The following is a 70,255-nucleotide window of genomic DNA, read 5'->3' on the forward strand; positions in this document are numbered from 1 at the left end:
TGCCCTCTGATGAAGAGATGTCTTTGAAAAGGCTGAGTTGTTTGAATGAGGGAGTGTTATTACTCCCCGGACCTGGAGGGTAGCGTGCAAATGGGGAAGTCACTGCTGCAAGATGTAAATCACGAGGATGTGCTGGCGTGGGCCTACTGTGCGCTGAGGCCTCCGCTGGGCCGTGGGGACGCGGTGGGGCCTCGAATGCAGTGTCTGCTGGGATGTGCAGGCTGGCAGGGTGGGTGGCAGGGCGGGATCCAGGGTGGGCCGGGGCCCCAGGTCTGGGTAGGGGTTTGGGGCACAGGCTTTGGAGCCAGACAGTTGAGGTTGGAATCCCCCCTCTGCTGGTGACTTGGGCGGCTTCCTCACTGTGTGAACTTGTTTTCCCTGTCTGTATTAGGTAGGTGGAAGAATCAGATATGTCAGAGAACCTTGAGTCACCCGGCCACCTCCTGACATGGAACGAGCTTTGGTACCACCAGGTGGGTCAGGTGGATGGAGGCTGGGAGCCCAGGAGGAGCGGCTGGGAGAGGGGCTGCTGCCCGGCCCAGCCTTTTCACACTGCTCTCGGGCCCACACGAAGGGCGGGAGACAGTTGCCCACTGCTTCTGTATTCATTTCCCAGGAGAGGAGAGGAAGCGGGGACACCTCCACCGAGAAGTCTGCCCCCACCTCCCCAGCCAGGCCTGGTCCCTCTTGTCCCCCAGTCCTGGGGAGCTGCTCTGCACCTCTGGAACGTGGATCCCAACCCACCTGGTGTGGGGTCTCTCTACTCCTCCCCTGACTCCTGTCCCCCTCCCTTTGGTCACCCTCTGCACCACCCCAGGCCGGCCACCAAGTGGGACTCCACCTCTCTGAGCCTTATTCCTTCTCGAGGGCACTGGGGTCAACGGTGGGCTCTGGAGTGTGATTCTGACTCCCCACTTACTCACTGTGGTCCCCTGAGGAAGTTACTCGGCTTCCCCAGCCTCAGTCTCCTTATCTGCAAAGTGGGGACGACAACAGCCCCTCAGAGACTTGAGAATTAACTGAGAAAAAACACATGAAGAGCCCAGAACCATGCTTGGGCCATAGCAAGTGTTTAACGTATGTTGGCCACGGTTACCGTGATCCTGGCCTTTTAGGGCTGTCGCAAAGTGCAGGGGGTCCTGCCCCAGAGACCCCATCCCCAAATGCCGGGTCTCTGGCCTCACATACAGCCAGGCGTGATGGTTCTTTGGTTCTGCCCCTCGTCCATGAGGCCATCAGCCTGGGCGTCCTGCTTCGTACACCCCGTCCCCACCTGCTGACGCAGTGCGTGCTGATGTCTGTCGAACAAGTTGCACAGAAGAGCAAATGTGTAAGAAAGCCACGAGGCTCCACCTTTTGCAGGAAAACGCCAATTCACTCACTCATTCATTCATTCATTCATTCAACTAATACCTGCTGAACACCTACTATTCTAGGCTCTGGGGATACGGCAGCCAACAAGACAGACGAAACTCCTGTCCTGGTAGAGCTGACGCTCTAGTGGGAGAGACAGACCCCAGAGAAAATGAACAGTGCCATATGGAGAATGTCACTTGGTGATATAGACTCTGAGGAAACTCATACAACAGGTAGGGGGAGGGGGGCACGGGGGGTTGTCATGTGAGACAGCGCAACCAGGGAAGGCCCCACAGAGAAGGTGACATTTGAGCAAAGATTCAAAGGAGGTGACATTATCGTTTGTTCATCCGTCCACTCATTCGTATTCATTCATTCGTTTGTTCGTTCGTTCTTCCAGGCAGTCAGCCAGCATCAGCAAACGTTGCCTTGGCCCTGTTTGGTGGTGGGCATGGGGACGTGGGCTCACCCCGAGCAGCTTACAGACGTTGTCTCCTAGCAGTGGGGTCCGACCCGCCCTGTAAGAGCCATCGTGGTCTGCCAGGGACTAAGGGATCCTCAGGACACAGGACTTTCAGGGCTAAACCGGAAAGTCCTGGGCAAACAGCACAAGCAATCGCCCTCACAGAGGCTGCCCTCGTCCCGAGAGGCTGAGGAAAGGCCAGCAAAGGCTTCTGCTTCTCTGAAGATGTGGAAGGAGAGGCCATGTGTCCATGCCAGGTAAGCGAGGAGGGCAGAGGCTCCAAGTGCCAAATACCGCAGAGTGCGGGGTGCAGGCTGGCGTGGCGACAAGGCTGCCTCCCGGGCGTCAGTGATGATGAGGCCGGAAGGGACGGTGAGGCCTCGGGTGTCCGCGAAGGGGCTGCACTGACTGCGGGCAGCCGGCCTCCAAACAGGTGGGCAACTCGACTTCAGCCTTTTAGAAAGAGCGATGCTTTGCTGTGCAAGGTTCTGCGCTGGGGCAGAGGATAGAGAGGGGAGCAATGCCGTGTCCGCGTTCCTTCTTTCCTTCATTCCAGTGGCCACTGAGCAACTTCCCATCCCCAGCTGAGATGTCTGCACTGGATCAGCAAGACCAGGCAAGGGAGGGAAGAAGCAAATAGTGAAGAATCTAAGTGAAGGGCATATGGCTGTTCATCTTATTGTTTCTTGTAGGTTTAGACACTTTCAAAATAAAGTGTTGGGGGAATAAATACAAATAAACCTGGCCCCCAAATGAAGCATCTGTGGGGGTGGAGATAAAGCAGGTCCTTACCTCCAGCAGCTCAGGGTCCACTGAGGGATCTGGGTGCGTAAACCCAGCCTTCAATGGCGTGGGCGCTCCATGTTTGCCAGCTCCTCGGAGGAAGGAGCCTGGGAGGCAGGCTTGGGAGGCTGGGGATGTTTCACCAGAGGGAGACGGAAAGGGAAGGCAGGCAGAGGAACAGCAGAGGCAGAAGCACGGAGGCTGATGTACAGGGATGTTGGGGAACAGTGGTCTGTGCGGCTCAGTGAAGGGTTCTTGGTGGGCCGGGAGGTACGGTTCAGAGGAGGCTGGAAAGGGAAGTCGTGGCCTCAGAGAGCTTGTCTCCTAGAATTAGTCTCCGAAAATAAAAGTGAGTCTGGCCCTCTGTTGCAAAATCAGAGAGCACAGGAAATTATTTTTGAAAAGGAAATACAACCCCTAGGTTAGCCCATCACCAGAGATAACCACTGTGAAGCATTTGATACGTTTCTTCCTAATATCTTCCCACATGTATGTGTGTGTGTATATATGTGTGTGTGTGTGTGTGTGTGTGTATATATATATATGTATATATATATATACATCCTAACTTAGAGTAATAAAATAGTTTGCAGCTTGCTGGTTTTTTTGTGGTTGTTTTGTTTTTTTATAAATTTATTTTATTCATTTATTTTTGGCTGCGTTGGGTCTTCGTTGTTGCGCGAGGGCTTTCTCTAGTTGCGGTGAGCGGGGGCTACTCTTTGTTGCGGTGTGCGGGCTTCTCACTGCAGTGACTTCTGTTGCAGAGCATGGGCTCTAGGCGTGTGGGCTTCAGTTGCTGTGGCACGCGGGCTCAGTAGTTGTGGCTCGCGGGCTCTAGAGCGCAGGCTCAGTAGTTGTGGCGCACAGGCTTATTTGCTCTGTGGCATGTGTGGGATCTTCCCGGACCGGGAATCGAACCTGTGTCCCCTGCATTGGCAGGCGGATTCTTAACCACTGAGCCACCAGGGAAGCCCCAGCTTGCTGTTTTTTGCTTTAAATTACATCAGACTCATTTTCCAGTGCCATTAAATAATCTCTGAAAACCTGACTTCTAAGCCCTTCGGAGGACTCCAGCCAGTGGTGGACTCTGGCTAGGAGGCGATTTCTCAGGGCTGGGTACTGAGGCTGTTTCCGCTTGTTCACTGTAAGAAAGAACACCGTGATAAACAGCCTCCATACGTACATAATTCCGTGTCCACATCGCTGATTATTTTGTTTTTTCCTGATTAATTCTTAGACATGAGATTCTTGGAAGCCCCGCTGGGAGCAGAGCTGGCTGGGTAACCAGGAGAGGGGGTGGGTTTCCCAGCGCCACTTGTCCCCACCAGAGGACAGCCTGGGGCCCAGCTGGAAGGAACACCTTGCACTTTATGAATGCCTTATGCTCTCTCCTACCTCCCCGCCACTTTGTCCGAGCTGTTACAGCCCCCCAACCCCCAACTCTCTCTCCCCGCTTCCCTGTCTTGCTAACTCTTCATCCTTCCAGACGCCGGCATAACCTTCTCCAGGAAGCTCTTCCAGAGCCTGGGCGGGGAGCTCCCATGCCCACCCACTCTGCAGCTGTGCCTGGGCTACCTCCATCAGAGCTGCTATCTCACTGGGTTACGAGTGCCGTTTCTTTGTCTGGTTTTCTTTGTCCCCTGAGGACAAGGCCCAGGCTGGTTTCATCTTTGAATTTCCAGCACCAGGGGTTGAGCTGGCTCATTTCAGTTTCACTAAATGTTTGTTGAGCAAAGGAATGAAGAGTCAGAATCAGGAATGAACAAATGAAACAAAGTCTGCAGGGGAAGGCTGAAGCTCACTGGGCTCGGACGAGCATCCAGTCCAGGGGGACAGAGGGAGGTGCAGAGCAGGGCCCCCGAGCCCAGAGTGGGGAGCTGGAGGCAAGACTCCTGCGAAAGGAGGCTGGGACCAGGGGGCCGGGCAGTGCAGTGTAGGGAGAGAGGGGCTAGCTGGGGGGACCATTCTGAGTAGTCAGAAGCAGGGGGCACCAATGGGTCATGAGGGCAAGAAAATTCCAGAAGAGGGCAAAGTTTCATGGGCTCTGGAGCCCACCTGGGTTCAAATCCTGACCCTTTTGCTTATGAGCTGTGTGACTTCAAGCCAGTGACTTAACTTCTCCGTGCCTCAGTTTTTCCGACTATAAAATGAGAATAATAAATGTTAGTACTTCATTCATTCATTGGCTTTTTTTTTTTTTTCACTTAACAAACACTGTTGAGTGCCTGTTCTGGGCCCAGGACTGGAGGCCGAGAGGGAGCTGACCACCACGGTCACACGTGCAGGAAGCCCTGCAGCTGGGATCAAACCCAGGCTTGTCGGCCACAGATTCTGTGCATGGTGCCCTGCAGTCTACCCCTCGGGGCTACTGTGAGGACCGGGTGAGGTGCTGGCGCGGAGAAGCACTTACTAAGCAGGCGCTGCTATCATGGTCCTCCCATGGTGTCGTCATTGCTAAGTGGACTCTAGTTGCAGTGTCAGGTGTACGCTGACCACCCACAAGGTCATGGAGAATGTCCCTACCCTTCCCAGCCTCACTTTCCCTTAGGGCAACCAACCACCCCGGCTGGGCTGGGAATGAGGGTTTTCCCGGGATGCGGGACTCTCAGATTTAAAACTGGGACAGTCCCCAGGCAAGCAGGGATGGGTGGTCACCCTCGTTTCTTCATCTGTAACAAAGGGAACTGTATGCCTCCCAGGGCTGTGGTGCAGAACAGAAGTAAGCACAGGGGGAAGGCACGAAACCATGGGGCCAGAATTGTAGACTCGTTACATAGAAAGAGCTCTGTCTGCCATGGAAATCCAGGCATGAAAAAGCACGAGCCGGCTCGCAGGACCTGCCATGAAGAAGCTCTAAGATACATATTTTTGGTGAACAAGGCAAGGTACAGAATGCTTTGTGCGGTGCGCTTCTGTTAGTAGTTGGGGGGGGGGGGGGCGGTCTGAATAGACGCATCTACTCCTGCATCCGCGGATTCTCCCGGGAGGGAACCGGGGAGCTGGGAGAAAGGATGGGGAAACGCTTGTCACTATGTATCCTTTTGCATTGTTGGAATTATTTTAACTCTTTGTTTTCATTATCTGGCCAAAACAACTCCCCAGCTCTGTGTTGTCAAAAACCAAAGAACAAAAAAACGGACCCTGAACAAAAGTAAAAGGCCCAAGTTACAGAGAGTTAAGAAAAGCGCCTAGTTCAGGCGCCAGCACCAGAGCTGCTCCAAGAATGGCCTTCTCCCCGCTCCCACCCATGACCTCATCAACCCGTGGGCTGGGTGTTCAGGGGGCACAGGTGGGCTGCTGCCTTCTCTAATGCAGTGTTCGTCAGGTTCAGGTGCAAGCACAGCCTGGGCAGACAGCTTCAGGCTCTGCACGGCATCCCGCCTGCAGGTCTGCGGGCTCCTGGGGTCCCTCGCCCACTTCTCTGCCCTCATGTCTGAGGTCGCCCTCTGCCGGGTTCTGGGGGCTGCCCAGCCTCGAGGGGCGGAGGTGGGCCCATCTCACAGAGTAAGTGGTTGCAGTTTCCTTTACCTCCAGACCAGGGGGCCTGCGTGTGCCGCTGCCGCTGCCAAAGCCAGTTCTCTCTGCCTCTGGCCTCGGGGAAAAGGAGCCACAGCTGGTTTAGGAAGAGGCTCCAGGTGCAGCCTGAGATGACCCAGCAGGCCTGACCCCCACAGACCTGCCTCCCATGAGCCCCCAGCCCAGCCCTGCCTCGAGCTCCCAGCCACGTGGCCAGGCTCCTTCTGAATTTTTAGCATCACATACATATTTTAGGAAAATATTCTCATTGTAATACCTCAAACATTAATAAAATGTAGCCAATAAAACCCAAGTAATTTCCCTGCACTTCCCAAGTCCCATTTTCCTGAAACATTACTGTCAATTGGTAGGCATCCTTTCGAAAGTTTTACTCTCCTGTATATACATCTATACCTCTAACTGGATCTATATATTTTTTTTTTGGCTGTGTTGGGTCTTTGTTGCTGTGCACAGGCTTTCTCTAGTTGTGGCGAGCGGGCGCTACTCTTCGTTGTGGTGCGCAGGCTTCTCATTGCAGTGGCTTCTCGTGTTGCGGAGCACGGGCTCTAGGTGCACAGGCTTCAGTAGTTGTGGCACGTGGGCTCAGTAGTTGTGGCTCATGGGCTGTAGAGCGCAGGCTCAGTAGTTGTGGGGCACCAGCTTAGTTGCTCCGCGGCAAGTGGGATCTTTCAGGACCAGGGCTTGAACCCGTGTCCCCTGCGTTGGCAGGCGGATTCTTAACCACCGCACCACCAGGAAAGCCCTGTATCTATATCCTGATTTATATCTATACCTATAGCTCCTGTACCTATATCTATATCCATATCTGTATCATCTGTAACTATTGACTTAGATGTGTCTGTAGTGTTTGTGTGCTTCTCACATAAATGGTAACATTCTGTATGTTTTCTTCTGCAAGTTGCCTTATTTTCACTGAACGTGTTATGGACATTGTTTGTGCCAATACGTGTACAGCCACCTCCCTCTTTCTAACAGCTGCACACACAGTATTCCACGATGTGAGCTGGCCCATCATTTCTTTGTCCGGTCCCCTGCTGATGGACATTGAAATCGTTTTGCTTCCACAAACAGCCCTGGCCTCGTTGTGCACTCGAGCGATTTCTCGGGGATAGGTACCTGGCTAGCCCCTGGCACCACTGAAGGGCTGGGTAGAATGTGGGCCAGCTACTCACAAACTGTGCTCTGGGAAGTCTGAGCTGAGCCCCACTCCCACCCAAGGGTGTAGACCGCCTGTGTCCATCCACGCTCATCACCGGCACCGCGCTGTCTAGTGGGTCACGTTTTTGCATCAGGCCACCTCTCCTGGCATAATCCTTCCTCCCCAAGCCTCCAATCACTCCCCTGGGTTGGCGTTGAAACCTGGGCCACAGAGAACTCTTGAGCCATCTTGGCTTACCCTGTTGGTGAGTAGCCTGCTACCTGGGGTGATTACAGGGAGAATTGGGGGAGCCCCACATCCCCAGATTTCTCCGCCTTCTAAAGTCCACCCCTCCTGAAATTCCTCCATGAAGGGGGAGGTTTGATGAAGGCCCTGCCCCCTTTGGGAGTCCTTTTACCTGAGGCTTCCCGCTACATGGGCAGCATGGGGCAAAGAAGGGCAGGCACGGGAGGTGGAAAGCACAGGGGCACCAAAGAAACAGAACCCTCCTAAGGGCCTGTTCCTCATAAAATACCTCCTGCAGCCTGGGGCCACCCCCAGCCTGAGGCACACACCCTGCGGTCCTATCACTGTCCCCACCCTGCAAGTGACGAGGAAGCGGAGGCCTGGAGGGTGGAGGAGGCAGGATTTGAACTCAGGCCTCTACAGCCCCAGAGCCCAGGCCCTGAACCCACAAGGAGCTAAAATGTGTGTAAGGAGGTGGTGCTGACTCCCCAGAGAGTCTGAGATCAATGAAGGACGAAGGACAGAGAAGGTGTGTGTGCGTGTGTGCGTGTGTGTGTGTGAGGAGGGAGCATCTGGAGAGACGGGTGGGGTTGGGGAGGAAGGGAAGGGCCTTCCAGGTGGCTGGAAGGACCTGAACGAAAGCCCCAGGTGGGAGTGAACCTGGCATTTTTGTTTGTTTATTTGTTTGTTGTTTTTATTTTTCTATTTTGTAAAAGTTTTTAATTTTTATTTTGACCACACCACGAGGCTTGCGGGATCTTAGTTCCCCAACCAGGGATCGAATCCCGGCTCCCGGCAGTGAGAGCGCTGAGTCCTAACCCCTGCACCGCCACGGAATTCCCAACCTGGCATGTTGATGGTGGAAAAGCCTGGTCTGGGTCATGGTGCCACGTGCAGAGCTGGCAGCTATGGGAGACCAGGACTGCCCTGTGGGCTGTGGATGCCAGGCTGGGGACTGGCTTGCAACTCATCACCACCCTCATTATCCACTGCAGCCAATGACATCTGCCTTACTAATACAGCTGCTGGCGCTGTGGCCTTCCAAACACGCCAGCATACTCTCCCAACAGCTCCAGGAGATGGACACCATGATGTCTGTTTTACAGATTAGGAAACTGTCTAGCCTGGAAGCCCCATGAGGGCAGGGTAAGGACCACTGACTCACCCCTGTAGGCCCGTACCCAGCACTGGGTCTCGGCTATAGGAGGAATGGATGGGAGGAAAGAAAGAAGGAAGGAAGTTGGATGGATGGATGGATGGATAATGGATGGATGGATGGATGGACAGTGGATGATGGATGGATGGATGGATATCTTTGAGCCTCCATTTCTTAGTCTCTAAAATGGAGATAATACTAGCGCCTCACTCACAGAGTCACGCTGAGGATGAAGTGAGAAAAGCCGGGCAGAGACCTGGTGCAGAGGGATAAGAACAATAATAACAATCGTGGCGAGTGTGTCTTGCAGCCTCATCACGTGCCAGGCGCTCCTTCAAGGGCCTTGGCTTCATTTTCTCACACATGGCACCGGACGTGCACCGTCACTGTCGCTTGCACTATTGAGATTCCTGCAGGTGGCTGGGGCTTGCCCCTCCTCATTCTTCCTGCTCCAAGTCGCTTTAACCCGGTGACCTGCGAGTCCCCAGGGCTGACATTAGCTGCAGGGCTGGCCCGGAACCCTCTCTCCTGAAGTTGCATCTGGAGTTCTTTCTCCCACATTCCAGGTGAAAACCCCACATACTACGTGAACAGCTGGACCCAATAGGACTCTGGGGATAATGGGACTTACCCACCCACCCAGTCTGAGCTACTCCAAAATCTGGAAAACAGCAGGTTCTTTGGATCCGGGCCTGGCCAGAGCCTCAGTTTCCCCATCTGTAAGATAGAAATGGTCACAGTCAGATTGGGTGATTTCTAAGGGCATTTCTGTTTGCCTTGGCCCCCCGGCCTTCTGGTTTCTAGTCTCAGAAAACATGCTGTTAGAGGGAGTGGAGCCTGGCCTGGCCTGGCCTCTGCTTCCTGCCAGCCTCTGTCTCAGGAGGCGGGCGAGGGGACCCCTGGACCAGGGGATCAGCTGTGAGTTCAAGTTCTGCTCCTGGACACTTTCTAGCTGCAGCCCCGAGTGATGTGTGCAAGGTTCCCGCCACTTAGTGGGTACTTGACATCATGACCCCTCTCCCCCCAGTCCCTGCCGGCGCAAGTCAGCTCACTTCTCTGAGCCTCAGTCTCCTCACGTCTGCGATGCTGTTTCTCCCTGGAGTCAAGCACCAGGACTGTTTGAAGATAGTGTAAGATGCTGGATGGGAAAGAGCTTTGCAGTTGGAAAACCTTGGCCCATTGGGAAGATTTATTGCTGTGACTGTAAGTGTGAGGTCCGAAGGCCGTCAGGACCAGATGGTCCCTACCCAGAAGGCTATGCTGAAGCCCAGGCCACTCTCCCTCTATCACCGATGGAAGAGAAGACAGCCTTCTCCCCGAGGCCCTGACGTCTGGGGGCATGCTGGGGCTGGGCTCTCTTTCAGCATTTTCCCTTTTATTTTTGCATGTTCGTCCCATGCAGGGCCCTGGTCAGCGCCTAGATGACTGAGGTCTGGGGAGGGGACACAGGTAGTGGGAGAGGCATGCCCTCCCTCCTTCTCAGCCCCACGTCCTGTCTGTTCTTCCCTTTCCCCTCTAACCTGCTGTCCCAGGAAGCCTTGCCTCACCCACGGCCCTTGCCCCGCCAGCTTCCCCACCTCCCTCACGCCCCCTCCATTTCCACCTTGGCCCCCAGGGACCTTTAGAAATCAAGGTTCCTAGCAGGTACCTCCTGCTGAGTGCCCTTCAGATGCCCTCCACCAAGGTGCGGGCTGTGCAGAGCCCCAAGGGGCGGCGAGGGCCAGAGGAGAGAAAAGGCTGGCCCTGTGCCCTGCGGCCTGCTGACCCCTGGCCTGCAGGAGCGACCTCCCACTGCTCCTGGCCCCACGTCCTGCCTGGGGTGCACCCCACACTCCTACCCTGCAAGAGGCTGTCCCAGGCCCGGCCCGCCCGCTCCCTCTCCCCTCGGCTGGACCCACCCCTTCCCTCAGTCCTGCCATCTCCTCACTCACTCCAGTCCACGTGAGGGGCCCCTTTCTCATGTCCCCCCGCGGAGTGAGCTCCTAGTGTCACAGCTGTGCGTCTCTCTAAGGGGGTCATGAGCCCTGCAAGGCAGAGGCAGGCCTGCTTCGTGGCTGGGGCTCTGGGCCCCATATGGTGCCCGGCACGGACAAAGGCTCCTGAGATGCTTGTCAGACGCCCAGACAAATGGACGTCGCCCGCCGCCCCCCGCGTGGCCATCCCGGGGCAGTTGGGAGCGCGTGTGACCTCAAGCTCAGCCAGGCTGAGCTATATTTAGACACCAGGGCCAGGGCGAGCTTCTGGGTCTGAGGAGGTGGTGGGGCCCACGGTGGGGCCCCAGGGGGACCTCCTCCTCCAGGGCGACAGTCCCTGTGTGACAGGCCCGAGCCCAGACCAGGCACTGTGGCCTCCCACTGCCCCAAAAAGGCCGAGGAAAGACTCCGTTTGAACAAAAGAGCCTCTCTGGCGGGTTTTGTGTGCGGCGTGTACGTTGATATCTAGAAAAAATAAGTTCGGGGCTGGCTGGCCAGCTCCAGCACGGGGCTGGGGTGGGGGGCCGGGGCGGAAGCGGAGTTGGCCGGCCCCGTGGGAGCCCGACTGCCCGCTGCCCGCGCTCCCTGCGTGGCTCTCCTCCGCTCCGCACCTCGGGCGGGCGCCGTGCCAGGCCTGGGTGCGGCCACCCGGCAGCCAGTGAGGAGGGGCTGCCCTGGCCCCGGCTGCTCGCTACCCTGCTCTCCGGGGCGGGCAGGAGGCAGGATGGATGTTCGCAATAATTACCCAGCTGCAGCTTCCCCAGAGCTGCCGCCATAGCAACGGTGCCGGGCGCCCCAGCCAAGCGGCCGAGTGGCAGGAGGGGGTGCTGGCGCTCTGGGCAGGTCGGGGAGGGGGTGGCACGAGCCCCGGGTGCAGCCCCACTGGCTCCCTTTGTCAGCTCCCTCGCCCACCCGCCCCCCTCCCCGGAGGCCAGGGGGAGGGGGCTTTGTCTGGGCACCGGGAGGCTGGCACGGCCCAGGGGAGGCTCCCCCAGACGCCCATTCTGCTGCCGGGGCCCTTGGGGCGAGGGGAGCAGGTCTCAGGAGGGCTGGGGGTGCTCGGGGTCCCCGTGGCTCAGGTGCTGCCACCTGGGTGCCCACGGCACACCCCAGGACCCCTGGGTCTCGCCACCCACAGTGGGATCCCTGGGCACTCTTAGGGAAGGGGGTTTGTGACCCATTCACTTGCCCTGCTGGGGTCCTGGTGGAGCCAGGCCCCGAGCAGCCTTGGGCAAGACTGGCTTTGTGGGGAGTTTGCTGCGGGAAAGGCCTTGAACCTGGGGCCCTGTCTGGGGACTCCCAGAACCCTGCCCTCATGGCACCCGTTCCCCTCCACTCTGTAGTGGAGGCTCTGTCATTCTCCCTCCTGTGAACGTTCAATCTGATGAAAGGGACTGTGTTTATTTCCATTCTATAGATGGGGAAACTGAGGCCAGAGAGGTTATGTGATCTGTCTAAGGTCACACAACTAAAAATGTGGAGCCTCAACCCACTTCAGTCTTGCAACTGCCCTGCCATTGCTGTGGTGTTCATTGTAGCTATTCTCTGTCTCCCTGTCACCTGGCAGTGTTGCCCAGAGGTTAGCTAAGAGTACAGGCTCTGTGGCCTGGGGTGAGATGTGAGTCCACCTCTCCTAGCCTCCATTTTCTCCTCTGTAAAATGGGGGTATAATTGAACATCCCCTTATGGGGCTGTTGTTCAGATTAAAGAAAACAGTGAGTGGAAAGTGCACGGCCTGGCACGTGGGCAGCATTAGCTGTTGTTATAGTTGGAAATATGATTATTTTTATTATTGTCGTTACAATCTAAGGAGGCGGACCTAGATGCTCACCGAGGCCCCTGTTGGCTCCAGCCTCCCTGGGCTCTCCAGGCGGCTTTCTGAAGGCGTGGCCTCTCTGGAAGGCGCCAGTCGGGACTGCGAGCTGGGACATGGGGAGCTCACAGCCCAGCAAGGAGGTGGTGTTAATCGCCTAATCCCACAAGTGTGTCTGGGGTGTGGGTTGTGATGGTGAGGAAGGAGACAAACCCGGGCTGAGATGGAGCCGGTGCCGGGTGGGCTGAGACCCCAGTTACACAGAGTGATCAGGGAGGGCCTCTCCAGGGGGCCAGCCTGGGAAGGTCAGGAGAAGGACGTTCTAGAATGTGGCCTTGCTTGAGGAGCCAAAGGGAACCAGTTCCCTCTGGAGCACAGAGGGACAGGGAGACTGAGGTGGCCTGGGGTTGGATCTCAGGGCTTCGTGGGCCATGGAGGAGAGTTTCTGGATGCGATTCTAAAAGCTGTGGAAAGTTAGCAAGTGGCTTTAGGTAGAAAAGGAGGTCAAAAGACATTTGTTGGATGAATGAGTGAATGAATGAATGGAAGTTTTATTCTGCAGTGCCCAGCCATAGAGCCCCTCTCCCCCGACCCTTCCCTCCTTCCTCTCTCCACCCCCTCCCCCATCACACCATCCCTCCCTGACTGGTTCATTTTAGTCATTTGTCAGCTGCTGCCCTGGGAGCCCACAGTCATATGGTGGAGGATCAACAAGTAAATAGAAAAATTCCAGATCAGCTGTTTGGCCAGTACAGAAGAGTGTTCTGAGGAAGGAGAGCTGACACAGGTCAGGGCACTGCCTGAGAGGGTCATTGAAGCATCAATAGGAGTTCACCAGACTGTCAAGGCAGAGGACATAGCACTTGCACAGGCTCAGAGACAGGAAACAGTATAGTATGGTGGGGGATTGTTTTTTCATTGTTTCTTAGGGCCAGTGATAAATAAGGATAGCTAGCTTTATTGAGCACTGACTGTATGCCCAGCTCAGTGCTACAGGCAGGAGCTCATTGGAATCACACAAGTTAAACACTGCTCCCTTTGCAGCAAAGGCGTATTTCACTTTCATGAATGAGGAATTGAGATTCAGATAAGTTAAATCACTTGCCCAAGGTCACACAGCAACCACAGAGCCCGTGCTCTCAAACACCCAGGGGTGGAGTTGGATAGACAGTTCGAGTTGGGCCACTAAGATGCTGAAGTCCAAGCTAAGGTGACAGGACCCACTCGTGGGGCTTCTGGAGAGCCCTAGTAGGGTTTTCAGTGGGAGAGGGGGAGGGTCAGGGCTATGTTTGAGAGAGAAGATTCCGTGGCTTCTACGGAGTGTCAATGGAGTGGTCGTGACCAGTTGCAAGGATGCTGCAACAGTCCACGTGAAGGATAAGGAGGGCTTGACTCCACGGCAGTGCCTGGGGAAGGAGAGGAAGAAATGCCTTTGAGGGGGACCGAAAGACAGATGTGAGGCTGGGGGAGCAGAGAGACGCCACTGGCATGGAAGCTTGGGTCACGATTTGAGTTCAAGTCTGATGAGTCTGACAGGAAGCGAATGCTCTTTCCTCCCCCCACAGCCAGTTATTTTTATTTATTTATTTATTACTTTAAATTTATTTTTTTCTTGGCTGCGCCACGCGGCTTATGGGATCTAAGTTCCCCGAACAGGGATCAAACCCTGGCCCTGGGCAGTGGAAGTTCAGAGTTCTAACCACTGGACCACCAGGGAATTCCCTATTTCACTGATATGTTAAAGACTTGTCATTTTCTCCCTCATGAGATTATAGGCTTTTTTTTTTTTTTGCGGTACGCGTGTCCTTCCCGTTGCGGAGCACAGGCTCCGGACGCGCAGGCTCAGCGGCCATGGCTCACGGGCCCAGCCGCTCCGCGGCATGTGGGATCTTCCCGGACCGGGGCACGAACCCGTGTCCCCTGCATCGGCAGGTGGACTCTCAACCACTGCGCCACCAGGGAAGCCCTATAGGCATATTTTTAAAAACGGCAGCTGACAAAATGGTGGATTTCAGGCATGGTGGCACCTCTGTGAGTTTTCCCCAGAATCTTCAAAGCCCCTGACGAGCCAAGGGCAGAAGGCATCACTCTTGCTGGCAGTGTGTGTGTGCATGTAGGAGGTGGCACTTGTGAGGACGTCTGGGCTGGGCTGGGGGTCAGGCTGCCCTGGATCCATTCCAGAAGTTGCTGGGGCTGCAGAAATTGGAGAAGCTTCTGGAAGCCTGGCAGTGGTGTTCCTGACCTCCCTTCTTGGGCTTCCCAAGGCCGGGCCAGTGGACTGAGGCCCCCAGTCTGCCTACCCGTTGCTCTGGGGATATTGTAGCCGGCAGGCCAGGCAGGCAGTGGCTCGAGCTGCAGGTGCTGTGTCACCTGAGCCCAGGTCATGGCTGCCCCAGGAGGAGGAGGGAGCTGTGTTCACACAACTGGCTGGCCAGCTCACCTCCTCACTACCACGGAGGAACCGTGGGCTTCCCTGAACCTGGGATGAAGGTGTGGCTTTGTCAACCCCTGACCGCACTCCCGCCCCTCCCACCCCAGCGCCCACCCCCGCCCTGCCAAGCCCCTTCCAGGCATGAGCTGCCAGCAGAATTGGGATTTGGTGGAAAGTGGTGGTTTGGAATCTGACATTCCCAGGTTTAATCCTGGCTTTGCTTCTTAACACAGCTGACCACCATTTTCTCTGAGCCTCAGTTTACACACCTGCAAATTGCGGGGGAGGTTATAGGACAGAATGAGGTAATGGGTGTCGAGGCCAGCCCGGCTCCTGCACAGAGTAGACAGGCAGTGTGAGCTCCTGTCTCCCCTCCCTTCCCCTGTCAGTGCAACTGGGAGAGGAGATGGGCCAAAAAACCAAAATAAAATCGCTAGAAGCCTGATGAATCTGTGAATGATTGCTTGTAAGATTCTCTGCATGAGCCGGATGTACCATGAGCTTGACGTCCAGATGGGCGCCCCAGAGCCGGGCACGCCTGGCCAGACGTGGATCACAGATGGTGAAAGCACAGGAGGCCAAACCCAGGTCTCCAGAGCCAGAGCCCAGTCTGTGGTAGGACAGGCGATGGCGGCGGCAGGGGCTCCATCGGCCTCCAGACCCTCCCTTCCTCGCGGTGGGCCTCAGCTGCCCGGGTCAGTCTCTACCGGTGGCGGGTGCACCGCTGATCTTGGTGTTAAGTGTTGCCAGCCTTTGGGAGCGCTTCTCCATCCGTGACCTTGTCCCTCTATGACAAAGCAGACAGCTGAGGCCTGGGAACGGACACCAGCTTCTGTCTACACGGCCAAGTCCTCTCCAGCACACCCCAGGAGCCTCAAAAGATGGGACAGTCCCTTCTGGCCTCACCACTCTGGGATTTCCCGCCTGGCCGACTCCCCCCTTGAGTGCTCTGCTCCATCTTACACACTTACTGTTCTCTCTGCCGATGATGCTCTCCCCCAGATCCCCGTGGGGCAAACTCCTGCACCTCCCTGAAGCCTCTGCTCTAATGCCCCCTTCCTCAGATGAGCCATTGCTGATCGTCTAAAGGCACCTCCCTTCTCACTTGTTACGCCCCAACTTTGCTTTAGTTTTCTTCCTGGCCCATATGGTAGACATATTTCAGGTCATGTCTGATCATCTCCCTCCCCACACCCTCCCCCCACCCTGCCTCGAGAACGTGAGCTCCACGAAGGAGGGGGCTTCGTCTTGTTCCTGGCTGGATCCTGGGGCCGGGGACCCGGCCCAGAGAAGGCACCCGATACCATCGTTCAATGAATGAACGAGTGAACGAATTCATCATTCAGCAAACATTTATGAGCACTTACTGTAGGCAAGATCTGCTGTTGGTACAGGGCCTGGGAACCAAACCCCTCACACCCAGGCCTTGAGGAGGACATCACCAGGCAGGTGATCCAAGGACACGTAGCGGAGAGTGGAAGGGAGACAGCGAGGAACCCAGCAGACCTCGATTCCCCCCTGAGTCCATCCTTCATTTCCTAGCTGTGTGGTTTGGGGCTCAGCACTAGCCCTCTCTGAGCCCCACAGTCCTCCTCTGTAAAGTGGTGCTAAATGTACCGACCAAGGGGCCTCCGCGTCCTCCGCCTCTCCCTCCCCACTGCCACCCTGGTGCACTGTAATCCGTTATCCACACGGTAGCCAGAGGGGCCTTTTTCTTTCTTTTACTTTTGCTTCCAAAAATGTATTTACCTATTTTTTGAATAGGTAACAAATTTACACGACTCAAAATTCAAAAGGTGCGAGAGAAAATAAATAAAGAAAAAAGTATCCCTCCCACCCAGTCCCAGCCTGGCAGAACTCCTCCCCAGAGGCAAGCACTGTTTCCTCCTATTTTCATCTATCATGCCAGAGATAATTTTATGCATATACAAGCCAATGCATACCTTTATCTCCTTTTTTTAAAGCAGACAGTAGCATAACATGCACGCGGTTCTGCCCGTGCTTTTTTCACTTGACAGTCTAGTCTGAAGAATTTTCAGGGGGTCTTTTTAAAACATGCACTATAGCTGGTCCTTCCCGTGCAAACCAGCCCTCTGGTGGGTCCCCAGAATAAAACCCAAACTTCTACGGGGTCCTCCATGATCTGGCCCCTGCCGGCATCTCTGACCTCACCTCCCACCTCTCTGCACCCAGCTCCCTCCACTCCAGCTGCGATGGCCTCCTCCATGCTCCTCTAGTACAGCAGCAAAGCCCCCACCCCAGGGCCTTTGCACTTGCTGTTCCCTCTGCCTTGTTCTTCCAGAAATCCTCTCAGCTCCCTCTTTTTCAGGTCTCCACTCAACTATCACCTGCCCAGAGAGGATCTCCCTGATTCTCCTAACTCAAGTATCCACCCTCCCACCCAGCCTGTACGTTTATTCTCTTTTTTTTTTTAAGATTTTTTTTTTAATGTGGACCACCATTTCTAAAGTCTTTATTGAATTTGTTACAATATTGCTTCTGGGTTTTTTCGTTTTAATGTTTTTTGGGAGGTTTGTTTTGGCCCCGAGGCATGTGGGATCTTAGCTCCCCGTGGGGATGTGGGTGTGGATCGAACCCACACCCCCTGCACTGGAAGGTGAAGTCTTAACCACTGGACCGCCAGGGAAGTCCCTTCTTTATTTTTCTTGATAGTATTGATTACCATTTGTGACTCTTCCACCAGACGGAGCTCCATGGAAGCGAGCACTGGGTCTGCCTTGGTCACACTCCATTCCAACACCCGGATTTTAACAAGTACTCCATAAATACTTGTTGTTGAAGCAAATAAACAGACCCCCAGTTTACAGATGAGGAAACTGAAGCACAGAGGAGGGGAATCCCTTGCCCAAAGTCAGGGTGGGGTCGTTGCAATTCAACCACTGCAACCTGGGTTCTCATCCGAACCCGGTCCTCCATTTCCTAGCTGTGTGGTCTGGGGCTGTGCTCTTGCCCTCTCTGAGCCCCAAGGGCCTCACCGCCCATCCTGGGGACTGTAAGGAGGATGGATGGGCGTCGTGGTGCTTTCCTTGGGAACAGAGCTTCACTGACACACCACAGTGGGTCACTGTGTCACTGCCCTTTGCCTTCCACCAGAGGCCCCACCCAGCTGGCCCACTCTGGCCATCTAATGCGATGAGAGGGTGTCCGCCATTAACAGTATTTTTAAACAACAGTCCCAAGGAAATATTTTTTAAATCCCACATGGTGCTGGGGAACAGCTCTGAATTATTAACTATCTGGCAGCCCTGCAATATTTCTTGACAGAGTTTATTGCGACACATACAATTTTCCTCCCGGTAATTTATGAAAAGCGTATTCTCTTCTTCAGGAAATCACACCCCTTTCTCCTGAGCACTGCCTCCCCCGACCCCAGATGGAATGTCTACTGGGTAAATTCACCAAACTTTTATCTTAAGGAGCATCTGCTTGCTTGCCTGATATTGGAGGACATTTCCCGGGGAGACACTGCAACTGTGTTTTCCAAAATGCCCAGCCCAGGGCTTGTTGAGAATTCAGTAAAACACTGTCAATTAAGATGAATTAATCATTGGAAGATTTTTGCTCGCATCCCCCAGCAATGTCCCTCTCCCTCAGCCCCACACTGTGACACCTGGTGACATACCTGCTTCACATCCAGGTGGTCATGGATTTGAGCCCCACTGGAATCCTGTTTCCTGGGATCCAGCTGCTCTGGTCTCCGTCTGCATTGCCCACCCTGTCCCAGGCCTTGGCTGTCGAGGGCACAGATGGAGTTAAATGAACCCAGATTTAGAGTCAGAGGCCCTAGTTCTAGTCTTGCTGGTGCCACAGACATAGCTGAGTGACCTTGGGTAAGTCACCAAACCTCTCTGATCCAGTTTTTTCCCTTCCTGATCCAGTTTTCTCATCCATAAAACAGGGAGTGATGATCCAAACTCAGGCATCCTCTCATCAAATGCATAGGGTGCCCTGTGCTGGGCACTGGGGATCCAAGCTGGTGCCCACCTTCATAGAATTCATTGCAAGTGGGGAGTCAGACCAGCTAAACGCACAAAGGAACTAAAGAAATGTCAGATGTTGGTAAGATCTATGAGCAAGATTAAGCTGGGGCTGGGCTGGGAAATAGAGGTGGGCTATTTTCAGCAGAATGTCCAGGACAGAGGTGGGATGGGGGGACGGTACAGATCTGGTAGGGCAGTGGTTTTTGTTCCCCTGCCCCTGCCAGGGAAGATTTTGCCCCCTGGAGACAGTGTCTGGAGAGTTTTGTTTGTCATAACTGGGGGTGGGGTGCTGCTGGCATCCATCAGGCAGGTCCCAGAGCTGCTGCCGCCGCCATCCTGCAGGGCACAGGACAGCCCCGCAGCAGAGGATCACAGCCCTGAATGTCATTAGTGCGGTGGCGGGGAAGACCTGCTCTAGGGGCTGAGGGCTGTCACGAAGCCTCTGGCTTTTACTCCAAGTGATCCGGAAGCCACAGGAGGGTTGTAAGCAGAGGGAAGACAGTGGCCTGACTGGATGGAAAACGGGCCACCCCAGGGAGAGGGATGGCAGACGCCCCTCAGATGCCTGTGCAAGGACCACTCGGCCGCCTCCCAAACCCGTACTTACTACTGGGAGCCAACCAGGCAGAGCAGGGCTTGCCCTCACTGAGCAAATATTCCACTCCAGGGGGAGAAAGGGACGAAGCCACGCCTCTGCTCAGAGCCATCGAAAGGCTCCTCCCACCTCCCTTGGGACAAGCTTCAGGGTTCACACGCCTGCTTCTCTGGCTCCACTCTCCCGTGTCCTTTGGACATGCGTGCTGGCCTCCCGTCGGGTCTTTGCAATGCTCTTTCCTCTGCCTGGATGCCCATAACCTGCCCCCTACCACCTTCATGATTCTTCCCAAATGTCACCTCCTAACTGAGGCTTTCAGCCCCCAACCACCCTGTCTAAACAGCCGTCACCTCATCCTTTACCTTCTACTCGGCTTCCATCTGTCTAACCATCACCTTCCCATTCATCCATCCTTCCATCTGTTCATTCACTCATTGAACAAACACTCAGTGAGCCCCAACTATGTGCCAGGCCCTGTCCTGGGTGCAGGTGAGCCAGCAGGGAATGAGACAGGTGGGGCTCTGGCCTGTACAGGTCCACGTCGCTGGGAGAACAGATGCTGTTAGTCAGACAACCACGAGCTTGCGACGGCAAGAAGAACTATAAAATAGAGGTCTGGGAGTGCCTGGTACAGGCTGGGGATCAGGGCGGGCTTCCTTGAGGAGGCGGCCACCGAACTGAGATCTGAGGGAGAGCGGAGGTAAGTGGGTACAGGGGGGGTGCACTGGTTACGGGGGGTGGGGGGGTGGAGGAAGAGTATCCCCAGCCTGTGAGGTGGGCGGGAGAAGGGTGCACGTGAGGAGAGCAGTCCGTGTGAAGGAGCATGGAGAGATCAGGGTGGGGTGGGGCCGTGAGGGGCAGGAGGTGAGGCCCAGTGGTAACTGGGGGCGTGACTATGTGAGGCCTGTGGATGAGGGTAAGGAGGGCGGCAGCGGGGTGGGGGGAGATGTGAGGCAGGAGGCAGTGGGGGCTAATTTACATGCTCACTCCTTCTGCTCTTGGAGAACGATCTGAAGGGGGGTGGGGAGGCAGCGCGGGAGCCCAGTGAGAAGAGTGCTATGGTGTCCAGGCTTAAGAGGGTAGTGGCCTCAGCCAGAAGGTAGCAGGGGGGATGGAGAGGAAGTCAGAGGTAGGATAGGTGGCCCTGAGGGTGGAGTGGATGTGAGGCTAAGAGCAAGGGAGGAGTTAAGGACTCACTCCCCGCCCCCCCCCCCCCAGTCGTCCCTTACCCAAGCGGAGCCAGGCAGTGCCCTCACTGAGCACTAGGGGTCCACTGGCCCAGAGGTCCCCTTCTCAATCCATCCATCCATCCATAGATCCAGCTTCCCAACCAATCTCCCATCATCCAGCCATCCGGCCAGCCATCTTTCTATTCTGCCGTTCTCAGCACCTACCGTGTATCGGACTGAGTACTGAGACCCAGGGACCGGAAGGCCCAGGATTCAGCCAGTGTCACTGGGTACCCAGAAGTCCGGTTTCGGTTTGAGGACCTTAGGAAGGCTGGAAGGGGCCAGAGAGGTCACAGAGGCCAGATGATATTGTTCTAGGTACACTGAGGCCCAGAGAAGCTCAGGTCCCCATGCAAGTTTACATGGCCAGGAAGCAGGAAGGTCACGCTTGGTACCAGAGTCCCTCCCGCCCCCATGCCTCCCACTGCAGCCCTGTTTGCAGGTCTCCTGGAAGCCCTGCCTGGGACCTGTCAAGCCCCAAGGAGGCCCTGCAGCTGGGAGGAGAGCAGCCTTCTGGGGCCCACAGGCCCCTCCTTGCAGACCTGCTTGGCCCACCGCGCATCCACCCCCGTGGCTGCAGGACGGGCCTGGCTGGGAAAATGCGTCTGGTGCTGCCCAGAGGGCCCCTGGGATGCTGATTCATAGCTCACAGGAGCTGCCTGTTAAATAAAAGCGTGGCTGTGGCCTGCGCCTGTCTCTTTAAGGCAGGCTTGGGCCTCCCTACACAGCCAGCGTTCCCAGAGGAACAGGAACTGGGCAGGTCTGGTGCAGAACTAGTGACTCCAACCTGTTAAGGCAGCCTGGGGCGGGGCTGCAGGTTCCTGGGCAGGGCAGGGAGGAACCAGCACAGAGGGGCTCTCCCCTTTCCAGGACCACACCCCCAGGAAGGGAAGGAGCCTGGATCCCAGACCAGGCAGCCGGACTTAAAGCCTGGATCTGTGGCACCTGAGCCTGGGTCTGTGGAGGTCCTGAGGGAGGGTCACCAGTCGTCCAGGTTGCCTGGGTCTGAGGAAGGCAAACCAGGACCCGTTGGTAGCTCTACTGTAAGCACTCCAAGATCAAAGCCATCCCCATCCTGACAGCTCCCTAGGGTGTGACGTTCCTGGGTCCCAGGGGCTGCCCCTCTTGAGGCATAGCTGTGTCTCCTCGGGCAGGGCCCCTAATCTCCGTGAACTTCTGTAACCTGAGGGCAGGGCCGCTGCCCTGCCCACCTCAGGCCAATGGGAGCGTCCAGATTGCCAGAGTGACTCTGAGCCTTCATTTGAATCAACCTCTGTGCACTGGGCTCAGATACCCTCAGGGACCTCTAGACAGGCCGACGTGGCGAAGGGGATCATTGCTTCACCCAGCCCAGGACCTGGCGCATTAAATGTGCTCCACACGGGACTTTCCTGGTGGCGCAGTGGTTGAGGGTCTGCCTGCCGGTGCAGGGGACACAGGTTCCGGCCCTGGTCCGGGAGGATCCCATATGCCATGGAGCAACTAGGCCCGTGAGCCACAACTGAGCCTGTGCTCTGGAGCCCGCGAGCCACAACTACTGAGCCCACATGCCACAACTGCTGAAGCCTGCGCGCCTGGAGCCTGTGCTCTGCAACAAGAGAAGCCACCGCAATGAGAAGCCCGCACACCGCAACGAAGCTCACCGCAACTGGAGAGGGGCCACGCGCAGCAGGGGAGCCCAATGCAGCCGAAAGTAAATAAAATAAGTAAATAATAAGTTAATTAAAAAAAAAAGATGTGCTCCGCACTTGTTGAATGAATGAATGTAAGCGTGAATGAATGAGCAGAAAGTTAACCGTGTGTCTGTGCCTCCTGTGTGCACAGAGCTGGTGAAACAGAAGAACTAAACCCATCTCTGACACCAAGGAGGTCATCCTCAGAGGGAAGGAAGATAGAAGAGGAGTCGGTGCCCAGCGTGGCCCCGTTCTGAGCTTCGGGTTTATACTACCTACCAGGGGAACTTGTGAAGCTCTCTTTACTGCTCCATGACTCAATATTCCTCATCCAAAAACAGCATTAGAAACACCTTCTGCATAGGTTGTTGAAAGAAGTAAATGAGCTGATGCTCATAGAGCTTGGCACCTGCACAACGTCAGTTATTATTATTGCAATTGTTATGTGAGGGAAGCAGATGGGGGAGAGGAGAGAAGTTGCCGGGAGAAGGGGGCAGTGGCGTGGGGAGAGCCAGGAACCCGTAAGGTGGCCTTGGGGAAGGTGCGAGGCTCCATGTCCCGCGCACTTCCCGCTGTTGCAGAAGGAACTCTCAGGCCTCTGGGGTCTGCCGGTGGGTCTGCATAGAGCTTTCCAGAAGCTGAGAGGGGCGGTGGGGTGGGAAATGACCCTTCCTGGTGCAAGCCCGTCTGCCCTGCCCATAGCTCAGCGGGGCAGGGGTTGGACCCAAGGACAAATCGTGATTGGCCACAGCGCTGAGCCGCATCCAGCCCTTCCATGGGACCACACTTTGCAGGTTAGAATCCACGTCCATGGCCGCTTGGGTGAGGTTCATGAGCGGCCTGGTGAGCCAGAGCGGGGCAATCATTTCCTGCCCCAGAGCCACCTCTGCCCTGCCCAGGCCCACGTAGAGCTCCTTGAGCTCTGCCGCCACGGGCAGGTGAGGACACTGAGGCTCAGGGGGCCAGTGAGCCACCTGCATTGCCCAGAGAGTGGGCAGAGCAGAGAGGCCGGGCCTGAGGCCACCAGTCTCCACCTGCCACCTCCTGGGCTCCATGGGACCCACGGAGACAGGGACAGCTGACAGGGCTTCTCCCCTGGGGGGAGGACACAGAGGCACTGGGACACCCTCAGAGCCTACCCCCTGTCCCAGCCAGCCCACTGCCCTCAGGCTCCAGTGCCCAAGGCTGCAGTGTCTGCCCTGCTCCAGGTTTCCCAGGAGCCCTGTGGCCAGGCCCATTCATTGTGCAAAGGTCAAGTTGGCTCTGGTTGACTCCCCTCCACCTGGCCCAGGACCTGAAGCCTGGGGACAGGGCCCACAGTGAACTGGCCAGGCAAAGGGCCTGCGGCCTCCACTGCACTGGGCGGGCAGGGGTCCTGAGCCACTTCTGGGCACCCGCTCACTTGCTCAGCGGCATTTGCTGTAATTATCCAGCCATCCCCTTCAAGTGTACGGCAACCATAGCAACAGACAGATGTTCTGTCCCAGCCACGGTCGCAGCGAGCCAGGAGCCAAGCACAAAATTTAACCCCTTGCAGCTCAGGCAGGCAAGGGCAAGACTGGACTGGGGGCCCAGAAGCCCCAGGCCAGGCACCCAACCTCTCTGGGCCTGGTCAGATGGGACTAGGTGACTCCTGAGGACACATTTACCTCTGACACTCACTCTCCCCTGTTTGCTCCCTTCCCTGCTTTCTACCCACTTCTTCCTTCTCCCCAGAACTAAAAGATAGTAGCGAGGGGTAGAGGTCCTACCTGAAAGGCTGGAGTGGGACTGGCTGAGTCCTCAGTGCTAGTTATGACTAAGGCAGAAGAGTGCTGGACACAGAGTCACGTGGGCTGAGTTGGGCCATTGCCTTGGGTCTGCTTCTGGTTTGCTGTGTGACCTTGGGCAAGTGACTCACCTTCTCTGAACCTCAATTGCTGCCTCTGCACAATGAGGGGGGTAGACTCTCATGCCCTCATTCCACAAATATTTATTGATCATCTAATGTGAACCAGGCCCTGGGGAAGGCCCTAAGGAGACTCCAGGGAACAAGATACATGGGAAGATCACATCCCAGGGTGGGGATGGGCACACTGACAATAAACGGCATATAGGATGACTGTCATTTTTGTTGTCATGAAAGACCTCAAAATGTTCTCTGATGGAGAGTAAGAGGTGGTGGGGCTGACCTGCTTTGGACAGGTGGTCAGGGAAGGCCTCTGAGGAGGGGACGTTGAGGCCTGAGGCTGAGCTGGAACCAGCCAGGCAGCACTGGGGGAGGAGAGTCCCCGGCAGAGAGACAGGCAAGGGCAAAAGCGTGGCCCACCACAGCCTGGGAGCAGCAAGGAAGCCCAGTGGCCCATAGGGCATGAGCACAGGGGCCAGGAGAGGGAAGGAAGTTGGAGTCCCAGCTGCAGGCAGGCCACAGCGCATCGTGGGTCCACCTGCCCTAGGAAGGTTCGGGGCGGGGTGGGCAGGGGCCACCTGCCTGAGTTTCGCACAGTCTCCAAGCGCCTGGCTATGATGTCTCCTGCCCCAGCCAGTCAGCTTCAACTCCAGCAAATTGAGCCTTCCGTGCGTGGTGATGGCTCGGCTGGGGGCGGGGGCAAGGGACAACGGCTGCTCCCCAGTGGGCCCCTTGCTCACTCACTCACCCGCTGGGCTTTGCCCCAGAGGCTGCTGGGCTGAGCCAATACCTGGAGGCTCCTGAGCCAGCAGGGCCCCACCTGGGTTAGCTATTAATGAGCAGAGCGTAGGTGAGCCCCAGAGAGCCACAGGGAGGGGCCCCACCTGGTGAGGGGAGGCCCGGTCTCTGGCCTCACATCCCACCAGCAGGCCCACCTCTGCCCCTTCCTTGTTTTGTGACCTTGGACAAGTCGTTTCGCTTCCCTGAGCCTCATGGACCTTCCTGGAAAAGAGCTTAGGAAGACTCTTCCCGCCCCTGACCCCAGCTCTCCTCTGGTTCACTCCAACTCCAGCCTCCCTTGCTGTTCTGTTACACCCTGCCTCAGGGCCTTGCAATTTACTGCTTCCTCAGGCGCAGTCTTTACAGCCTTGAGTCTCTGCTCAATGCCACCTCCTTGGTGAGGCCTCTTAGACCACCCAGTCAGAAGAGAGCCACTCCACTCCTCTGTACCCGTCCTGTGCTTTATGTGTTCACGGTCCTTCTAGACTGCGTTCCTTTCTTCAGCACACACTTCCTCTCTGCCTGGCACTGTCCTAGGTGCTGCGGACGAGCAGCGAACAGAACAGACACCCCCTGCCGGCTTTTCCGCAAGAGATACGTACGCTAAGTCAAAGAAAGCAGGAGGGGGTGTGGGACTTGCGGGGGACTGTGGGGGTCGTGGGGGAGAGCTCACGACGAGTCGCATTGGAGCAGGGTCACCGAAGAAGCAGAGGAAGAGCTCGGGGCTCTGTGGGGAAGGTGTCCGGGGGGAGGTCCTGAGGAGGCATTTTTGCCTCCCTCTCTAGAACGTGCCTCCGGATGGGAGAGGACAAGGGGTGTCTCGGTTATTGCTGCATTCTGGGCAGCCAGCACATAGTAGGTGCTTAAGAAAAGCTGGCACTGCTGTCACGGGGGGTAGTGGGAGGATTATGGACCGCGTGGGGCCTCTTGTCCAGGGCTGCACACCAAGGCCTTCAGGACACCCGCCGTCCCGGGGTCCCGGGTGTGAGGGAGCTGGGGACCACTCCACGGGAGGAGCCTCCTGAGGCCACCCTTCAGGGGACTCCGGCGCCAGGTAGGGAATCGGCATGTGATCTTGCGGGCCAAGGGCAGTCGTGGGAGGGCTTGGGCGCGTGGATGACACGATCTACTCCAGGCTTTTAACAACTCTTCCGGCGTCCATTGTGGAGAATGGAGTGGATCTCAGCGGGGCCAGAGGATGGACGGGAGGCAGTGGGAAGACGGAAAGGGCCCTGGGAGCAGGATGCCTTGAGTAGCCCCGCACGGCGGGGGGCGGGAGGGGGCCGCGTTCATCCCAGGCTCAGTGAGCTGTCACCCAGCGTCCCTACAGCGCCGTCCCCACGAAGCCCCCCACTGCCGACCAGACCCTGCTCTAGGCGGGGAGGCGCAGGACAGAAATCCCTGCCCTCCTGGGAGAGGCCAACAGTAAACGTGATAAGCAAGTCAACTGTACGGTATGTGAGATCAGTGTAAGTGCAAAGAGGAAAGAAGGAAGTGGCAAGGGGACGAGGGGTGGCAGCGGCAGGTTGAACTCGAGGATAGGGCACCTGGGAAGGCTCCGCAGGAGGAGGCTTCTGCACACGTGCTGCTGGGGGAACATTCCAGAAAGCCAGCTCCCCGAGGCAGGAGCTGGAGCGGGGTGAACCCGGGGAGGGGAGGCAGGAGGGAGGGGGCCGTAGGGTGGGGAGCATGCAGGGTTTCGGAGGTCTTTATCAGGACTAGGGCTTCTCAGAGTGAGGGGTGGAGCACAGGAGGCTGCGTCCGACTCCGCCGGGAATAGGGTCCCTCCGGCTGCTGTGTGGAGAATAGACTACAGGGGCCTATAGTCCAGAGGGGCCGCAGCCAGGAGAGCAGGAGGCAGCTGTGGTGAAGATCCAGGAGAGAGATGATGGAGGCTGGTCCAGGGGAGGCTGACGAGTGCTGGAAACTGAGATGGATTTAGAAGTTAGGGCAGCAGGACTTGCTGATGCATCTCATGTGGGATGTGAGAGAGAGTCAGAGAGAGGAAATGCAGGATGGCAGTCAGTGTTTTGGCCTGGGCCGTGGGAAGAATGGAGTTGCCCTTCATTGGGCTGAGGAAGGTTGAGGGTGGAACAGGTCGATGTGCACGTGTCGGGAGATCAGATTGGAATAAGGTAAAGCGGGGAGGTGGGAGGCACTGAGGAGGAGGAAGGTGATGCTGGGCTTGGAGCTCAGGGGAGAGTCCAGGTTGGAAACAGCAGTGCGGGGGACCCGCAGAGAAGCCTCCTCTAAAGTCTGCCAAGGAGGAAGGCGGATGGAGAGAGACAGAGGACTGGGGACCGAGCCTGGGGCCCCTAACCTTGAGAGGTAAGGGCGAGATGGAGGAAGAAGCAGAAAAGGGGCTGAGAAGGGGCAGCCAGGAAGTCGGAGGAAACCAGAACATTCTGCCAGCCAGTAAAGAAGGCATTGAAGAGGCAGGGAGAGTTACTGCGTCAATGCTGCTGTGGGACCAGAAAGACAAGGGCTAGAGATGGCTCTGGTTTACCCGTGGTGGTCCTTGGTGTCCTGGGAGGGGGTGTGAAAACCCGAGGGGAGCGGGTTCGAGGAAGGAGTGGGGACAGCGAGGATAGACACGCTTTCAGGGAACTCCCGTGCAGGGCGGGAGAGAAGCCGGGCAGCAGGGGAGGGGATGTGGGCTCAGAGAAACAAATCAGCCGTTTGTACATTGTTCAGGTTGATCCGGTAGAGAGGGAAAGGCTGAGGGGTTCTAACAGGAGGGGACAGTGGCTGGAGCAATGTCTCAGGGAGGACGGAGGGAAGGGGCCACTGAATCATCCCCACGAGCCTAGGAGGTGAGCCACGTTAGCATTTCTACTTCATAGATGTGGAAACCGCAGCCCAGAGAGGTTGGTGCTCCGGCCCCAGGTCACACAGCTGGGCAGTGATGGCGAATCTCCACAACTCTGCCGTCCCCTTCACGGGCCTAGGCTGTTTTGCTAGTTGACAGATGAGGCCCAGAGAGGTTCAGTTCCAGGGCCCAGGTTAGGAGTTTGACTTGATGGGATGCTGGGGGAGAGGTGGAGTTGGGGGTCAAGAATGACTCCTGTTCTCGGTGGTTCCCTGGGGGCTTCAGGAACCACTTCCTGGGCTGGGAACTAGGAGAGGAGCAGCTTTTCAGAAGGTGTTGCGCTCAGTCTGGGATGTGCATGAGTCTTCCTCCGTGTAAAATGGGGCCAGTCATGGGGTTGACCTCACTGAGTTCTTCTGAGTCTCAAAAGCGTTGTAGTGAAGCCCTTAGAACAGGGCGCAGCCTCCAGGAAATGCCACGTGGGTCTCGTTATTCTGAGTCTGCCTGGTCAGATGCACAGTGGGGCTTCCAGATGTGCAGCTGTAGCTGGCTCATGGGTGAGGCTGGCAGGAGGGCTGGGCTGACGGGAAACTGAAGACCACACAGACCCTTCAGAGTCCTTCCTGGAGGAGCCTCAGCTCCGAGTTTGGTCCCTGGGTTTGAAGGCCCAGCCTTCAAGGGACCCCAAGAGCCCTTCGGAAGCTCCAAGAGTGGGGCCTCTGGGGGATGGTCCTGGGAAAGATCCTTCCCTTCTAGAAGCCTGAGGTCTTCATCTGTAGAATGGGTGTCCTGAGTCTCACTTTGTGGAGACATGGTGATCGTAAAATGTGCTAAGTGAATCCCAGGACCGAGAGTTAGAGGAGGACTGGACACCCTACCTGCTCTGCCCTAATTTGCTGTGTCACCTTGAACAAGTAGCCTGACTTCTCTGGGCTTTATCTGTAAAACCTGCATGATGTGAGGACCTCTGCGGACTGTTGACTGTTGTTATTTAGAGATTCCCGATTCCAGTAGGTGGCAAGTCCTCAGCTATACCTGGGACGGTTTTCAGCTTCAAAGGCTTGCTTATCACTGGAGCAGGATGGGGACAGGAGCAGGCAGAATGCAGGGCCACCTCGGTCTGAAGAGTCCCACCCTGGGGCAGCCCTGTCCCCAGGCACATTCTGAGGTGCCTGGGGTGGCATCTTGGGTGGCCTGTGTTTCTTTGATTTGGGACAAAGAGACTGTGGCTCCCGGTTTCCAATTGTCCCCATTTTACAAGATGAGCCAGTTGGCTCGGAGGAAACGTAGCTCACCTACTTACCTCTTGCTGCAACTCCAGGCCAGCCCTGAGGAGCTGGCTCTCAGGATGCAGACATCAGACCCTCAAGGGCATACAGCAGCATCCGCCCTTCGTTCCCCCATTCAGCCCCGCTATGTGGCATCTCCCGTGTGTCGGACCCTGTCCTGGGCACTAGAGACACTGAGAGGACACAGATGAGGTCCCGGCCTCCTCTAGTGGAAAAGACACACGTGAAGAGAAACAAAAAGAAGTTAAGAGGGACTGGGACACCAGGGACGAGAGATGCATTCTGACCTAAGGTCCTGGGGAGGCTTCCTGGAGGAGGAGTCACCAGAGATGGATGTGGAACACCAGTACGGTAGTAACTGTTACCGTCTCTTGAGCAACAGCCTCAGGCTTCAGGCCGTGGTCTCATCACACCTTCCCAGTCCCCAGTGAGGTAGGTCCTTCCCTTAGTCCCATTTTACAGATGAGAACACTGAGGGTCAGAGAACTAGAATGACGCGTCCAGGGTCCCATGGCTTGTGAGAGGGGCCTGAGCCTATTTCCCAGACCCACTCTCCCCAGGCTGAGAAGGCAGGGGAAGACCCCCCCCCAGCCTGACAGCCTCAGCCCAGGAGGCCCAGGTCTTCCTCTGGCCGAGTGTCCCCAGCACCCGGTTTCACTTCCCAAAACTCAGACCTATTTTGGATCCTGCTGACTTCCTTTCTCAGCCATGGCTGTTCAGGCTCTGAGGACTGGGCAACCGTAGAATGGACCTGGTGCCCCGGGCCTTTCCCAATGCCCCTCTTACACCACCGCCCTGGAGCCTTCTCCCTGCCCGGCTGCCGTGGCCCCTCGGGGAGGGCACTGACCGCAGGGGGCTGGCAGGAGCTGCGGCCGTGCAGCCTCCTCCCCAAGAGCTAGCTCAGCGGTCCTGTTCCCAGCCCACACTCAGCCTGAGCTGGTCAGGGTGGGAGGTTTGGGCAGGGTCCAAGTCCCAGCTCCACTGTGTCCTGGCCTTGTGACCCCAGCAAACTGTTTCCCTCCCTGGACCTCGGTTTCCTTGTCTGTGACAGGACACTAAGGCAGCCTCCCACCAAGAGTTAGAACCACATGAGAGTGAATCAGGGTTAACAGCTCTGCACAGATGCCATTCTTGGCACTGGTGAGCCAGAGAGTCTTGCCCTCAGGAAGCTGAAATCCTACTGTGGGTGAGAGGGGTGCCAAGGGTAGCTGAGAAAAAGCAATGCAAATAGGGCGATTAAATAGTATATTAGAAAATGATGCAAATTGTGGAGAAAATGAAGCTGACAAACGACGTGTGTGTGTGTGTGTGTGTGTGTGTGTGTGTGTGTGTGTGTGTGTGTGTGATGGGAGAAGGGCTTTGCCATTTTAAGTCGGGTGGTCACGGGAGGCCTCCTGGGAACGTGACATCTGATGACTTGAAGGAGGTGAGGCAGCCGGCCCTGCAGACATCTGGGAAGGGCATTGCAGGCAAAGGGCACAGCACGTGCAAATGCCTTGAGGTAAGAATACAAACGCGGCAAGGATGGAGTTGCTGCCACAGACACTGGGGGCGAGAGACTGGGGACAGAGGGCCACACAGGGACAGGGAGGCTGGAGTTTGAGGGCCTCAAGGGCCAAGTTAGGACTTTACTCTGAGAGAGGTGGGGAACCACAAGATGCCTTGGAGCAGCGGAGGGACGTGATCTGATGTGTGTTGGAGCTGCCTGGTGGAAGGGACACCACGGGGCTGGGAGAGGCTGGCGCAACTATCCCCCGGGAGACCGGAGAGCAGCAGCACCGTGATGAGAAGTGGTCAGATTCCGGTTATATTTTGAAGGTGGAGCCAAAGGGATTTGCTGACGGATCAGGTGTAGCGGGTGAGAGAAAGGAGGGGCAGGGATGATTCCAAGGTTTTGGGGAAGAATGGAGTTTGTGTTTACTGAGATGGGAAGACAGTGGAGGGGCAGATCTGGGGGTGGAAATCAGGAGCTCGGGCTTGGACGCGTGCTGCTAGGATGCCCTCAGCCCTCTGAGCAGTGAGGCTGAGTCGGCAGGTCTGGAGGGCAGGAGAGAGGAGCAGGCTGGGCTCAGTGTCAGCCCTGCTCCCGGGTCTCCTGTTCCCATCCTGCCCTCCTGCAGGCCAGTCAGTCCCTGGCCACCAGATGGGTCTCTAAAGCGCCAAAGCCAGGAGGTGGACAGACTTTCCAATTCAGTGATTTCCCACTGCTCTGGCCTAGAGACCACACTCCTTGCCCGGCCTGGCCCCAGCCCACCTCTCCAGCCTCATCTCTCTTCAGCCTGCTGGCCTTAGTTCATACTTTGTGTCAACCTCAGGGCCTTTGGACTTGCTCTGCTAGCTTCTGGTCTGTTCCTTACCTGCCTGATGGCCCCGGATGTGGCTTATCCTTTTTCTGGGCCTCAGTTTCTCCATCTGTAAAAGGGGAAGCTTGAACTCCTTGAGCCCTAAAGACAGTCCTTACATTTTCACGTTTTGGGGGCCTTGGGAGCCATGGAGAAGCTGCCCTTCTTTGATCTGTTCATGCCTGGTGAGACCTTGGGAAGATGCTTCATGCTCCCCACCCCTTCAGACTTACCTGCCTTCCGGGGTCTGTCATGGGCACTGACCGCTGGAGGTGGGGAGACGTGGTCCCTGGGCTCACGTCCCTGGAGGAGAGTAAAGATTTGGACAGAAGTGTGTGGCTTAGGACACGTCGCTTCCCCTCTCTGAGCCTTGGTTTCCTCACCTGGAGAATGGGGCTCATGACTGTCGAGAGGTCTGGCCACAGCGGGTCGGGTGTCTGGCACTACTCAACCAACAAGCCCTCATAGCACCTGCCTGGGGCTGGGCTGGGTGCCCAATGGTGGGTATGAGAGACTTAGCCCTGCCCTCAGAGAGCTTGCCCAGCAGGCACTTGGCAAATGCTGTGATTACCAAGCAGGGCCCACCGAGGATCCCACCCCAGGGGAGATGGGGGCTCCAGCGGCAGCTTCCGCCAGTCCCCAACTGCCCAGGTCTCCTCACTGTGCGAGGCCCGACCAGGACCTCCTCTAGGACTCCACTCCCTTGGCCAACACATCTCTCTTCATCCTTTGACCCCTGGGTCCTTCATCCTTTGACCTCTGGACATGAGCCCCGCTTCTGCCGGTCACAAACTGTGGGACTTGGACAAGTGACTTGCCTGGGCCTTGGTTTTCACATCTATAAAATGGGATAATGACAGAGCCTGCTTCTTGGGGTGGTTCTGAGGATTCAGTGGGTTGTAAAGTACTGGAGGGCTCAAAAAAGGTCACCATGATGATTGAAACCCTTCCGGTACATTTTATCCTGTGGACCTGGGGGCGAGAAGCAGGCTGATACCAGTCCCTTGGTACACAGAGAGAATGAATCACTTCCTCCTGCTTCTGGCCAGGTCAGCTCTGCAGTTCACACGTATTAGACGTTGTCCCAGACCACTTCCTGCTCTCAGTGCTTTGTTCTATTTACGTATTAACCCAGATTTCCTCCATTTTACACATGAGGAAACTGAGGCACAGAGAGGTAAAGTGACCCAAGTAAGGTCACTCACAGCTGGTGACCGGCAGAGCTGGCATTCAAACCCAGGCAGCCTGGTTCTATACAGACACCCAAACCCTCAGGGGGCTTTTTGCCAGCACTGTCCACTCCCAGAGGGTGCCGTGTGGTGTTATCAGTTATCTGAAGCCGCTTGGTCATCCCGGGGTCAAGCCCATGGATCTTCTTCCTCAGACCGGCAGGAGAAAGTTCTCCGAGTTCAAGAACCACAGATTCCCATCCCCACCTTGCTGCTGCCTGGCCAGGAAAACCTTGGGCAATGCCTTCCCCGTTCATGCCTCAGTTTCCACCTCTGTCAAAAAGGGACTAGAAAACCCTTCCAGCTTTGTTAATCCTGGGATCCTACCCCAACCCTGTCATGTATTAGCTAGGTGACCTCCCTCCAGCCAACTTGCCTTTGGGGCTGCTCTCCTCGTCTGAAAAATGGAGCTGATGCTTCATATCTGCCTTTCCCGAGGTCTCAGGTCAGCTGGGAGAGCCTCACAGGAAAGCCTGGGTAGGGATGTGAGGGGCTCCCAATATACCCCCAGCCCATCTTCTGCAGGTAGGGCCTGTCAGCAGCTTAGCTCCTGACCAAAAATGGGGAGGCCGTCCGTCCATTCATTCAATAGTTATGCATTGAGCATCTATTCTGTGCTGGGCACCCGGACATGGTGGGGACCGAGATCCAACCAGTCCCTGTCCTCATAGAATTCACAGTCTGGGGAAGGACAGATGTCACTAAAGAAACGACATAAATGTGAGATGCACAGGTGGTTAAGTGTTACAAAGAAGGGGTGCAGGGGAGCCCCCCATGAGAGTGAATCGTGGAGGAGGATCTCAGGGAGGGAGGGGTTTTCAGGAAGTGATGATTGAGCTGAGAGCTTAAAGATGAGTTGGAGTTAATTAAGGTGAATTTGTGGCAAGAGAGGAAGGGTTTGGGCGGAGGCACTGGCTTGGGAGGTGTGAAACGTCCAGGGTCATGTGGCTTGTGAGAGGGGCCTGAGGCCATTCCCAAGGCCCTGGCAAATTCAGGGAAGCATAGGAAGGTCAGTGTATCTGAAACCTCCTGTAATGGCTGGTGGGAGACAAGGGATCAGGGGTCAGACCTCACTGGGTCAGTCATGGGTTTCACAGTTTCAGGAGAGAAGTAGTCTTGGAAACCATCCAAACTCCTCCTGGTACTTTTTTTTTTTTTTTTTTTTTTTTTGTGGTACGCAGGCCTCTCACTGTTGTGGCCTCTCCCGCTGCGGAGCACAGGCTCCGGACGCGCAGGCTCAGCGGCCATGGCTCACAGGCCCAGCCGCTCCGCGGCATGTGGGATCTTCCCGGACCGGGACACGAACCCGTGTCCCCTGCATCGGCAGGCGGACTCTCAACCACTGCGCCACCAGGGAAGCCCCGGTACAGATGGGGAAATCGAGACTCATTTGGGTAAGGGACATGGCAAGGTAAAATCAATTTGGGGCAGACCCAGGGTTAGAATCCAGGCTTCTTGACATCTCCCCAGGGCTCTTTCTGCATCTGGAGAGCTGCCCAAGAGAAGTGAGAGAAAACCAAACATTAACTTAGCACCTACTATGTGACCCAGAGTCCTGTGCATGCGCACACATGCACACACACACTTCACCACTGGGTCCCTGGGCCTATTGCCAGGGTCATGGCCCTGGGAATTCCTTCCAAAAAAGAGAGGAAAAGGAACCTATGGAGGTCATTTGATCCAGCCCCACCAGGCACTGCCCTCAACGCATCATCCCACTGTCTTATTTGAAGACATGGAGGCATGGTGAATAGAAATTCGAATCCCCACTTTGTAGATGAGCAAACCAAGGGGAGGAGAAAATGAGACACTGACCTAGAGTCCCACAGTAATCATCAGCCGAAGGTGCCTTGGCTCCTAGTTTAGTGCACTTTCCAAGGTCATGCACAGCTCAAGTTTCAGCCATCTGGAAGGGAGGAAGTTCTTCCTGCTGTCTAACTGAAATCTCTCCTGCTTTACTATGTCAGTTTCCCCTTGTTTGGGTGGCTGAAGATGTGGAAAACACTGTGATCCTTCTCATGATCCTTGACTATCATCTCGGGAGGACTGAACTGGGGTAGGAGACTCAGGGACAGCCCCTGGCCACCATGAATCCGAATCCAGGGTGCAGGTTTGCTGGAGGAGGGTAAGTAGGCAGATCCATATGCCATAGGGGCCTTTCCTCTAAGGGAAGTTTCTGGGAAACCTCTGGAAAGAATTCCTGGGGAAGAAGTCCTTCTGGATCACCCCCAAGGACACACACTCTCCTTAGGATGCGGCTGCCCAGGGGCTGAGCTCATAGCCAGCGACCAGCAGAACTCAAGGCCTCAGATCCACCCCTGTGGCCAGAGTCAGCCTTGCGTCTCCTCCATACACATGCCTGTTCGACTTGCTTGTCAGAAACCACTCAACAAAATCCAATTTATAGAGCCAGTATGAAATGGGGGAAAATTCCTCTAAACAAAAAATGCCTCTTTTCAAATCAGGAAGGAGGCAGGCCTGACAGCTGGGCACCCAGACGAGCAGGCCCCCGCTGAGACCCAGATTTGAACCTTGTGGAAGGAGGCCCAGGCCGGACCTAGCATCTAGTTGGCATCTCTCCCCAGAAAGACCCACATCCCCCCAAAGATGTCAGGGCTCACTGTGCCCACTGAGAAAGCTGAGGCCATAGAGATGCTGGTAGGGATTCGTTGAGGGCCTACTGTGTGCTGGGTGTTGTACTAGGTGCTCTTACATGGACTTGAACCCTCACAGCAACATCATGAGGTAAGGTGCTTTCTCACCTTACAGGTGAGAAAATTGAAACTCAGAGAGGTTAAGACATTTGGCCAAGGCCACACAGCTGGCAAAAGGGGGTGCAAGGCTCAGAGCCCTTGCTCTTAACATTTTGCTACAGAGGTGACTTGTGCCTAGAAGGGGCCTGAGGTGTAGGGGGGAGAACACTGGGTGAGGCAGGGCAGGGGCCTGGACCCCAGGCCCCGTTCTGCTGTCAACTGCCTGAATGAATCCTTGTCCCTCTCTGGGTCTCAGTTTCCCCACTCCTGAAATGGAGCAAGCCGGTGCACAGGTTCACAGTGCCCATTAGCAAATTAAAGGCACTGAGAAGTCCTGAAGCTAAAAAAAAAAAAAAATAGTGAGTGGTTGCCTTGAAGAGTTGACCAGCAAAAATGGTTACTTAATGGTTCACAAGGCCTCAAGGAGTATGACTTTGCTTCAGCTCCCTGTTAGTAAGTTAGTTAGTTGACAGCTATTAACGGGCCCTTTGGGAGATAAGAAGTGAATAAGACATGTCCCTATCTTTGAGGAGCTCCTCATCTGGGGAGAAGGTAGTCAAATAGATGATAATAAGCAAATTATGTGGTCATTGACCTGAACGAGACCAGCTGGGGCGCTTGAGGTGCCCAGGGTGGCAGGGAGAGACATCTCACCCTGCATGGGGCGTTCAAGGAAAATATGGCAGACAGGGTGACAGTCAAATGGGGTTTTGAAAGGTGAGTACGAGTTCGCCAGAAAGAATATTGAGGGTAGGGGCTTAGGGAAGTCCCAGTGAGGGGAACAGCACATATAAATTATAGTCACATAAAGGGTGTGTTGTTCAGAGGAATGGGGAGCTCAGTGTGGCTGGCACAGAGAGGGATGGAGCAGAACAGCATGGTGAAAGGCCTTGAATGCTGAGTTGAGGACTTTGACTTTATTCTGGGGAATGACAGAGGTCATAATTAAGAGAAGAGACCCTTTTGGGTTGGGGTGGAGGGGAAGACTACAGACCAGGAGTCCAGTGAGGAGGTTGGTATAGCTGTCTGGGCCAGACCAGAGGAGGCCCAAACTGCATTGCACAGATGGTACATCTGACAAGGATCTTTGGGTTGCAAGAAATCCAGCACAAAGAGACCTAAGTGAAAATAAAAAGGGCCTCCAGGCACGACTGAATCAAGGGGCTCAAATAATGTCAGAAATCTGGCCACCATCACAGTGGTCAAGGGGACAGGATGTTTTTGATGGCCAAGGTTTAGGTCTGTCCTGCTCCAGCTACACGCTCTAAAGAAGGGGAAGGCGCAGCTTCTCGAAGGCATTTCAGATTACCAGGCGAAGAATGTTGCTAGGCAGGTGAAAGCAACAGCTGACCACCGTGGATGGCGAGTGCCTGTGGCTTTTAGTGGAGGATGGGCCCTTGCCCAGCCCAGGCCTTTGAGGCTGAGGCATATAAGCAAGGCTTGGTGTGGTCAGGGCAGGCTTCGTGGAGGAAACAGGTCTAGGAGTGAGGCCTGAGCAGTGGGTAGGATGCAGGAGTTGGGATCTGGGAGAACAGAGGTACGGAGGTGAGAGCAAGCAGGGAAGTGTTTCAGAGCCAGTGAGCATGCCAGGCCCAGAGGGCTGGTGGAGGGAGTGGAGGTAGGTGAGGCTGGAATTAGACGTTAGAGGCCCTTGAATGCCAGTTGTCCTCTGGCCTAACCGACCAGCCTCTTAGAATATAAAGGTCAGGGGGAAATGGTGGCTTCATCTTTCAGCAACAGCCCCCCGCCGCCACCCCCCCCCCCCCGCACCCACTCCCCATGGCCCACCCAGGGAGGCCCAGAGCTGGTCAGGCATTCAAAGCCCCCACATGCTTATTGCCCCCTACTGGGCCCCTCTGTTCTCCCAGGTGGGCCTGCGCACCACACACACACAAAACCCACCAGTCCCTTTTCTACCTTCAAACCTTTCCTCTGGCTCTTTCCCTGCCCTAAAATATACCTCCCTTTGGTATTTCCACACATGCTCTGAAAGGCAGTTAAAGGCCTTGGTCTCCAGGAAGATTCAGTGGAATGGGTCTCTGCTCACCTTGACCTTGCAGTGCTCCTAATTTAGGGTATTTACATGCCCCTTAGGCCAGCCAGCCTGATGGGGGCAGGGTGGTGGTAACATACGCATGGGCTTTGGAGCCAGTCAGATCTGGGTTCAGACTGCCACTCACTAGCCATGTGACTTTGAGCACATCATCTGATGTCTCCTTGGTGACATTTTCTGACCTATAGAGTATGAACAAAGCCTATTCATGAGGCTTAAATGTGGTTATATGTACAAAGTTCCTGGCACACAGTAGGCCTGCATGCAGCTGTCACCATTTCTGTGGGTGTTCAAATGATGAGTTATGTCTCTCTCACCCTCTATCAGCTCTGGTCAGGCAAGGAACTCACCTGGTTTTTTTCCGAGTCCCCCAGTGCCTGGCACATAGTAGGGGATTTGTAAGGGCTGATCTATCAATTTTCCTGGGCTGTGCAGACCCACTCTCCCCACCCGCTCCTCCTGGGTGAGGCTGGGGGTAGGCCCCGGTGGCCCCACACCTGCTCCCTGAGGCTGACCCGGCAAGCTGCTAGGTGCCAGCATCCAGCATCAATAAATTACCGGCGAGTTCAGGTGACGGGACAGATCCAGTGTCAGCTGCCTCTGTGTCCTACAGGAAGGCTCAGGCCCTGGGTATCCCCCTCTGTGAGCCTCCCCAACTAAGGGCTCCATCAGAATAACAGAGTTGCCCACAGGGGACCTACTGTGTGCCAGGCATCTGGGCATTTTGCACCATATTGATGTCCCACAATGATGCTGCAAAGTAGATATTAGCTCCATTTTACAGATGAGGAAACTGAGGCTCAATGAAGGGAAGTGACTTGCAGTAGACAAAATTAATAACAGAAAGAAAAACCTCTTTCCTTTTCAATTCAACATAAATCTTTGTGGATATCATTGCAAATTTTAGTTATAATGCATGTGCATGCAAACACACACACACGTTTCTTCATTCACTCATTTATTCAACAAATATGTATTGAACACCTACTATGTGCCAGGCTGCTCTCAGTGTTGGAGATACTACAGTCAACAAGACAAAATCCCCGCCTTTTTGACACATTGCAGTGCATGAGATGAACAGAAACAAATAAATACACATTATAACAGAAGGTGGTGCTGAGTCTATGAAGATGAATAAAGTAGGGCAGGGGATAGAGAGAGACACTGGGGATTATTTTTGAAAGGGTGGTCAAGGAGGGCTCGGCTGGGGCAGTGACATTTGAAGGAGACCCTTATCTCTTTATGCTTTAGTTTTTGGAAAGGGAGATGCTGGACTCAAGGGCTTCCTAAACTCTGCGGGAAGGTGGGTCGATGTTTCCCACTCTGGTGTGGTTCCACGACCAGGGCCACTGTAGGTGTGGAGACATTTTTCTCCTTCCCCTTGTCTTCGCCCTGAGTGCCTCCGTCCAGGGAACTCTAGGGCAGGGTTTCTCAGAAGATGCACATTTGAGCCCCCTTCGTGTGTTCTCATGGCAGCTTTTTGTCTTCTAATTCTCAACATATTTGTCATGATCTTTTCAAAGTCAGCTGGTCCCTGAGTGTCATGAGGGCTGGGGCCAGGTCCATCTTGTTTATGGCTGTGATCCCGACACCAGGCACAGCATCTGACACACAGAGGCTACTCAAACAACCGCCGGAATGAATGGCAGATGGACATGGTGATAACTGGAGCTAACATTTATTGAGTGCTTATTCTCACAACAGCACTGTGAGTTAGGTATAATTATTATCCCCATCTTACTGGTTTTGAAAACTGAGGCTTAGAGGAGTCAAGGCGCCCACGGCAGGTGACTCAATGCCAGAGCCTTCTGAGGAGGAGCGCATAAATGCTCACAAACTGATTGATTACGGGGGAGGCAGAGGAGCGTGGCGGGAAATGCTGTAGTTGTCAGTCTGAGATGTGCATTTTGAGAACCAACACATTCATTCATTCCTTCATTCACTCATTTATTTAATAATTATTAAACCTCAGCCCGTGTGCTGGGCACTGGTGGGCATAGGTAAGCAGGCAATCGTGATATTGTGTGGTCAAAGCCAGGATGGGGAAAGCCCAGGGGTCTGTGAGCAGCCATGGAAGCCCCTGGACCACACTGTGTGGGGTGGACCTGAAGCAGCAGGTCGCTGTGGCTGAGCAGACCACAGGGGGAGATGCTTGTGGTGCTTGCGGTGGGAGGGGGGCAGGGGGCGGGGAATGGCTGCATAGTCCTTGATGGAAGTGGCACAAGTGCCTGACAGTGGAAACCACCCTCCCCCCAGCTGCCCCAAGGCTCCGGGACCTCACTGCTTCTCCCAGCCTTTGGTGGACAGGCCTCCGTGGGGGCCTGAGTCACTCTGCCCCACCCCAGGCTGGGTTGGGGCCACCTCACCTCCAAGTTGCAGGCATTCCCATTCATCTGGGCCCAGGGTCAGAGCTCAGTGATCTGGGCCGAACCAGGCAAAGTCCAGGTGCCCCGCTCTGCTGGTAACCCTGAGCCTCTTCCCTTCTGTGGGACTCAGTTTACCCATCTGTAAAGGGCAGAGTTTAGACTGTATGATTTCTCCAGACCCTTTCTCACTTAAGCTCCTGTGACCCAGTACATTACTGTCAGTATTGGAAGTGGACATGAGCCCTGGTGGTCTGGACTCCTGTGGACATCTGGATTAAGGGTAAAAAAAAAATCCAGGGATCCAATAACCCACGATTACTGGAGCAGCCTACTTTGTCCTTTGGCAGCTGTCGGGAATGAGAAGACAGGAGGCGCAGTTTCCCCCTAGGACCATGATTGTCCTTCCATTGCCCTGCTCTTGCTGGGCATTGTGAGAAACTTACCTTCCACCTAGTGTGCTCTGGGGCAGGACCCTTGCTAAAGGATGCCATTGACACGAACAAGCCAGAGGTCCAGGGAACTGCTTCCGCAGAAGTGGAGATGGGTTGCAGTAGGCTATTCTCATCCTTGACTCAGCCCCCTCCACTCTTTTCCTAGCATCCCTTGGGGCAAGAGGCTGAGATATGCCTGGTGTAGAGTGAGCTGACACATGGGAGGAGAAACCAAGGCCCCTGACCTCCAAGCCCCTAGATCACAGACCCCTGGGCCACTCTAGCTGCCCTCCAGTCCTCTCTACTCATCAATCTCCCTCCTGTTTAAAACTCACCAAAGGCCTCCCAGCACATCTAGACTGAAATCCAAGGTTTCTCCCATGGTCTCCTGCCCTCTAAGCCTTCCTCACTTACTTCACTCTAGCCACACTGGCCTCCTTCCAACTTCTGGAAAATACCAATCTCTTTCCCACCTCAGGGCCTTTACACATGCTGTTCCCTCTGCCTGGAATGCTCTTCCCTCAGAACATAGCATGGCTGGCTCCTTGTCACTTACATCACTGCTCAAATCTACCTTCTCAGAGGAGACTTTCCTGATCCCCCTAAGAACAGCAGTCCCTCCTGTCCATTATTTGCTATCACAGTTCCCTATTTCCATCATGGCCCTTTCCCTAAGCTGTAATTATTGATAGTTGGTTTGTTCAATGGCCCTCTTCCCCACCCATCGGTAAGCTCTAAGAGGGCAAGGACCTTGGGGATCCCATGGCTATATTCCAAGCACCTAGTGTATAATGGCTTCTCAAGAAGTGTTTGTTGATGGAATGAAACACAAAAAGTATTAACGAAGTTCATCTTCCTCCTTCTACGGAGGTGCAAATGGCATTTATTGGGCACCTGTTAAATATGCCAGCCTCTCTCACATACGTTATTCTGCTGAACCTTTACAGTCTGTCCATTATAACAGATGATGAAGTTAGGGTTCAGTGACCTGCCAGAGGTCACCCAGCAAAGGGTGGGTTGATGGGTTCATTTAGTTGGGAAGCAGTCAACTGGGATCTCTGGGCACGAAGAATGCCATGGCAAATGGTAGCCAGGATTCAACCTCAAGTCTGTTTGACTCTATGCGAAGCCTACATTCTTTTTTTTTTTTTTTAACTTTTTATGTTCTATTGGAGTTTAGCCGATTAACAGTGTTGTGATAGTTTCAGGTGCACAGCAAAGGGACTCAGCCATACATATCCATGTATCCACTCTCCCCCAAACTCCCCTCCCCTCCAGGCTGCCACATAACAGGGAGCAGAGTTCCCTGTGCTCTACAGTAGGTCCTCGTCAAAGCCTACGTCCTCTTCATCGTACTACACCTTCTGTCACACTAGAACTCAGCTCAAGATTAACAAGATTTTTAGGTTCTGGAAGGCAGGCAAAGACCCAGATTGCATGGAGAGGTGGTCTGGCTTAGCGGTTATTGGTGTGTCTTGGAACTGGACAGAGACCCGGGCTCAAACGGGGGGGCCCCACCACCTAGGCACCAGGGCACCCTTGCTGAAAGTAATCATTAGCATTGCTAGGCTAGAGCACCTTTGTTCTCAGGGAGAGAGTCAACTGTGGGGTTATGTGTCAAGGGCTGTATTGGAAAAGTCAGGCAGTGGGCTTCTAAGTCATGCAGAAGCCCCTCCTCCCCCACCCCCAGGGGAGGGGCTGTATGGCCTTTGGGTAGCACCTTGCCCTCTCTGAGCCTCAGGGGTCATCTCTGAAAAATGGGCATGGCAGCATGGAACCAAATAGAGCTCTTAGGAAGATAAAGAGGAAAAATGAGTGTGGAGTTGTTGGTATATATAAAGTAACATAGAAATGTAAATTATCTAAAAATAAATCTATGTGAAATGCAGAGAGAGGTTGGGACTTGGAAGACCTCTGGCGTTCTTTTGGCAGTTATTGGCACCTACTGTGTGCCAGGTGCTGTGCTAGGGCCTGACATGAACCCTGAGCGTCTGGAACTCCCAGTCTACTGGGGGACATGAGCCAGCCACATACAGAGTGGGTATCCCTCCCAGCGGGATGTCAGGGGGAGTCTTCATGTGTGATGTGGTAGCAGGAGCCAGACCAACCTGAGCCAGAACCCTCCTCTCCTCCCTGCGTGACCTTGACCAGGCCAGGCCACCTCTCCAAGCCCCAGGCCTTCATCTGTAAAATGGGCCAGTCTCCTTTGCCGCTCAGAGTTGCCAGGACCTGGCACTCTGTAGGTGCCAGGGTTGGGGACCTTGGGATGAGGGTAGCCAGTAGTTCCTGGGCAAAAAATGGTCCTGCACTGGGCAAAATCTGGGACTCAGGCGTGGGTGGTGACTTGCTTGCAGGAGTGGCCTGAGGACATTGAGGGTGGAAGAGAAGCAGCAAGAAGAGAAGCTCAGCAATTTCTCAAACCTGTTAAGCAAAGGAGGGCAGACATCCCGGAGAATTGGCCTGTGCCTTTATTTATGTTAGTAATCTCATTAAGGGGAAGGGGACTGGCTCTACCCAAGGTCAGTCCTGCCCGGGGAGGAGGGGGATGGCATATCCACTTGAGTTTACTCAGCCAGTGATTCTAGGCCAAGGTGCACCCAGGAAGGCAGGGTGTCTCGGGATGAATTTGTGGGTGTGTTGAGCGTTGCTCCAAGCCTTGGTGGGGCTGGCCTGAGTGAGGCCACCGGTCAATGTTGACGACTTCTCCGGGGCCTGGCGCTGTCCCAGACCAGTGGCGTTAGCCGAACCAAGACCGGCCAAACTTCGGGGAATTCAGGTGAGGCGAGAGGGGAGGAAGTTTGGGGGCCTCCGAAGGGCGGCGGTTTGGGGTTCCCCAGGGGAACACTGCTCCTCTGGCGCCGGGCTCGCACCGGAGAGGTCAGGCCAGTCGCCGAGAGGAAGGGAAGGGGCCCTGCCCTGTACCACCAGCGCCAGGCTAAAATCGGGCGGGGCCGCCCGGGGAGGCCGGGACGCCTGCGGCCGGGCGGGGTCTGCGCCCTACTCCCTGCGAGGCCGCCGGGTCCGGGCTGAGAGCGGCCTGCGAGGCTCGGGGCCAGGCCCGGCCAGAGGGAACTCGGTCCCTGGGCTGGGCACTGCGCGCCTGCGGCTCTTGCCCTACCGGCGGCTGCGGGCGCGGCGGCCCCCGCGCCCCCAGGGGCCGGGCCAGGGCGGGGGCTGGGCCCCGCGGGCGGGCGCGGGAAGGGGGGCGGCGGCGAAGGCTGCGACGCTCTAACAGGTGGGATCCCGCGGCGTGGTGGAGGCGGGCGCGGGAGGAGGAGGAGGAGGAGGAAGAGCAGCGGCAGCGGGAGCCTGAGCAGGAGCAGGATGAGCCGCGCGAGCTGACAGCCGCCGCCGCCGCCGCCGCCCGCGCCCAGGCTCGGTCTCGCTCTCCGCGCCCGGGGCCGCTCCCCGCCTCCCGCCTCCCCCGGCCGCCCGCGGGGCGGCCCGCCCCCTCTGCACCTCCGGGCCCGGAGCTGCCTCCATCGCTCCTGCATCCCGGCCGGGGGGGAGGAGGAGGCGGAGCAGGAGGCGAGCCGGAGCCGCCGCCGCCAACGCCGCCGCCGCCGCCGCCGCCCGAGCAGGACAGAGCGCGCCGCAGCCCCGCGCGTCCGGCCGCCGCCCGTGCCCATCAAGCAGCCGCGCCGGAGCTACACCGCGGGACAGCCCGGGCCGCGGCGCACCCCGGCTCGGCCCAGCCCAGCCCAGTCCCGGCACCGGGCGGCCCGGCGGCCGGCCCGCCCCCGAGGGCGCCGGGCGCGCCGGGAGGATGCCGAAACCGACGCTGCTGCTGCGCGGGGGCTGGGAGCGCGAGCGCAGCCCCGGGGACTCGGAGCTGGGCCGCCAGTTCCGGGACTGGTGCCTGCGCACCTACGGCGACTCGGCCAAAACCAAGACGGTGACACGCAGCAAATACCAGCGGATCGCCGAGGTCCTGCAGGGCGGCGGCGGGACCGGCGCGGGCAGCGGCCCGGCAGCCGGCGAGAAAGGCAAGTTCCAGTTCTGGGTGCGCTCCAAGGGCTTCCGCCTGGGCAGCGGCCGGGAACCCAAGATGGGCCAAGTGGTGTATGTGCCGGTCAAGACGGGCTCGGTGAGTGCGCGCGCGGCGGCCGCGGGCCGGTCCCACCGCGGGGCTCGGGGCGGGCGGGGGCGGGGTGGGGGTGTGGATGTGTGTCCGAACGTGTGTCCCTGAGGTTGTCCCTGGGTCTGGCCCTCCCGAGGCGCACGCGTCCCTGCTCACCCGCCAGCCCCAGCCAGCCCGGGCAGCGCTCCGGGTTCGGGGCGTCCCTGCCCCCCTCTGCGCTGCTGCCCGGGCCGTGCCGGGCGGGCTGTCCCGGGCTGCTCACCCCAGCATGTTCCGTTCTCCCGTCCCCTCCCCCCGCCAGCAGGCGGCTGCTCAGAAGCCCGAGCCTCCCCCCGCCCGCCCCGGGGCTGCCTGTCCCGGGCGCCTCGCGCTCCCGCCCCCGGGCCGGCTGGGCGGTGTGGTGTGTGTGTGTGTGTGTGTGTGTGTGTCTGTGTGTGTGTGTGCGTGCGTGTGTGTGTATGTGTGTGTGGAGGGTGGTGCCGCGAGGGCGGGGGGGCAGGGACAGCCACGGGACGGGGAGTCAGCTCGGCTTCCCAGCGCCAGGGGAGGGGGCCCGCCCGGGCACTGTCTACCCGACCCCACCCGGGGCTGGCCCGGGGAGGGGCAGCCCGAGCCGCAGCCTGGCGCAGGAGCAGCCTCCCGCGGGTGGGTGGGGCGCCCCCTCCGCCCCCCGGGCCCCTCGCTCCCCCCTCTCTGGGACGGGGGCGGCCTGACCTATCCATCCCCTCCCCTCCCCCGTCCCCGGGGCCGGCCCGGTCCGGGCGGGGTGGCGTGGGGGAGGGGACGGGGAACCGCAGCCGCCGACAGGGAGGAGGCGGGCGGCCGGGCGGGGGCGTCCCCTCCGGCCCGGGGCGCCCTGGAGAGGGCGTGCGGCGTGGGCCCCGCGGCTCCCCCGCCGGGACCTCATTGTTCTGCAGCGGGTGGGGGCTGGGGGGGCCGCTGCTCCCGGGGTGCTGCTGAGCTTTGAACTTTCCGTCGCGGAGACCCTCCATTAGTGCGTTCAGCCCCTGGCCCGGCCGGGCCAGGCCAGCCTCCCTCCCTGCCCCCCTCGCTCCCTCCCCGGCCTCGCCCGGCCCGAGCGAGCGAGCGGGGCCGCCCCGCGCCGGCCTCCCTCCCTCCCTCGCTCCCCCGCTCCCCGCTCCGTGCTCCTCCCCCGTCCGGCCCGCCCGCCCTGCGCTCAGCCCAGTCCCCGGCCGGAGCGGGCTCTTCACACACAATTGATTCGGTCGTTACGAAAAGTGCACTTGTCCCCTCCCCCTCCCCCTCCGGCAGCCGCCCGGGCCCGGCCCGCGGGGTGAGGGGGCCGAGAGGGAGGGAGGCGGGAGCCGGGGAGCGGATCCGGAGGCGCCTCCCCCCTCGCCCAGGGGACGGGGCTGCAGGCCGCGGGGAGTGGGGAGCCGTGAGCGCAGAGGGCGGGCGGCCCATCTGCGAGGAGCGCTGATAACCGCGCCGCTGCCGCTGCGGCCGCCAGCGGCCCATCTGCGCCGCTGCCGCCTCCGGCCGGACACAGAGCAGGGGGCCGGGCCGAGGGGCGCGCTGGGGCCGGATTCCCCGGGGGAAGGCTGGGGTAGTGTCCCACCCTGAGCGAGTCGGGGACCTTCCAGCCTAAATCAGTGCTCTCTGCCAAACGCGGGGAGTCTGGGTCATTGTCCCCCCTCCCCCGATCGAGTCAGGGACCCCTCCCCGAGCCCAAATTGGTGCCCACTCTGCCACCCGGGGAGTAGGGGTCATTGCCTCTCCCCAGGTCAGCCCTCCCCACTCTGCCAGTTGCTAACCCCCCTCGGCTCTCCTCCATCTTGGGCTAGTGCCCCCAGCCTAAGTGTGGTGTTTCGAGGTCAGTGACCCACCAGATGGTTGGCTTGGTCCACACCCCCTACCCTGGGTCATTGCCCTCAGCCATCCCAGCTTCCCAGGTCAGTTAGTGCCCCTCAGCCCCATCCCATCCTGGTTATCCCTCCCCAGGGAGCTGGGAGTCTTGGCCCAACCTCCTTCTTGCCTGAGGCAGGAGCCCCCACTCCACCCGCTCCTGGAGTTGGGAGGGCAGGTGACCCTCAGACAGGGCAGCTAGCTCACCAGTTCTCTGAGCTGGTCGACCTCTCCCCTAGGGAGTGGGCATCATGGGGCCGTCAGTCCCCCTACCCCCTTAGCCACAGAGCTGTCAAGGCGGAGCAAGTGAACATACACCCACCCAGGCCACATGCAGAAATTGGGTGCTAGGCCTGGGCCCCAGGTCCTGCCAGCCTTCGGATCCTCCGTGAGGCCCACGCCGACCCGCTTTGCTTGGCAACAGGGGCCTTGAAAGACTCCACCCTAGCTCCCAGACCAATAATAAGCCCTCCCAAGGGACCACCTGCCTGGGAGGCAGAGAAAGGGAACCCAGGCCTCCCTGCCCAGGCTGCCAGGGGGACGACAAACACAACAGACGTGCCCTCCTGTGACAGCCCGCCCCTCAAGCTACCCACGCCCACCTGCCTGGCCTGCTGGTCCCCAGGGAGCCCGTTAGTTACCTGCACTCGCCCAGTCAGCCGGAGCTAGCCGCAGGAGATGCCCTGAGTCCTGCCACCCCCACCTCCAAGTACCTTCCTGGGGCTCAGTTATTATTTTTACATTTCCATTTTCCTTTTCACTGATCTAAGAGGGACAGATCCTGCTGGGAATTCTGGGGCAGCCATGGACTCTTCCCGGGAGGAGCTGAATGGGACCTTCTTTGAAAGGTGCAAAGGATATCCCCTACCTTCGATGGCTTTTACACACACAGAGTAAAGTTATCATTGCCTCTGGTGGCAGTTGGGAGATACCCTGTAGTTTTGTCCTGGGTGGGTTTTTGTGAAGGTCATTGGGCCACAAACCTTTGTCTGAGACATTTGTTTGGCATCCATAGGCCTTCTGGGGGCACTGGGGCATTGGAGTGGGTTGGACTCAGAGCCTGCTCCCTGGGCACCCAGCTGCTGGGGGTGGGGGTGGGCATAGCTCAGGATCTGATCAAGAAGCCCATGGAGGCTCCAAGGGAGGGCAGGCGGGGAGGCAGAGCAATTTCGGCCAAGAGGGGGTATGGGAGTTGTGTCATGCAGCCGCGGAACGAGGGCCCCCTGCGCCCCTGCGTCGGCTCAGGTCCCCAGGGTGGCCATGGTATGTCATCTCCCTTCCATGTTGCTCTCTGGCTGCCCCCTGCGTGGGCCCCCTTTCCTCTTCCCACAGCCATATGTGGTGCTGCGGTTGGGGCCCTTCCGAGTCCCGGCCGTGGAGGGTCGATGATCTGACACCACTTGTCCCGTCCCATCTGGCCCTGAGCTTTTCTGGGTGTGTGTGACAAAGGCTTAATCTGTCCGGACGGGCCCAGGGCGGAGAGCAGGGCGCGGGGAATTACACTCTGCGGGGCCTCCTGCAGCTGGGGCCTGCTTGGGGGGCGGGGCGGGGCGGGGCGGGGGTCGAGCAGAAGCCAGGGCATGGTGGTGGTGGGGGGGAGGCAAGTTGGTCTTCGGTTTGCAGGTTGTCACAGGAAATAGATGTGGAGGCGGAGGGCTGAGGGGAGGAGGGCGGAGTCCTCCACCGGGCAGCACGGGGCGCTCCTGGGGACAAGATCTTTCTGTGACAAGAGCCAGCCGGGCCTCCTGACTGGGCAAAGCCTGGTTAGGATTTATTATTTCTTGCATTTGGCCTGTTCCGGCCTCTGTGGCTGCCAAGCCTGGGGGCGGGGGGCGGGTGGGAAGCAAACCCTTTGCCAATGAGACCCTCCGATTCCATTCCAGCCTCAGCCCAAAAGTGAACCAACCCCTTTCCTTTTCCTCTGGTCTCTGAACGAGGCTGTCCTGGCGCCTGCAAGGGCCACAGGTTATGTCTGGGGAGGGACCCCGGGCCATCTGTCAACTCCCAGGACCAGAGAGCCCTCAAGCTTCTTGGAGATAGATGTTCTCAGCCCAACCCTACCATCTTCCGGATGGGAAAACTGAGGCCCTGAGAGGGGAAGGTTACGTTGGTGGGGAGCTGGGCCTGGAACGCAGATCTCTGCGCTCCACTGAGGCTTCTCCATGGGCCCATCACATGCCAGGAATCCCCCCATTAGAGCCCCGTCCCCCGAGGGGGAAACGCCAGATTGCCAAACTCCACTCTCAGCACTGGGCTTTTGCGAGCCAGACCCCAGGTGTTCCGCTGGCCAAATTGACTAATGGTGGTCTTTTCCCAGTTTGCAGACAATGTTCATTTAGTGGAGAGCATTTTCACAGTCTTCAGCCTTTCTCCCCAGAGCTTTTGTGTAAACCTTTGGCACCTGCGGCCGCTGGTCTGGGCAGGAAATGGCCTCTGACTTAGAACAACATAATATATGCTGTGACCTTCGGTTGAATACCTCAGTATTTCCTACTTTTCTCTAAATTGTCACCATAGTGACCCTTTCTGAGTCACCTACCGTGTGCCTGTCCCTGTGCGTCAGGTTCTCACAGCGGCCCAGAGGTCCCTGCCATCCTTCAGATGAGTAAACTGAGGCTTAGGGAGGTTTAGAACTTCCCTGAGTCCTCACAGGGCACGCTGAGCTTGCGCGCTGTCTGTACACCCCTCTTTTCTGACCCTCTCTGCTTGTCTTACAGCCTCATCTGGTTCACAGGGCTTTTCGTGACAAGCTTTCAGTCCATTACACCCTAACCTGAATTAGTGTAGAGGAATCCTCTAGTCAAGATGTGTGTGATCACAGGCTGGTACTTAAGGCAGGATTGGCTCAGTGTATGGTGTCTGGGACTTGCCTGGGGTGCGAAAGGATGGGTATGGGGTGAGGAGAAGGGAGGAAGCCTCTGTTGTCCTGGGTCCTGGGGGCTTTCAGGGAGAAGGTTGGCAATGACACGGGCCCTGTTTGGATTTCTCATGAATGGCAGAAGCGGGCTATTTTGTTAATGAAGCCTCAGTGATGTGGGTGAATGTGGTCTTGGGGTCTCAGTGGGGGCGGGGCCGCAGTTTGGAGCCTGAGTGATTGCTGGTGGATCAGGCTCTGCCTTCCCGGGGCGTCTCCTCCGGCTCCTGGGTCACTTTCTGCTGGTGGTGGGGGCAGCATGCCCCACTCGTCCTTGGGCGAGGCCTGGCGTGAACATTCTCTCCTTCACTACAGGCTGCCTTCCCATCCCTGAGCGTCTCGGAGTCAGGAGGTCCAATTGGGACCCTAAAAACCCTGCTGGGAGGATGGGAGGTGGGGGGCCTGTGGCTGGGGCTGCCCAGGGACAAAGGTCAAGGGTCCAACCCAGCCTCAGGCAAACCTGGGCTTCTCCAAGCTGGCTCTTAACTTAGAGGTTGTGGGACTGATTGAGTACCATGCACATGCACGTGCATTCCTGGGCTACAGCATGTGTGCGCACGTGGGTGTGCATGCAGGAGTGTGGCCGTGTGGGCCTGAGTGTGCCTGTGCCTGTCCATGTGCAGGCTGGGGACGCTTGTGGGCCCGGGGCAGTGTGTGTGTGTGTGTGTGTGTGTGTGTGTGTGTGTGTGTACAGGTGGAGGGGGACTGCATGCTTGTGAGTGTGTGTGATTGTGAGCGGCTGTGTTGGCAGATGTGCAAGCACCTGGGGTGTGGGCATTGGCAGACCACGAGTGTGCGTGTGCGTGCCACATGTTCAGGATCCTATTGAAAAGCATCCTGTCCTTTGGCAGTGACGAGCTGACGGGGTGTCCTTCATCACAACCAAGTCAGCCGGAGCTGCTGGCCTGGCCCCGTGCTGCTCCTGGGGTCTCAGCAGCTGCTGAAGCGTAGTGTGAGGGACGGAGTGGACACGAGAGGTGGTGCCACGTCCCTGTCCCCGCGATAGTGGCTGAAGCACCTCCTTGTTTCCAGCAGCTGTACTCCTCCTTCCCCGCCACCCCGCCACTCTCTGCCCAACAAGGGCAGCAGGTAAAACTTGTGACCTCTGCCATTGTGGCACTTACCGAGCCGAAAGCTAAGCTCCATGGGGGGCAGGGTGGGAGAGAGGCTTCTGAACTTGAAGTGAGGGGGCCAGGACCGATCCTAACACACCCACTTTCTTGCCATGTGACCTCGGGCAAATAGCTTGCTTGACCTCTCCAAGTCTCAGTTTACTCATCTGGAAAATGGGCTCCAAAGCCCCACTTCCAAGAGGCTTGGCAAACTGGAAAAGGTTCTGTTGTCATTTCAGGAGGTCACTCCGCCAACCTCTGTCAAAGCCAGGCCTGGGCCCTAGGCCCCAAAACAGAAGAAGGAGCCAAAGGCAGCTGGGAGAGGGCCCACCAAGGCGGGTGGCTTGTCAGAACAAGGACTTCTGAGTCCACTTTCTGCCCCTGGCCCACCCTGACATAGAGAAGAGGTGAAGGGCTTGGGGTGTCAAGCCACAGGGTCCTGGGTACAAATCCCAGCTCTGCTCTTGCACCTGTTTGGCCTTAGGACCTATCAGCTCCATTTTACAGATGAGAAAACTGCCTTCCTCCTAAGACTGGTATAAAGATGAATGCATTAATGCGTATAGAGCCTTAAGAAGGTAGCACGTCTTACAACATGTTAGTTGCTATGTGATCTCACTGAGCCTCAGTTTCCTCATCTGGATTATGGGGATGGAAATGAAATGTCATGGATATTAAGTGGGATAATGGAAGTAAAGCCCCCAGCCAAATCCCTGGCATGTAGTTGGTGGGAAGCAACTATTGGTTCCCTAGAGATTGTGTCTGGGTTATTTCTGTGTCTCCAGTGCCACTGGGGCCCTGGTTAATGTTGTACTGAATTACACAGAACACCAGCGAAGTCTTGGTGAGGGCCATAGGTGTGGCATGAGCCCCCAGGGCTGGGAACTTGAAGGCTCAGGGTCCCTCTCTGCCCCGGCTGGCTCCTGCCCTGCTCTGAGCCTCAGTTTCCCTAGTCATTGCACAGTGAAGCCTCCTGTGGCCCCTCCTGCCTTTGAATCTCTTCCTGGTGCTGGGGTTGCCCAATCCCAGAGCTCAAGGAGGGGTGCTGGAGAGGTGAGAGTGGGGGCTTTACCCAGGCCTGGAGGCACTCGCCAGGTGGGAAGGTAGAAGGGTGAGCTGCCCAGAGGCTTCTCACCACCCGACGGCCCCCACACACCCCCGCCCCAGTCCCTGGCCGGGAGCCTGAGCTCCGGGCTCTGGGCTCTTCCAGAGAACACAGTGAGGCTGATGTAATGACTGCCCCCCTGGGGCAGGGGTCTGAGCATATCTCATGTTCTCAAGCCCCTGCCATGTGCCAGACACTCTATTTCATTTAATCTCCCCTGGATTCTGTGAGGTAGATGAGAACTTGGCATCAGAGAGGCCAGGGAACCTCCCCAAGCACCACAGTGAGCAAGTGGCAGGGCCTGGGTCCTGTGGCTCTTTGACCCTCTGAGACCCGGGGCACGGAGGTAGGGGCCCACAGGTGCCCTGGCTCTCCCCACCTCCCCACCCCAGGCTCACGGTGGCCCCTCATCTGAGGACACCCTACAAAAGCTTCCCAGAGCTCGAGGTAGCCCTCTTACCTGTCCGGACCCAGCCTGGTGGGAGACAGATGCCACCCCTCCCCGTCGCCCACACCTTCACCCTCTCACCTCAACTGCAGCTACGGGCCCAGCCTGCCCTGGGCAGGCTGCAGGGGGCGGGGAGAGAGAGCAGTTGTCCTCTCCCCACAAGGTCAACGACTCCGGCAGCATCCAGTCCTCCCGGCCACCCTGGTACTCCAGGTTCCTCAGCCTCAGATGGAGGGACTAAGGCCAAATGCAAAAGAGGGAGCTCCAGGTCCCACAGAGCACCAGGGCTGAGGGTGAGCCCATCTGGTTCCAAAGCTGGGGGTCATTCATTCATTCATTCATTCGCTCACTCGCTCGCTCATTTGCTCCTTTCACCACCCTCCGCATCACAGTGGCTCCAACCTTCTCTGGCTCAGGCCACACCTGGGCATCATTTTGGACTCTCTTCTCTTACCACCCCTCCCTCCCCATCCAACCATTTGCAGATTCTGTTGGTTCTACCTTCAAAATACAACTCAAATTTTACTTTCTCACCACCTCCACTGCCTCCAGCCTCGTCCAAGCCTGGAGGTGCGTCAGCCTCCCCACTGGGACCCCTGTGTCCACTCTGCCCCCCTGTAATCCCCTGTGGCTCACACAACCAGCAAATCAGCAAAAGCAAAAAGCAAATCAGATTCTCTCCCTCCCCTGCTCAGAACCCTCTGAGATTCCCGTCTCACTCAAAGCAAGAGCCAGAGTCTTTCCTGAAACCTACAGGCCCTGCATGATCTGGCCCAGCTGCCTGCTTCCCTCACCACCTTCCACCCTCCCCTTGTTCATTCAGTGTCAGCCACACTGGCCTCCTTGCTATTCTAAAAACTACCAAACACGATCCTGCCCCAGGGCCCTTGCACTGACTGTTTCCCCAGCCTGGAACACTCTTCCCCCCAGATCTCTACATGGCTGCTCCCCTCCTCTTTCAGATCTTTGCTCAAGTGTCACCTCCTCAGAGAAGCCCTCCCTGATCACCCAGCCAGGACCACCTTAGGTTCCTTGGACCCTCTCTCTTTCTACTTAATTTTCTCTATAGCCCTTACCACCCTCTGACATTGTGGATGTATTTTACTAGTTTATATATTTAGTATCTTTCTCCCCACAAGGCTGTGATCTCTGCCAGGGTAGACCAGCCTGCTTGGTTCACTGCTGTATCCCCAGGACCCAGAACAGCCCCTGCTCCTAAGGGACTCCCCACTGTGGGGGCAGCAAATGCCTTAGAGCAGGAGTCTGAGAGTCGCCCATGCCTTCTGCACTCAGAGGGCCTCAGGAGCCCCAAGGCCCAGACCCATCCTCCTGCCTGAGGGCGTCCAGGGAGTCCTCAGGGAGGCGACATTTGAGCTGGACCTTGAGGGCCAAAACAAATTGTTCGGCAAGAACAGAACACGGGGAAAGCTCACTCCAGGGGGTGGGAATGTGAGCAAGGGCTAGGGGTGGGACAGGTTTTGGGGGGTCAGTGCAGGCTGTGTATGATGGTGACCGGGGCCACCTTCCTGGAGAAGCGGGTTCTACAGAGCATTTCAGATGCGGTGGTGGGTGGGTGAATGGTCAGATCAGCTTGAGAACCACTTGGGGATCCTGAGGGGGATGAGCTGGTGAAATCACTTGGGGCCAAATGGAAGAGAAGGATCTGGAAAGCCACTCAGAGGAGCTGGTGCGTCAGAATCAAGGAGAGCTGGGAGTTCGCAGGAGGGTTTTTAAGTAGAGGGGAGAGAAGGTTAGATTCGTGTTTTAGAAGGAGTCTCGGAATGCTAGATGTGGCAAGAAGAAGACGTGTTACAGAGAAGGAAAAACAGGAGGCTGGGAAGTAGGTGCGGAGAGAGAAGGCCGGCCTGGGGCGAAGAGGAGGGGCTGGTTCCTTGGTAGGACAAGAGGTTGAGTGTCCGGGGCTGGATGACATGGGGAGGGGAGAGGGGGGCGAGGGAAGCTTGACGGTTGGTAGTCACAGTTGACCCAGTATTCCTGGGTGGAAAGAGAGGCGTTTCGGAAACGAGGAAGGCAGGCAGACACACACATCTGGGGTGATGGCCCAGGGGCAGGGTCCAGTGGGCGGAACCCAAGAGCTGTCCCCAAGGCTGGTAGCATGTGGCAGTGAGAGGCCATGGAGGAGACCTGGTGACTCAGGTCTCAGTGGGGCCAGCTCGGGAGTCATCACGTTCACGGGGCCCCCTTCCCAGCTTGGAGCCCTCCCCGCCCCGGCTGGGACCCGATGCAGCCTCCCGGGAGGCCTGTGCTCGGTGGATGACTCATCGTTTTCTCGGCATCCCCAGGCTGAGGAAATGTTCAAGGAGACATGGGGCCCTTCCTTTGGCAGGCCAGGCCCTGACTGGATGCTGGCGGGTCGAGAAAAACACACTCGGCCTCAGGCCTCGTCTGAGAGCATCCTGAGTGCGTGTCTCCAGGAGCCCCTGGCTTCCACAATCGCACGCATCCTCCACTGCCCTGGGAGGCCGTCCTGACCCCATTCTACAGGTCAGTGAACCAAGGCACAGCCTCTGCTGGGCACCCGGCTAAGTCATCACTTGGTACTTCAGTTTCTTCATCTGAAAAATGGGTCTGAGGATTGGCCCTCCCCTATAGGGTTGTTGGGAAAAACTGAAGGAGGGGATCATGCGACGCTCAAGTAGTGGGGTTGTCATTTTCATGAGGATGGGGAGAGGGGTCCGCCCAGGCTACAGGAGCTCCCTACTGGGTAGCAGCCATAGGGAAGGCCACAGGCTAACATAGCCAAAAACAGACCTGCGTTTGGATCCCAGCGCTGCCACAAGCCCCTGGTTCTGGACAAATGGCTTGCCTGCTCTGATCCCCCGACCGCTTGTATATAAGCGGGTGATGACCCACACCCTGGGAGGTAGTTGGGAAGATGACATAACACCAAGCCTGACAAACAGGCCACCAAGTAGGGGCTGTGGCTCCATCTCAGGGTCCCTCAGAGGATTCCCCCCACGCCAGCGTGAAGATCCCCAAACCAGACAGCTGTTAACCTCCCAAGGGTGCTTCAAGCCCAAACCAAGAGGGAGAGGGGAGGGGAGGCAGCTCAGAGAGTTCAGGCTAGGAAACTCCCTGGGGGATGGGGTCTCTCTGGGAGATCTGGGGGCTGGGACAGGAGCAGAGCGAGGGGCAAAGGATTTTGTGTTGAACGTAAGGCCCCTATAGGTCAGCAGAGGAGTACAGGGTGTGGAGGTAGGGCCTGGGTCCAGGCTCTGCCATTTACTGCTGTGCAGTCTTGGGCAGGTCACTTCCCCTCTCTGAGCCTCAGTTTCCTCATCAGTAAAATGGGGTGATAATAGCTGTGGCTTCACTTATATCCTCCTTCTATACTGTGTTCTACAGTGTATATATACACGATACTGTATACTATATTTTATAATCTAGAAGCATCTGTACAGGGCGTGGCCATAATAAAGCCCTCAATAAAAGGGAGCTATAATTAGGATTACGATTGTGAGCCAATCAATAACCCGCGAATCTGTGACAAGGCCATTCAAGCCGTGCTGCTGAGTTGGGCTTTGGAGTTCAGACTGGCCCCAGGTTTGCACTGAGCTGTGACTCACTAGCTGGATGACCTTGAACCAAGTTGCTCTCTGAACCTCAGTTTCCTCCTCTGTAAAATTGGCTCAGTAGTATTCCCCATCTCATAGGGTTGCTGTGGGCAAGTGAAGAGAGACGCCACGTCAAGTTCTCAGCACAGGAAGCAGGAGCTTTTCTGTGCTTGCCCCTGTGACGTGGCCAGTGGCAATTAGAGCTAGGGATTGGGGTCTGGGGCAGGGCCAGTGGATGCTGGAGCAGAGAGGTACAGAAGAGGGAGAGGACAGAGGCAGAAAGGAATGTGCAGGGAACCGGAGGGGAGGACTTCTAGGAGGAGGGCTGGTCAGCTGGGTCTGCCCCGAGGATTAACAACCCCCCCGCACCCAGATCTGGATGAGAGAAGGCTTTGATGGAAGCCAGGGGGCAGAGGGAAGGTGCCGAGCCAAAGCAGGTGGGAAGGAGAGACCAGAAGTCTTGCCGGTCCAGTCAGCAGTTGGCTGTCAGGAAATGAGGGTGAGAGGGGCCGTGGGCTTCCCCGAGTCTAGGCTGCCTATTATGGGACTAAGAGTGGGTGTGCTCCCCAGGGTAGGGAACCCTGGGTTCAAATCCTGTCTTACCAACCAGCTGTGCAACTTGGATGCATCTCAACCTCTCTGAGCCTCCATTTCCACATCTGTAAAATGGGGATAGTGATATCAACTACCTTTTAGGGTTGTCGTGGTGATCATTTGAGATACATTCTCAGTCAGTGCCTGCTGCTGAGCAGAAACAATGACAGTCATGACACAGCTAGTATTTGTTGAGCGCTTGCGAAATGCCAGGCACGCTGCTAAACACATGCACATGCCTCCATGTGCTTGTCCAAACATGGCTACCATTATGATCCTCATCTTTTTAAAAAAAAAATAATTAATTAATTATTTTTTGGCTGGGTTGGCTCTTCGTTGCTGTGCACGGGCTTTCTCTAGTTACGGCGAGAGGGGGGCTACTCTTTGTTGTGGTGCGCGGGCTTCTTACTGAGGTGGCTTCTCTTGTTGCGGAGCACGGTCTCTAGGTGCACGGGCTTCAGTAGTTGTGGCTTGCGGGCTCTAGAGCGCAGACTCAGTAGTTGTGGTGCACGGGCTTAGTTGCTCCGCGGCATGTGGGATCTTCCCGGATCAAGTCTCGAACCTGCATCCCCTGCATTGGCAGGCGAATTCTTAACCACTGCGCCACCAGGGAAGCCCCGGGCAGGCGGGTTTTTAACCACTGCGCCACCAGGGAAGTCCCATGATCCTCATCTTGCTGATGAGGATGTTGAGGCTCAGAGAGGTTAAGTAACATGCCTGAGGCCACACAGCTGGCAAGAGGCAGAGCAGGGACTTGAGCCCATGCGGTGGAGAAGTGTTGTGTCCTTTACTCCCTAAATCACCCATCCTCTTTGACAGTAAGATGAGGATCATGAGGTCCCCTGTGGTATTACACGGGCTTGGACAGTGGCTCTTCCCAGGATGGGGAGGCAGGCGTGAGTCTGTCTGGCAGAGTGTCCCGACTCTGGAACACATTGCTTAGGCGCAAATGGGATCTACTGGTAGAGTTGACCCTCGGGGGTCACCGGGGGATTCTGTGGTTCGGGGAGGGCCAGGTTGCGGCATGGAACCCCACGGCCAGCCGGCCAGCGCGCTACACCCAGCTCAGGCTGGGGAGCTTTGTGCCCACCAGTGCGACACAAGGCGTGGCTCAACGACCAGGTCACAGGCAGCTGCCAGCAGCCCCGAGAAGGTATGGGTGGCCAGTGCCTGGCCTGGGCGGCACCCACGGAGGCTTGGGAGGAACTCGGGAGGGCTCTTACGAGGAGGTAAGCCATGAAACAGCGGAGGAGGGGATGGGGCCTCCCAGGATGGGGAAGGGGCGCTGTGGACAAAGGAGCACAAGAGAAGTTTGTTTTTAAGGTAATACATGCACCTGACTTAACGCAACAGCCACCAAACAGCAGCCTCCAAATAGCGAGAAGTGCCCAGCCCGCCCCCCACCTAGTTCCCCTGCCCACAGGGGTCCAGCCCGCCCCCCACCTAGTTCCCCTGCCCACAGGGGCCCAGCCCGCCCCCCACCTAGTTCCCCTGCCCACAGGGGTCCAGCCCGCCCCCCACCTAGTTCCCCTGCCCACAGGGGTCCAGCCCGCCCTCCACCTAGTTCCCCTGCCCACAGGGGCCCAGCTCGCCCCCCACCTAGTTCCCCTGCCCACAGGGGTCCAGCCCACCCTCACCTAGTTCCCCTGCCCACAGGGGTCCAGCCCGCCCCCCACCTAGTTCCCCTGCCCACAGGGGTCCAGCCCGCCCTCCACCTAGTTCCCCTGCCCACAGGGGCCCAGCCCGCCCCCCACCTAGTTCCCCTGCCCACAGGGGTCCAGCACACCCTCACCTAGTTCCCCTGCCCACAGGGGTCCAGCCCGCCCCCCACCTAGTTCCCCTGCCCACAGGGGTCCAGCCCGCCCTCCACCTAGTTCCCCTGCCCACAGGGGTCCAGCCCACCCTCCACCTAGTTCCCCTGCCCACAGGGGTCCAGCCCGCCCTCCACCTAGTTCCCCTGCCCACAGGGGTCCAGCCCGCCCCCCACCTAGTTCCCCTGCCCACAGGGGTCCAGCCCGCCCCCCACCTAGTTCCCCTGCCCACAGGGGTCCAGTCCCTTATGTGTCTTCCCTGATACACTTGGCTCTGGAGCTGGCCTACCTGGATTTGAATCCTCAACCCGCCATATACTCGCTGTGTGACTTGGGCAAGTTACTCCACCTCTCTGTGCCTCAGTTTCTACATGTAAAAAGTGGGGGTAATAGGAACTGCTTCTCTGGACTGTTGTGAGGACCAGGGCTCCTAAAGCCTAGCGGAGGGCAGGGCCCATGCCTGAGTGCTCCGGGAGCACGGGCTCTCTCTGCTGCTGTTGCTGTTACTATTACCGCTGTGATCACTGTTGTGCAAGTGTAGTTATGTACACTGGGTGTGTAGTTTAAATGCCCAGCTCCCCTGGCAGGTCCTGAAGGTCAGTTTTCATCACTTCTGCCCATTTAAGAAGAGGCAGAGGTGAGAGGTCAGCCCAGAGGTCATCCCAATGGTCCCGCATATTGAGACAGGCCTCTGATGTGGAGGGACTTTATGTCATCGGCTGGACCCCCCGAACTAGCCACCGACCCATGCAGGGCTTGTGGTTCGGGGACTCCATCTCCTGCCCCTGTGCTGGGGACATGAGGTGGCGGCGGGGACAGGAAGGATGAAGGGGCTGTGGAGAGAGCCCTGGGCCAGGCTCCAGAAGATGGGGATTCTGCCACTTCTCACCCCTAAGGTTCTTGAAAAAGTTCCCAGCTCCAAGCCTTGGTTTCCTTATCAGGAAGGTGGTACCAGGCTGTGGTGAGGAGCCAGGGCAATGCCTCAGATGTGATGGACCATTGGGCTGTTGATAAGAACCCCACCTTCAGGTTTCTGCCTGCAGGGGATTTACAAGTGAGTTGATGGTGTCATTGACAAGATCCAAATTTGGGAGGTATTAAAGTTCTGCTTAGTAGCTGAGTGACCTTGGGGAAGTTAATTAACTCTCTGGGCCTCAGTTTCCTCCTCTGTAGAATGGGCATAGCAATAGAACCTGCTCTGTGGGGTTGTTGGTAAGAAACGGAGGTACGGGTCTGGCTCACAGTAAGACTCTGTGATTGGCAGAGCCTTGCAGTTATTTTAAGGAACTCAGACAAAGTTGAGAAACCACCAGCAAAGAGTACAGGGCTGCAGGCAATCCATTCATTCACCTATTCATTCAGCAAACTTTGATTGGCACCTGCTGTGTACCAGGTCCTGTTCATTCATTCCACAAAGATTTACTGAGCACCTACCATGTGTCAGGAGTGGTGAATAGGACAGATTTGATCTCTGCCCTCCCAGAGCTGGGAGTTCCAGGTACCTCCACTAGCTGGTGGTCAGGGAGCACCTAGGGCCTGGCGTGCCATCCAGCTGGTTGGCTCAGGCAGCTGGGCCCCTGTCCCCATTGTGGTGGACTTGCTGAGCTCAAGGGGGCCACTTCTGCCTGGTGTCCCCAAGCTAGCTCTGCTGCCCCCACGTCTGGCTCCTCTGACTCCCCCTTTCCCAGAGAAGTAGAACTCCGGGGGGTGGGGGAGTGTGCAGGGCCTTTTTCATCAGCCCGTCCCACTCCAGTTCTTGTCACCCCCTCCCCAGCAACAACACTCATTGTCCTTCCTATTTTCTCCTCTTTACACAGCGGCCGAAGCGCAGTATTAAAAATGTAAACCTGACCATGTTCCTTCTCTGCTCAAACCCTTCTGTGGGTCCCAATCACTGTCTGAGCAAAAGCCACCAAGACCCACAAGCCCCAGCTCTGCCCCTCTCCACCTTCTGGGCTTCTGCTCACTGCTCTTTGGCCACACTAGCCTCCAGGCTGTCCCCCAGCCCTCACTGGGCCCTGCTGACATGTCACCTCCTCAGTGAGGCCCTCCCTGACTGCTTTTCCAAAACGCCCTTTATTCCCCATCACTCTCAAGCCCCTCGCTCCAACTATGAAGTGCTTATCAGTAACTGACTAATGCTGTATTTTGTGTGTTCCTCTGGGCTCCATGAGGACAGGGGTATGTGCTCTTTTGCTCCCTGCTGCATTCCCTGGTGCATTCATTCACCGATTTACCGAGCACACTTTGATTGGCACCTGCTGTGTACCAGGTCCTGTTCATTCATTCCACAAAGATTTACTGAGCACCCACTATGTACCGGGAGTGGCGAATAAGACAGACTTGATCTCTGCAGGTCCCCGGGACCCCCTGCTAACACCTGGTGCATGGTATGAACTCAGAAAATATTTGTTAAATGAATGCCTCTAATCTATTCATTCTTCTCTTTGTGCCTCAGTTTCCTCCTCTGCAAAATGGAGGACCAGGGCTGTTACGGGGCCTACATGAGGGCTGGCTTGCTGGCCAGGATCCCATCAAGGGCTGTCTGACCCACGCAACCAGCAGGCTTCTCCAGTCCAAGGGCTGAGAGAGCCAGAGGAAGGCTGGCAGGGTCAGCAGGTGGTCAGGGAAGGCTCCAAGCCCCACGTGGAGGTGTCTGGACTTGTCCTGGCCATGCTGGGAAGCCTAGGTGGGGCAGGGACACAGCTGTGGGAAGAGGGGAAGAGAAGCTGGTCTGAAGGGAGGTCTGGGGCTGAGGAGATGTGGCTGGGTGGTCCCTTAATGGGGCCCCAGAATGCCAGCTCTCAGGCGGTGGGAGTGACTGAGTATTACAGAGCAGGGGAACATGGGGACGGAGGATTTTAGGGAACCGAGTCTGGTCCAGTGTGAGCAGAGACTGGAGTCCGAGGCCCAGGGAGGCTCTGGGTTCTAGGGCACCACAGCCCAAATGGGAGCAGAAGCTACAGAACTGAGGTGGAGGGGCTGCTGGGGGCTGGACGAATGGATCCCACAGGTTCCTCCTCGTATTAGCTGCTTTGTTCTCCGTAAACGCCTCTTCATCATTCATTTATCCATTCGCTCATTTACTCATTGACAACTTGGAGAGGACCTCCTGGGGTGCGGTGGCGAGCCTCACAGATGTGGCTCTTGCCCTGGCAGAGCTCAGGATGCATTGTGGGAGACAGATGCTACAGGACCTGGTGATAGCAGTGGTGGTTGTGATGATGATGATGACGGTGATGGTGGTGGTGGTGGTAGCAGTGGTGAGGATGGTTGTGGTGATGGTGGTGGTGATGGTGATGCTGGTGGTGATGGTGATGCTGGTGACGATGCTGGTGGTGATAACGGTGATAGTGATGGTGACGTTGGTGGTGTGTCAGCTACCATTTATTGAGTGCTCACTGGATGCTGGGCTGCTCTAAATGCTTCCTGTGTGTTTGCACTCTGGGCTCCTGCAACCACCCCCTGAGACACTGAGATCTTACTCACCTTGCCTGAGGCCCCCTGTGAACCAAGGGTGGCACCGGATGTGAACCCAGGCAGGCAGGCTGACCAGCAGCTGCTCCTAGCCATGGCCACCTGCCACTTCCAGCAGGCAGCTCCCCCTCACTGGGATCACTGTCAGCTCCCTTTCTTGCCTCCTGAACCCAGCACCTAGCACGGGGCCCAGTGCTGGGGAGAGTGCATGAGTCGGACTTGCCTGAACAAGGTTGGAGGTCAGGCTTTGTCCCAGCAAGCTTGGGTAGATGATGCCCTGGCTCCTCTGCCCTCAGCACGTCATTTGTGAAAGGGAAGAAACCAGGGAGGCCGCCAGAAGGTCAAGGAACCCCGACCCTCACTGGAGCAGTTGAGGGGGAGACTCCCTCTCTCCAGGGGGAGACCCCACTCCCTAATCAGGAGGCGAGAGAGAGAGACTCAGTTCGGAGTCTGCCTTCAGCTGTGGGATGGGGAGGGGCACGCGGGGAGGCGGGGGCCCCTGGATGGATGAACGCTCTGTACACACACCCCCACTTGTTGCTTCCCCTGTGCAGGCCCCAGGGGAGGGGCTGTTCTTCCCCCACCCACTGCTGACTCCCCTGCCTCTGGGACCCAGGCTCCTACACCCCCAGTTCTAGCAAACCCAAGTAGTCCCATGAACGTGAAGAGAGGGGACAGAGGTGGGTGCTGGGAGCAGAAGGCCTGGACACAGATGCCGCCTCTGCGCTCCCTGTGTAGCCTAGGGCCCACCACTGTCCCTCTCTGGGCCTCAGTTTTATCCATTTGTTCAAATATATACAGTGTAGGTGCTCTGTGCCAGGCACCGTGTCAGGCTCTGGAGACACAAATGAAAAACTCTGCCCTCGGAGAGCTGACATTCTAGTGGAGACTGACACTACGTAATAAACAAGGAAAGCTCCCAGCTTGTCACATGCTGGCAGATGCTTTGGAGAAAAATCAAGCAGAGTGGGGCGAATCGGAGGTGCTGGAGTGGGAAATAATGGCATTTTAATCAGAGAGGGCCTCGCTGGGAAGGTGACATTTTGAGCAAAGCCCTGAAGGAGGTGCAGGAGCAAGTTAGGCAGGTATCTGATGGAAAAGGATTCCAGGTAGAGGGAACAGTAAGTGCAAAGGCCCTGAGGCAGGAGTATGTCTGGAGGATTTGAGGAAGAGTGAGGAGGCCAGTGTCCACAGCTTCCCGCACCCCCTGTATTTGGGAATCAAAAGACCACATTTTACCTCTCAGGACGTTAGGCCCCAGAACACATTTCTGAACCCCCACAGCCCATCCTGGGGAGCGCTGGTGATGCCAGCCTCCTGGATGGGGCTGGGGCAGGGACCTTGCTGCCTGTTTCTTCAACCCAAAGGGTGAATTTTAAGGCCTGTGAGGGCTTAGAAAAGAGAACAGTGTGCTCCTCGTCGCTCCACATGACTGACAGTCAGACGGCCCTGGGTTGAAATCCTGGGTCCGCTGCTTTGCGGCTGTGTGACGTTAGGCAAATCCTTCTCTGCGCCTCAGTGTCTTCATCTGCAGAATGAGGCTACAGTGTCTGTCTGTCAGGGTTGATGGGATGGGACTTTCAGGAAACACACCTGGAAGCACGTGTATAAGTGCCCAGCCTTGGGTCTTCCTGGAGGAGGTGCTCTGTATACATTTAAAGCTGGAACCTAACATTTATATGACTTCAAACTGTTTTCACAGCCGTTGGGAATTTGTAGTATTACTTTAGTCTTCTGAGAACTCCGTGAGGAAAAGGGGGCAGGAAATAATAGCCCCGGCTTAGAGCGGGGTAGACTGAAGCCTGAAGAGGGTGACTTGCCCAAGGTCACAGTGAGGCAGGGCTGATGGAGGGCTAAGACGTGGGGCTCCTGGCTCAGGGAAGCCTGGGAGCCAAGGGAGTGGAGATTGTGCAGAGCCCGCCCATCCCCCCCCAACGAGCGCGCGCGCGCGTGTGTGTGTGTGTGCGTGCACGCGCACACACACACATCTCCCGCACCAAGCAACAATAGCGACTTTCAGATTTGTGGTCCGCGAGCAGGTTTTGTAAGGCATGGCTTGGTGGATCGGGAGGTCTGTTGTAAGGATGTTGAAAGGCCCGGAGCATGGGGAAGCTCAGGCCACAGGCGGGCGGAGTCGGGCAGGTCCTTGAGAAGAGGAAGAGGTCTGGGCTCATGTGATTGTCCACTCGGCCTGTCTGTCCATCCGGTGTCTGGCCTTCCTGGGCAGGGCCGGCGGGGTCTCCAGGTTGGCCTCTGAGCAGCCTGGCCCCAGTGCTTTGTCGTCCAGATGCTGGACCCGATCAGCTTCTGAGCCTCAGGACGGCCTGGGGAGGGAGGAACGGGGTGTGGGGGGGGTGCATTACAAATGAGGAAGCCAAGCTTCAGGGCGGGGTGTGCCCAGCTGGTGGGGGGAGCCAGGGTTTGGACCCAGGTGTGCCTGACCCAGCCCCAGTGCTGGCGATTCCGGGTCACAGTTCAGGCAGGGACTGGCAGGCAGGCTTTGTGCAGGAGGACCCCTTCCTCCCTTGGCCCACCTGCTTGGCCACGATCTGGCCTCCTGACCCTTGATGGGGGCCCTGCAGACCGGTCGTTCTCTCTCTTTAGTTGCTGCAGCCTCAACCTTCATCTCGTGGGGCTCGAGGCTGCGGGTTCTAGCCCACCCTGCATCAGCTCACTGTGGGGACTGGACTCACCATCTGACCCTTTGCAGGGGACGTCAGAGAGCCCATCCTTATTTAGTGCCTTTAAGGCCCCAGAGAGCCTTTGCCCAGTGCCCACACAGCTCAGGGGTTCCTAGGCCCATTTTTATTTATTTATTTATTTATTTTTTGTTTACTTATTTTTGGCTGCGTTGGGTCTTCATTGCTGTGCGTGGGCTTTCTCTAGTTGCAGGGAGCGGGGGCTACTCTTGCGGTGCGTGGGCTTCTCATGGCAGTGGCTTCTCTTGTTGCGGAGCACGGGCTCTAGGCACACAGGCTCAGTAGTTGTGGCACAGGGGCTCAGTGGTTGTGACTCGTGGGCTCTAGAGCTCAGGCTCAGTAGCTGTGGCGCACGGGCTTAGTTGCTCCGCGGCATGTGGGATCTTCCCAGTCCAGGGCTCGAACCCGTGTCCCTTGTATTGGCAGGCAGATTCTTAACCACTGCACCACCAGGGAAGCCCCTTAGGCCCATTTTCTAGATGAAGAAACTGAGGCACAAAGAGGAAAGGTTATGTCCTAAAACACACAGGCCATGAGAGCAGAGCTGGGACTCCAAAGCCCATGCTTTTTCTGTACTGTAGCCTCCTGCCCTCTCTTTCTTCAGTGGCAAAATGGGAGACTGGAACTGGACGACCTCAATTTAGAGCAGGGTGGAGACAGCACAAACTCTAGTGTGAGACAGGCTGAATGTGAATCCTGGCCCCTTCACTTCTTAGCGGGGTGACCTTGGATAGTCACTTCCTCTCCCCAGGCCTCAGTTTTCTCACCTGTAAATGGGGCTGAGAGCAGTATCACCCCTCGAGCTGCTGTGAGGTCCGGGGAGCAGCCGTGCCGATTGCCCAGAGTGAGGGACGCGCACAGGGGTGGCAGGTTTTGAAATTGCTGAGCTTCCTGTCCACCCCTCCCTGCAGTGCTTGAAAGGATGGCTGGGGCCATGTTAATGCTCACTTTTGCCCTTCCTGGGGGGTGGCCGGGTGACCCAGACTGGATGGGGACTCTGTGTGGATGTGTCCTGCTGACAGCAGACATCCAGGGAGCCTGCTGTGGTGGTGGCGAGTGGCGGGTAGTCCTGGGACATGGGTGTGAGGCCAGCTTAGGCTGCGCCGGGCAGCCGAGGATGCCTTTGTGCCCTTTGTCGCCTCTCGTGCAGGTTACGAGTACCTTTCCTGCGCCTGCAAGCACGGCCTTTCCTGGGAGAATTGCCCCTGAGCAGCCACAGAGCAAGCAGAACCCGCCTAGCTAATTAGCAGCGGCCGCCGGGGACAGGCTCAGGACCTGGTGTCTGGAATTGGGGCTACGGCTGCCTGAGGCTAGTGTCAGCTCGGCTGGGAGGCCAGGCAGTGTCCTGGGCTCCGGGACATCATGGCGTTTAGATCATGGGGTGCAGGTCCCGGCTCTGTGGCTTCTTGGCTGGTGACCTGCGTAAGGCGCTTTGCCTGTCTGGGTGGCAGTTTCCTCATCTTGAACGTTAGATTGTGTGAGTTCGGGGCCCGGAACCTCAGTGTAGTCAGCGAGTCATGTTACTCCTGCCGCTGCCTTGGGCCTGTGCTGGCCCAGGTGGCGAATACAAGGAGTGCAAGCCCAGCCGTAACCCTTGGGGACAATGTAGTGCCACCTGAGTGTCACAGGCAGCTGGAGAAGCCCAGCTAGGCCTTAGGCCTTCAGCGAGAGAGAAGCTGAATCTCTCAGAGCCTGAGCCTCTTTTTGTTCCCTTAAGCGATGGAATAATTGAGATACTGTGTGGTCATGTGCCTAGAACAGGGCCTAACAAAGGTGGAGCTCCTTCCCCTGCTTCCTCCTCCCTCCCCTCCCCTTTCTCCCCCTCCCCTTTCTCCCCCTCCCCTTTCTCCCCCTCCCCTTTCTCCCCCTCCCCCCATCTCTCCCTCCCCCCCACCCCTTCCCTTTCTCCCTCCCCCATCTCTCCCTCCCTCCCCAGGCCTCAGGAACACACAGGAGGGGGGCAGCTGCAACTTCTGCTGGAAAATTGGGTTGAAGGTCTGCCTGTCTTCGGGTGGTCAGGAAAAGGCCACAGAGGAGGGAGGGTCTGAACGGAGGGTCTGAATGGGACTCAGCGGGCCAGGGGGCTGCAGAGTGGCCTGGGGACAGTGTGGTGGGGGTTCTGTGTGAGCAGAGGAGTGGAACGCAAATGGATAGACAGTCTGCTCTGGGGCTGTGAGGCTGTAAGGCTGGTGGCCCAGGACATAGGCTGCAGCTGGGCACTGTGGCAGGTTGAGGCGAGGCAGAGATTCGGGAGATAGATAGGGTCTGACTGTGTGGCCTTGGGTGCCAGGCCAGGTGCATTCTCCCCTCGGGGCCCAGATTCCACAGAGGAGATCTGCCGGGCCTATGGGTCAGAGGGGTGTTGGTGAACAGAGCGTTGGAGCACAGGAGAAGGGGTCCCTGGCTTGGCCTGGGGAGCGCTGGGCTGGGAGGCCTTTCTGGAAGAGTGTACCTTAGGGGCCAGGACTCAGCAAAGAGCCGAGTGGAGGGTGGGCATCCCAGGCAGAGGAGACAGCCTTGCAGAGGCACGAAGTACACTTCAAAGCTGGGGTGAGTAGGGCCACGTCACAGAGATCTCAGATGCCCGGCGAACGAGCCTGGGCTTTATCCAGGCACTGGGGAGACAAGGAAGGTTTGAGGGAGGCAGCCTTGAGATCTGATTTTCAAAGTCAAAGTGCAGCCCCATTAGTCAGGGAGGTTTAGATAGTGGTTGTTCAAACTGGAAACCTGACAGGGGTGGAAGTCAGCCTGGCCGCTTACCTTCCGGGGTGTCCGACCTGGGCAAACCCCATCCCTTCGGGAGCCTCAGCTTCTGCGTGTGTCCGAGGGGTCTGTAGACCTCCTGCCTCGCTGAGCGCTTGGGATGAGCGTGAAATCGTCCTTATGATACGCCTGGGGCCGGGCACCCTGAGGCATCTCAGCAAAAAGTTCCCTGTGATCTTTCACCGAGCACTCGCTATGTGCTAGGTATTCTATAGAGGTTATATATCATTGCATTCTCACAACTGCCCTTTTAGGCAGCCCCTCCCCATTCATCGAGGAGGAAAACTGAGGCACAGAGAAGAGAAATGATTTGCCCAACGGGCAGAGCTGGAATTGAGCCCAGGCTGGTCTGGCCCCAGAGTCCTTGCTCTTAGCGACTCCACACCCCTGTCCCCTGGGGGGCCCTGGCTAGGGCATGGCCCAGTCCCCAGCCGGTTCCCCCAGCGCCCGGTCAGTCCCCCGTCAGGGCCCACCAGCACGAGAGCCAGTCAGTGCCTGCTGCGCGGGGGCGTCACACCTGTCCCCCTGCCCTGGGCCCCCCGGAGGCCCGGCCCTGCCTGGATCTCTTCGGGCACCACCCTCAGCTCTAGAAGCTGATGCTTCCAGTATTGCACCATTTAGAAGAAGGACTGAGAATCATTTTTTTGTCAGAGAAGCTGGGAGAAATAAAGCCAGTGAGAGAAGCATCCCGGCATCAGGATTTTTCCATGCCTTGGCTGGGCCGCCCACAGAGCTCGGTCTCCCCCGCCACAGGCTCTCCTGTCTCTCCTGCATCTGCCTCCCTCTCCCCAACCTGGGGCCCTGGCCCCCCCCGTGGGTCCCCCATGATGGGGGCTGCTGGTGGCATTGGCTGCAGCTCCTCACCTGCGTGCCGGGTCTGGCTCCAGCGAGAAAGGAGGAGGAAAGAAAGGTCCTTGAGATGGTGACAAAGGTCTGAGTGTGGGCCGCCAGAGCAGCCTGTTTCCAGGCAACTGCTCTACCCCGGGCTCCCCGCGGTGGCAGGCACATCCGTCATGCCGCTGCTCGGCTCAGCGAGGGAGCTTGGGCGGCCCCAGCAGCCCGGGCACGCAGCCCACGGCCCCCAAGCTCCAGCCCTGCTGGGGACATGAGGCCCCTCTGGCAGGGGCTGCAGGAGAAAAGTACAGCGTTGTCATGGCTACTGCTGGCCAAGCACCTACTGGGTGCCCAGCCGTAGGCCTGGTGCACACAGGGCAGAGCTCCCACTCATTAGTCTGTCCATCCCACCGTCCATCCATCCATCCCTCTATCCATCCATTCGGGATAGAATGGTGGTGTATTGTGCAGGCTCCGGATGGCTGGGTTGAAACCCTACTTGCTGTTTGATCTTGGTCACGTTACTCTACTTTGCCAGGCCTCGGTTTTTTCGTCTGTGAAATGGTCACAATAATAGTTCTTACTTCGTAGTGTTGTTGTGAGGATTAAATGACTTAATGCAGACAATGCCCTAGGCACAGTGCCTGGCACATGTTAAATGCTCAATAAAGACGACTTGGTGTGTCCACTTTTATTATTAATTAATTATTTGTAAAGAGACAATCAGGGCAGTGGGAAACATGTGGGCTTTTGCAATCAGATAGGTCTGGGTAGGGTTGGTTTGCCGCACTTCCAACTGTACGACCTTAGACAAGTCATTTTGCCTCTCAGAACCTCAGTTGCCTCTTATCTAAATTGGGGAGATAATTAATAGCTATCTCCATACCTGTTCTCTTCCGGGCAGGTTTGAAGCCCTATCTCTTATTGGAAGGATCAGTGATGCGTGTGCCCAGGGCCCCACCCTGACAGCACTCAGTTCCGAGAGTGGTCATTATTCAACAGACCTGGATTGGCGCCTGCTGGGTGCCTGCGTGGGGGCAGGGAGAGGTGCCAGACCTGCCAGGCTGTGCCCTCACCAGCCCCCCCACCCACCTGATTTCTGGGCTGCTCGGCCCTGCAGGACTGCCCTGCTTCCCCCCCGTCATTCTAATTGCTCCAGCTTCTGCCCTTGGGGCTCCTCACCCTTCCTTCCACCTCCTTTTTGCAAACAACCTCTGCCAGTGCCCCCAGCCTGGGCCCTGGAGGGAGAGCCGGAGAAGAAGGAGGAGGAGGCAGCAGCAGCCCAAGTGCCAGGGGATCGGGCACGCTGCCGGCCTTTGTCTGGGCTGCCCGGCGGCCGAGGCTCAGTCCCCCGGGGCAGGCCATGTTGCCCGCCGGCTGGCGGCTCAGGGAAGGCTGTGTGGGCGGTGGGCCTGGGCAGGCCTGGGCTGGCAGCGGCCCCCTGGGACAGCCTGGCCCACTCAGGCGGGAGGGAGCCCCAAGCCTGGGAGGAGAGTGGGATCAGGCTGGTGCTCCCCGTGGCAGCCAGCTTGGGGGTGACTTTGTCCTTCTGGGGCCCACTACAGAAAGGTCTCTGCACCTCCTATGTGCCAGGAGCAGTGGTGGTAGCAGCTGGGCCCTCAGAACAAGGCCACACAGTCCAGTGCTGGATCCCGACAGCCTGAGTTCCCTGTTCTGCTATTGGACAGCCGGCTGGCCCCGGCAAATCCCCACACCTTTCTAGGCCTCCAGGATAAACACGACAGTAGTCCTACCTCAAGTTCTCAGAGCGGTCGAAAAAAGCACCCAGCAAGTGTTACTGCACTGTTGTTGACTATGCTCTTGAGAGGAAGGGCTGAACATTTGCTGGACTCCTACTGTGTGTTAGATCCGCTGGAGAGAGGATCCATTTCAAGAACCATTTACTGAGCACCTACTCTATGCCAGTATCTGGGCTGGGCATTGGGAATACACAGATGAAAGACCTGGGAGAAGGGGTGTTGGGGAGAGAAGGATAAGGAAGGAAGGGGAAGTGATGTATGAGGTCTTACCGCGAGCCAGGCTCTTTGCTGAGTGCCGGGAATCCAGAAAGGAGCAGAGTGGCCCCTGCCCTTGTGGCCCCTGCCCTTGTGGTCATGGAAACCTGGAAACCGATGATTACGACCTGGGATCAGTGCTGTGATGTGGGATGCCCTGGGGGCTGCCAACCCAGCCTTGGGAGTCCGGGAAGGCTTCCTGGAGGAGGTGATCCAGGACCTTGGCCTTGTGGTCCACCTTATCAAGTCCCCTCTGTAACAGCCCTGTCATGTTGTGGTCTGGGCTCAGTTTAAACATGTCCAGGGACAGGGGACTCACTACCCAAGGAGGAATATACTTTTTCCATTTGCAGTCAGCTGACCTTCCCTTGGACCCATTCACAGCTCTCCCGCCACTCCCCCTCTGGTCTAGGCTGCCGCGGCTTCTGCGTCAGTCTCCTGCTCCCCCTCTCGCCCCTCCGGTCCATTCTCCACCCAGCAGCCAGAACAATCTTCTGAAACATAAATCAGACAACATCACTCCTAGCCTAAAACCCTTCAGTGGCTCCCCAGGGGCTCTTAGGACAAAGACCAGACTCCATACCTCAGCCTGAAAGGCCCAGGCGGGCCAGCACAGCTGACCTTCCA

Source organism: Delphinus delphis, chromosome 15 (genome assembly GCF_949987515.2).
Source record: "Delphinus delphis chromosome 15, mDelDel1.2, whole genome shotgun sequence".
In the NCBI taxonomy this organism is placed as follows: domain Eukaryota; kingdom Metazoa; phylum Chordata; class Mammalia; order Artiodactyla; family Delphinidae; genus Delphinus; species Delphinus delphis.